The sequence below is a fragment of the Ammodytes marinus genome (assembly GCF_949987685.1).
Source record: "Ammodytes marinus genome assembly, chromosome: 13".
Lineage (NCBI taxonomy): Eukaryota > Metazoa > Chordata > Actinopteri > Uranoscopiformes > Ammodytidae > Ammodytes > Ammodytes marinus.
The window spans coordinates 18,636,300-18,708,388 of NC_137217.1; the positions used below are offsets into that span (position 1 = coordinate 18,636,300).

The 72,089-nt window shown below is 41.2% G+C and overlaps 1 protein-coding gene across 1 annotated transcript; it reads left to right on the forward strand.

Moving 5' to 3' along the window:
* Window positions 1-41,971: 41,971 nt before the first annotated feature.
* Window positions 41,972-43,045, forward strand: LOC307259630 (putative nuclease HARBI1; the record flags this gene model as incomplete). Its single annotated transcript, XM_080039572.1, has 2 exons — window positions 41,972-42,084; window positions 42,172-43,045. 2 exons carry the CDS (start codon window positions 41,972-41,974, stop codon window positions 43,043-43,045), a joined length of 987 nt encoding a protein of 328 aa, XP_079895698.1.
* Between the last annotated feature and the right edge of the window lie 29,044 nt (window positions 43,046-72,089).

The window sequence follows — 72,089 nt, forward strand, 5'->3', positions numbered from 1 at the left end:
GTGATCAGTTAACCTCAGATTACCTCCCAGATGAACTGATTCAATTATTAGGCTACTAACTATCTGGACCAAAACATTGTATTCCTTTTGTTGTATGATAACTTACATTTGCATAATATGATGTTTATATCAAACACACAAACTCAAAAACCTGCCCTAAGCAACCGCTTAGTTCGCTTATGCCTCGGGCCGGCTCTGAGACAGTGTCAGACCAAAAAAGAAACTGGTGTCAAGTGAATTATATCATGGAAGAAGGGAGAGTTGTACTCTCATGGGACATATCTGACCATCCTGTGAGATAGAAAGATAGTTATAAGGCAAGTTGAGGAAAAGACATCTCTTGGTCCTCCCAGTGTCTAATGTTTTGGGCAGTTATTCTGTAACTGCCCAAAACATAAGATATTTTTTTTGGTCTGACACTTTCTGAGCTAGAAGCAACATCATCAACAGCTTATGAAGCACCATGTTTGTATTCATAAAGCTATTACCAGGCCTGAAAGACAAAAGTAATTTTAAACGGGAAAAAATATCCACATGGAAGAGAGTGGACAAACTGTTGACCAACATGGACAATTTGAAATGTTAATGCACGATTACTACAGGCTCAGTAGGTTATCTCACTTTGAAGACTGACTTTTGTCACCACAGCTAGCACATACGTATATAGTCATATCTCACACTGGTTGGTAGGACCATTTGGCATCATTCAAGGTGACACCTACCGACCCCGTTTTTCAATTATTATCATGGAGGGAAGATGTGTATATGTGTGTTACGCCGTGATCAACTTGTGAGGTCTTGTTTGTTCTGTGAGGCTTGGAAATCCGCTGATAATTGCATGTGCGGCACTCTCATTCCAATTCAAGTGACTCGACACAACCTTGATGAGTGAGAATACAAGATAAATCACTTAGTAAGCTTGTACTTTTTTGGCAGCGCCTTAGGAACACCGTCAAAGTCACTGCACTGCACATGACCAAAATGAGGAACTGTTGATGAATAATTAAAGTGGAACATGTAAGATTTGGAATGAACAGCGTGACTGATGAATATTTGTTCAGCATCTGCAACCAAAAGCGTGACACTGGGGTGTTTGTGTGTGTGTGTGTGTGTGAGAGTGTGTTTGTTTGTGTGTGACAGAGGGGACTATCACATGTGTACTCAGGTGTGTACTCATTAGGCAGAGTGGCAGCTGAAATACAGGCTCACATTAGGGAAGAGTTGAGAGAGAGAAGCACAGCCAGAGGATGTGTTGCCATATGTAGCAAATATCAAACACGTGTTGAATTCTCATAAGTTTGCACCCTGCCACCATCATGTTTCCAAACCACAGGAAGGAGACATGGAAATTGAAGTATTAGTCTAAACCAAGATAACACTTCTACGTCTTTACTCAGTTGTAGGCTGTGTGCTTTTATCCATTCTTTAAGGTGGTCCTGAGGGGTCAAAACAGTACAACATAACACAAAACACCCCCAGACGTTTTAAAATGACAACTGGATGAGCAATAGACTTTATGAGCTATAGTGTTAAGATTGAACAGTTAGCCATCAAAGGGACCTTCATGTAGCTGATAGTTAACTTTTTAACACATAACAAGAGTGACATCAGTTGCCTGACAGCGAAACAGCCAATCACGGCAGTGTTTCAAGTTTATACCTCCAGCTGATCCAATCTAGAACCATACTCTGAATTGACTTGGGGTTCTGTTCAATCACAAGCAAGAAGTGTTGTCCCAGTAGTGCTGAAAAGTATAATCTAGCGTTGTAACACATTGCTTCCAAAAAGCACTCGTTAACCTAAGGGATAAAGTCAACTCTTTATGCAGCTGCTTTTGCAAAGGCCTTTTAGTGGCTCACTGGAGGAAGGTTCATTTTGATGCAACTTCAGGAAACGGTCAAATATGCATTTACGGTAAATCTAAAGTTTGTAACACCTCTGAAAACAGATTATTGCAACATAGGAAAAACATACGGCTCCTTCAGTGTTGCCTGCATGACAGCACATGCAGGTCACCAAAATGTCAGCACAGCTTGATTGAGGGACCTGTGCCATGCTTGGATCATAATGTAGTGTGTCATTGTAGGTAACCTGCATCGCGTTACAAGTGATATTTGTTGGTATTAAAGTGAAGTTTGTGACAGTATAGCCAGACCTTCATCAGACCACCAGTCAGCTCTGTGCATTTCATGCTTCGAGTTCAATAGTGTTGGGTATAGGTGTGTGTATGTGTATGTGTGTGTGCGTGTTTGTGTGTGTGTGTGTGTGTGTGTGTGTGTGTGTGTGTTTAGGGACAATGGAATCCAGCATGTTGACTTTTGTGTCCATCTACCATCAATACTCGGGTTACTTGTTTTACCTCTCAGTACAAACAGTTTGAAGTTTGTTTTGCTCAACATAGTTATTAAAACTCCCAATTTGTTACCAAAGGGGTCGTGGTGGAGGTGTGCACGATCATCTTTTAGCTGCGTACTTTTACTAACCTGTCTACATATAAGGCTCAGCAGCTTTTTTTTTACTCTCTGCATCTGTCCTTCCGTCTGTCTTTCTCCACATTTTTTCTCCCATCCCGTCTGCCTGTTAGCGACAGCAGCTGTGCGGGGATAGCAGGAAATTCTCTGCCTCGACTGGCTGTCTTCTCGTCTGACAGCGGGGAAAGCTGAGAGCTGAAGAATCAGGAAACAGCTTTTATCTTGTCTGTCTCCTGCCTTTTGCTCCCAACTCCAAAACTCTGCTTCTGAGAGGAGACGCTGAGAGAGAGAGAGAGACTGAGAGAGAGAGAGAGAGACAGCAAGAGAGAGACTGAGAGAGAGAGAAGGGAGGATGAGGCATAAAAGCAGGACAGAGTGGGGGAATGATATTATACAGAGTCAAATAAAAGGAAGATAAAGTGAGACAGAAAGCTGATGCTGGAGCCTCTCTAAGAAAAAAAGGCTGTATCTCTCTTTCTCTCCCTTTGTCTTTCTATCCCTCTGCTTTGTGACTGTTCTGATGTGTTCAGACAAACCCACACAGTGCTCTCCGATGGTGAAACAGGCATGCAAACACAACACAACAGATGAAGAGTGTCAGCTGGTGGTTATAGAGGCTCACACATGCTGCTTATCTCTTTTTTCCCCTCCCCAAAACTGCATCCTCTCTCTCTCTCTCTCTCTCTCTCTCTCTCTCCCCACAATCTCTTGTCTTTGCTCTCTCTCTCTCCTCCTTTTCTCTCTCCACCCCACCCGGCTTAGCTGTTGGAGTGAACTTGAGATCAATCATCTCCCAAACATTTGATAGCCTGGCGTGATGTATAGATAGTGCATTGGGACCATTTGCACATAGCCAGTCCATGGCCTTGTTCAAGCTGTAATGAGTACCCTGTCTGGAGCGCTTTAGTAACACTTGAGTAATTATTTTATCATACTCTAGTGCAGAGACATATTAAATGGAGCTTCTGTTGTGTTTCGAATGGTTGCATGAGTGTATTCATCAAAAACAGTCACAGTTCATGCTGGGGCATTAGTAATGCTGAGTTCTTTTTGCCCATTTTGTAAATGATAATAAGAATGATAAAACAAAATAAGAAAACCAATAAGAAAAACCAATTGGTCAAAAATGACATTTGTAAACTTGCATTTTCAAATTGATTGGTACATATTCCTGATTATTTTCTCAACATAATTACATTTTTGAAAAGTTCTTATACTGTAGGCCATCTATAATAATTTTTTCTGGGAATGTGATAGACAAACTATACTTTTTATCTTCATTTGGAAGTAATGTTTGATATACAATTGTCTAGTGTATCTTTATTTGCTCCATGAAAGATATAATAAAAATATACTAGAAAATCTCGCGGAGATATTAAAAGTACGGGCCCCCCAGTGCTGACCGCCACCCCGCATCGGTGGCGCCCCACCCGTTGGCCCGGCTCAAATGCTTCTACAAACCGCCGCTGTGCGCTTTCCAAATTGTGGCTAATTAAAGGTTGCAATCGTGGCAAATCTGCAGAAAATGGCAGGTCATGCAAATTAGGGAAGAAAAAAGTCATGGCTGACCCCTATGGTCCAAGAGGCTTTATTGTAGAACACCATGAGCTGTACATGTGTAAGAAATATCAAGTCAATCAGAGTTAGGGGGAAAGGGGCGTGGCCTGTCAAATATTAAATAATTTTATTATGGTTTTCGCATTTGTGGCGCCCCCTATGGGTCAATCTCGACAAGCCTTGCGTGACATGCTAGCACACTTGTTCTGCACATATCCAGCAAGTTTTATGATGATAGGACCTATGGTCAATGAGTTATGGCCAGTTAGCTGCTAAGCCTCGAAACTAAGTAAACGTTTTGGTCACTGGCGGCCATGTTTTTCAAGCTTTCCTAATAATATTTTATGGACATGTGTATCATAGTCCCCGAGGCTTTGTAAGAAAATTGGTGTCGATAAGGTGAAATTTTAGAAAGTTTTGGTTAAAAATATATTTTTCAGTTTATGCTAATTAGCGGGAAATATTTCCAGGCGGACTCATATGGTCCCAGAGGCTTTTTTGTAGAGCCCCTTACAGGAGTAGGAGCTAGAAAAATGTCATGGAAGAATAAGAAGAAACAGAAGATTTGACCTGAAATTGCCAAAAGATAAAGACTTCTTAAAGTACAACAATGTTGCTTTTGTAATGCCTATATTAAGGATTTTAGTTTGTGTGGCTTCAGTTCTGTGGATTTGTTTACTATTGTATTGACCATGTGACCACAAACAATAACATGATAACAATTTTAAGTTAACCAGTGCAGTTGAAGTGTCTGCCCTCTGTTAAACAAATAGCTGTGAAGAGGAGAAGTCTGACAATAATTAGTTTTCGGGTGTTGGTCAAACGTTGTTGTATTTTGAAGACATGTTATACATTTTATTAGGTTATGTGAGGTATCTGTTAAGGCTTCTATTTTTTTTTTTACATTTCAGCCACTATGTAACATAACAAATGAGACCAAATTGATGGTATACTGCTGGATCTTTATAGGTCAGAATGACACCAAAACATGGCTGGATGCTGGATAATCAAATCTGTCACCCTCTGACTGCCACCAGACCATCACACCATTATCAACGCTGGGTGGTGACACAATGCATTAGCAAACGTTCTATCTAGAAAAAGTAACACATGTTGCCAGTTGTTTGCACTTCTACATTCATGTCTGTTTAAAAATGTTTTGTGGAGCTACATAATGCCTCGCTCAGACTTAAAGCCACTGTAATCTAGAGTCAGCACTTCTGTCAGCCACTTAATGGTTTTACTGCACTTTCTGCTACAGCTTAAAGTGGCTGCATTGTTGTATGTGATAAGCAGACAAACACATTTCAGACCATATGCAAGAACACAAAACACACAATAAATGCACAGACTCAGTACAACAATGACCTTGACAAAGTAGCTCTCCAAACTCTAAGTGACTTTCAGAGCACTCTGCTCTTTTCCCCACACTCGCCTGAGTCACATTCTCTCTTCTTCTCACTACAGTGTCTTTAACAGTGACATCCCTGTTTGTGTGTTTGTATGAGGCCCTACATATTTTGAATAGGACAGAAATGTTGTTCAAGATGTTTTTAGACAAAACAGAAAGCAGGTGGAACCTAATTGTGCATTCTAGAATGGAGCTGTCCTTAGGCTTTGACTAGTAAAGCAGGCAAGTAAAAATAATCCCAACAACGACTGTGTGTGTGTGTGTGTGTGTGTGTGTGTGTGTGTGTGTGTGTGTGTGTGTGTGTGTGTGTCCATCTGTGCATGTGTGTGTGTCAGCATGTGCTCCTTGTACATCTGTTCTCACAATGTTAGTGTGTGTGTGTGTTGTGATCATGCTCTTGTCTCTGTAATGGACTTGTGTGTGTGTGTGTGTGTGTGTGTGTGTGTGTACATTTGGGGTCACCGGTAATTTGAAGTGCGAACGCTTGGTTTCTCCCCAGCATGATGATTTCCTCTGTCAGCAAACTGTGAGCTGGAAAATAGACCCATATTATGATGAGATTAACTTTAACGGTCAAAGATTCCAGATCTTTCCAACAAAGTCACTGAAGATTAGAATGGTCAATGACGATTTCTCTCCACTCTGCACTTCAGTTCAGTTCAAATCAGTTCAGTTCAGTTCAGTTAAGTTCAGTGCTGTTTGTTTGCTGTGTTGAATCATCCTCTCCTCTGAGCAAATTTCAGGTTGTTCTGTGCGGAAACAACAAGACATACTATATGCTTGATACTGAATTAAATATGTACATATTTACCATCTGGCTTAAAGGAATAGTTCCAAAAAAAAGTTTCAAGATAAGGCGACAGAGACCATCCCTTTAACTGTGCGTGCATTGTTGGATCAGAAACAGGCCAAGGTCGCACATCGCTAGGTAGCTTAGCACAAACACTGGTAGTCAATAGAGACTGTACCCTTGCCTCTGCTTACAGTAAGAAGCTACATTTTACAACAAAACCAAACACCTCCTGTGCGCTCATTGTCACTTTTTTACAAAAAACTTTTTGTTTTGTTGACCTACTGATGGTGGTATGCCCATGTGCACTGCGCGGTTTCCTACCGATGTATTTGATTCTAAAAAGACATTACATGCAAAAAATACAGAGCGCAATAAACCCCTTGCCCTTTAAATGAATTCTTACAAACGTACCATAAGGTTGTACTTGTGTTTTGTGTTGATGATCATCTCAAAGAAGATTAAACACAACTACCTCTACAACTTATTGCTTTTCCAATTTGTGACAGTTTTCCCCTCATATTACTGACACCCTCATCTATTTATTTGTTTATAGTGGTAATAGGAGAAGTTTGTTTCTTCTGGGAAATATACGTATCTCTTAACACTATCATTGGTCATTTAAATGTAAGCCCTACACTCTTAAGGAGTTTTGTTAAACATTGTTTTGTTAAATGTGGTAAGGTGATAATTTTTTTAAAAGCTTTCCAAAGCTGAGAGTGATTTAACTCCCACGTGTGTGAATGAGAGGGAGAGTTTTGCCGCAAAAATGTAAAGACAAAATGTTCATTATTGAATTTGCTCGCCCATGGGCCTCTAGTCTGCTCACGCTATTAAAGATCTGAAATGTCAATTTCTTTAACAAGTCCACTAATAGCTATGATATCAAAGTAAGCCTTAGATTATTGGAATATGGACACAGCTAGTGGGGTTTTCATCTAATTATGAGCGAAAAGAGGGAAAGAGCCTTATTCGTCTTTTCTTTGCAGATACCGCGGATGAGGAAGATTAAAGACGTCTTGTCCTGACAAGTCAGGGAAAATAAGTGAGAGAACAATCTGACAAGACTTAACAAAAACCATCGCTGAAAAGGAGAACTTCAAACAGAATCAAAACCTGCAGACAATGAAGAAAGAGATGTAAACACCTGTCTCTCTCTCTGTCTACCTGCCTGCCTGTCTGTCTACCTGCCTGCCTGCCTGCCTGTCTGTCTGTCTGTCTGTCTGTCTGTCTGTCTGTCTGTCTGTCTGTCTGTCTGTCTGTCTGACTGTCTGTCTGTCTGTCTGTCTGTCTGTCTGTCTGTCTGTCTGTCTGTCTCCATACCTGACTGTTTCTACCTTTTACATCCATCCTACATTACCACTGATCCAGTAACTACTTTGAATAGTGCATTGACTTTGGATCAAATGTAACAACTGCAAGTTTGGATTAGCTTCAAACTACTGTAAGTGTGTGCATATAGGTGTGTTTGTGTAACTGACAGTTAGCTGGCGGACAAGCTGTCACAGCTCTCTAGTTCCTATATACTGATTACTATAGAGAGTCGTTATCTCTTTCAATCCCTCTCTCTCTCTCTCTCTCTCTCTCTCTCTATGAGTGTTTCATACAAACACAGACAGACACACACACACACACACACACACACACACACACACACACACACACACACATCATTGTGAATGTGATAGTGACTGCTTTGTAATACTGTACATCACACTTCGAGCTCTGTCATCCCCACCACTTTAATTAGAATGTGGGAGAAGTGTGTGTGTGTGTGTGTGTGTCTGTGTTTCGGCTGTGATTTTCCATCCAGCCTAATCAAACTCGCAGTGATTAAGTCTGTTGTTGACAAAAGAGATGCAAACATTACTTGTTATCCCATAGAGGCATCTGATCAAAATGGCCACATCTTGTCTCTTACTGTTTTATACTAAGCCCACTTTTTTTATACTGCGCTGCAATAAAACATTTTATTTAAGCCGTCATTCCAGAAAGATTAAACTGAGCACATTTATGGTAGACTATATTTATTTTTTAGGGCAACACATTTTAATCATATACTATCAGTACGCATACTGTTTTACATAGGTGTAAGTAGTTTTGTTAATAGTAACATTTGCTTGATCGGGACCGCATCTCACAGTATACCTATGCTGGAGAACCTAATTCACAAGTTAGTTGATTTAGTAATATTGTCACCTTTTGCAAACTGGCCCACCCAAATCAAGTGATGTTATGTTCGGTCTATCGCAACAGTGACGTGAAGTAGGTTGATTTGGATGGAGCTTTCTGAAACTAGTTCAACACCGAACCCCAAATTGCTCCTGATGGTTATCTCCGTGCTTCCTGCGTGATAGCGACTGCCGTTTGTGTGTGTGCGTGTGCGTGTACGTGTACGTTTACGTGTGTGTGTGTGTGTGCGTGTGCTTGTGTCTAAATGTGTTTTCTAGTTTTGAGCCTCATCAAAGGAAGATTTCTGTTACTTTGTGACAGACATTACAGTTATCTTATCGTAAGTGTAGTGTAGTAAGAGCAGCTTGAAAACATCACATACAGTACATGGGGCAGACGACTATGTCAATCTTTTACCATAAATCTAGCAAAGAAATGTCTCGTCTGAGGGGAGGTTTAAAACACAGTGTATCGGATTTATTTCCCTTTCTTTTTTTAAGACATCTAACATCTTCTCCATGCTTTGTGCCGTCTCCGCAACATCAGGAGCCAGAGCACATGTCTGTAATTCCCACCGACAACTGTGTTAATGGATGACAATAGCAGAGAGTAGAGCGCCATATGTCTAGCCCGGGGCAGCGCGGAGAATGGCAGGGCGTACAAAGACGAATAGAGCGCAGGGAGGGAGATGAGAGGGACTGAAACGGAAGGAAAGGGAGGAACGAGAGAGAGAGAGAGGGCTGATGGGTGTGGGGTGGGGGAGAAAAAATAAGGGAGTCCTGTGAAATAAGGTAGAAAATATGATTTATATTAAATGTTTAGTTTTTCTTTCTTTTTTAACTTACCATTTTTGATTCAACTTAAAACTGATATTTCATAATGTCCCTCCTCATACGTAAATACATTGTGCACATAGTATTTAAAGATGTAGTTCTAGTCAATTTGTCTGTCTTGATATTTTAATTTGAGTGTGAACAAGATGGTCCTATTTTCTGAATAACTTTGCATTACAGTTTTGGTGTGGAGTCAGTCTGTAATGGCTTCTGATCAGAAGTGCAACTCATCTCTGCATGTTGCCAGAGCTCCACTTGTAGTGTTCTTGAAATCTCAACTTTTCTCTCTCTCCATTCTGTCCCCTTTCATGTCTCTCCTTTCATCTTCCCCATCTCCTCCTCTTTCGGCTTCCTGTGTTACTCCTTGTCCTGCTGCTATCCAATCGCACACAGACTCACACATTCACACACACACACACACACACACACACACACACACGCACACACACGCACACGCACACACACACACACACTCGTCTTAATCTCTCTACACACGGCTCCATATTACGGAGTGAGGCGGTCCTTTAACAGGAAGAAGAGAGAGAGCCAGCATGTCAAATATCAGACAGGACAGCTTGAGAGAAGTGGATGGCACAAAAGAGGGGAGGAGAAGAAGGACATAGAGGAGGGGGACATCTTATTGAAATGGAAATAGAACGGGCCAATTAAAAACATTTCACTGGGAGCTTGTTTGCATCTCCAACTCAGCTTTCCACAGATTATATATACAGCACATTATGGAGTAATGAATATGTATAAATTGAACTCCTCAATTATCACACCACCACTGGGTCTCAATTAATACACACCGCACACTTCTCAATCATAATTTACATGAATATGTTTCTCACCGATGATGTTGAAACATTCACCTTTAAATCACAGCACACTGGGGCTGAAAAATTGATCCCACAACTGACCCTGTTTATCCATTTAATATATTCCATGCACAGTATATTGGCTTTTCAATTATAATGTGTAGACCAATGGACTTATTCTTTTTAAATAGATGTACTGTGTACAGTATGCGGGGCAAGTGCAATGGGAGCAGTTATAAGTGTTAAGTACATATTCAGTATTGCCATGTTAATGACTGAACCGCTTAGTTGTAATATATGTAAATACTTCTTTGGAATCATAACTGACTGCCAGAGTATTTAAATAATGACTGTGGCCGCTGAATGCTTCAATTATTTTATGCACCCTGAACTTGACAATACTAAACAAACAGATAGTTATTGCTGCTTAATTATTGCAAAATAGCAGACAGTTGTGTTCATATGCAATCAACCCAGCCTGTTTTAAATCTGGTAGGTATTATAGGGGACATATGGAATTCACCATTCATATGACTATAGACAAGTTCCTTTTTCTTCTTTTTTTTCTTTAAACAAATACCCCTTTATTCCATCTTTATTAATCAGGCAGTAAACCAAACACAAGATGCATGTGTGTCCTTTTCAAGCCTTCCAGTTATGTACTTGTTTCTCTCTGTTAAAATAGATAAACTATTTTTAACTAATTAAATGTTTTACCAATACAAATCATTTTTGTAGTATTAACTGATTTGTTCTTCTCCATTGAGCAAATATGCAACTGTCTCGAAAAAAAATACACTCCAGCAGATAAAAAAAGACACAGAAAAAAAATGGAAAACTACAAAAGTATCGAGTGTATTTCTACACAGAGGGTGCCTGTAGTCATTCTGAAACGCTGAAAAATAATACTCCAGTTATTTAGTCCACCCTATCCTGATTTGTCCGGTGAGGATTGTGCTTTCTCAAAGTCAACTTCAAACTATTATCTGTTAGTGGGATGAGCAACTCTCCTGTTGCCAACCTCAATTCAGCCTTTAGTTCAGACATTGAAGTCTCAGAGGACCCCATTTACTGTTGGGAAAAGAATTGAAAATATTTAGTTTGACAAATGTATAATCTATATAAGTAAAGCACAGCAGCAAACTCTTGTCTTTTCTACTCCTTCTCTCCTTTGTATGTGTGTGTGTGTGTGTGTGTGTGTGTGTGTCTGTGTGTGTGTGTCTGTGTCTGTGTCTGTGTGTGTCCACCAGTGCCTCCTGTTCCTTTTGAAACCAAGAGTGTCATGACTCCAAACATTTGCCTGAAGCTTTATGTGAGGCTGGAGTATGCACAAAAGGCGTCCACAAATACTTCTGAACTCCCCTCACCCAGAAGATTCTGCCAGGAGCTCAGCCTTTGAATAAGATGGTCATCTTGCTTTTATACTTTTGAACTTGTGTAAGTGTATTAAACTGTCCAGTTTTCCAACAACTAGAAAAGACAGTTTGAAAAAAAAAGAACTGTTTGCTTTTGCAGATTGACTGAAATAATCCATTTGTTAGTACTCATCCGGGAGCAAGGGAATGCTCCTGCCTGGTACTTCCAAGTGTAAGCAATCACACTTTAAGTCTTCAAACAGCTACGGAACCTGTAAATTGTTGACATAACTCTGACTCTCTCCGACACAAATATCTATGTAATGGGTGCATTAATAGATATGAGCCTGAATATGTTATCAATGGGACACATACTGTGCTATGACTGGATAAATCACACCTTACATTTAATCAGTGGCCTGACAAATTGTGCTCTGTGGTATTTGTGATTGGAATGATAAACCCCATTGGTCAATGCTGACCGGGTCACTCACTACTCACCCATATGCATTTCAAAAGCCAACGGGTGTAGGTGAAGGTAGACATGCAAATCCTAACTGCCTAAGATCTTGTGTTATCTTTTCTCTGAGAGCGCTTTAAAACAAGTGTTGCATGTACAGCCTATCATAAGAATCTCCCATTACTATTGCAATGCTTGCATTTGGCTCTTGCGAGACTCGCATGAAGTGGTGCCTAGAATTGGTTGAGGTCCTGCTTACGCTTTCTATGTAGTGTGAAGACACCGATGTTAAACAGAAAAGTAAACATTGTCAGTACTTGTAGACAGTGTTGTTCATTGAAACTGATGGGCGGCCTTCATTATGACGACTCTTATTTAAGGGCTGCTTGTGAGGAGAAGCTGAAAATAGCTGGAATAGACGTGTGGATGAATATGAATGTAATAGCATCTGTTCTGACTCGGTCTTGGGAGAAAATAATGCAGCCATGAGTTTCTGCTAGTGCTGAGACCTCTGCTCTCTGTCTCCCACTCTGACAGCCTCTTAGATGAATGCTTTCTGCTTTCTGGAGCTGACTTTGTTGTTTTCCCAGGCAGCCATGTGCAACTAGGCTAATGAGTACATTTAGCTGGAAAATGCTGAGGTAACACTTTCATCACACTGTGTGTGCGCACGCAGCCATGGATTTGCCAATGCGTGTGTGTGTGTGTGTGTGTGTGTGTGTGTGTGTGTGTGTGTGTGCGTGCGTGCGTGCGTGTGTGTGTGTTTGTGTGTGTCATCTGTTCATTAAGGTCATAGTTAAATATTGAAGTTTGAGCTGAAAAACAACAAATAAGAAGAAGACTCATCCTGCTCCTTGCATCACACCTTTCTAGTCACAATCATTTCTTCCTCTATCAATGCATTCCTCTATCTCTACGTCACCTCACTCCTTCTTCATCTCCATCTTGTCTAACATTCCCTCCTTCCCTCCCTCCCTTCCATCTTGTCTAACAATCTGTCCATGTTGCTCAATAGTTAAAAAAAAAATACTTTGATGACTAAAGGTTCCATCGCTGCAGTACATTTGTTTGTGTACATTTGTGTCAATTAGTGCATATCTGTACTTGAGACAGTGACTTTGACGTCTGAGAGCTTATCCTCTGCCCCCTTGAGTGAATTCTCACATTAACAAGTGGCTGGGATGAATTTGCAAAAATTCAAGGCAAAATACATTCACAATTATTCCAGTCAACACATTCAAAAAAGTATGAGTTAGGAACTTGTTTCTTGAGAGTTGTTACAGTAGTTTTGAGTGTGCTTTCTTTTTCAAATGAAGGCCCTTAATCAGGGAGAAAACAAACTCAAGTGAAACAGGACTCTCTCATTAAACTGCGAGCTGGAAGGATTTGAGTTTGTTTCACTTGTTCAGTGCACAGCTGCAGCAATGCGGGGACAAAAGAAAGAAAGAGCTGCTTGTTTGTGCACTTTGTGTTGTTAGTCTAATTATTTAGACTTCTAATCTAGCATTAGCGAGGCCACTTCTTCACTTTTCCTTGCTTCTCTGCTCTGCTGATGCCTGTCCTCTGTGCATCTGTTCAGTACTGCAGCAGTATTGTTCCTCCCCCATCACTCCCTAGCACTTGTTCTCACAAATAACGAGTTGCAGAAAATCCTAGCAGGGTGCTGTATACGCAGGGTTTTTAGATTTCTCATTATGCATAATTATACTAGCTTTTTGTTCATCACAAAGAAGATTCTGAATGGCAGAGTGTTAATTAAGCAAAAAATGTAAACAAAAAGACAAGTAATGAACATAAAACAGTGTGTTGAATATGTGATAATATGAATGATTATCGCAACAGTGGCGTCACTCAGTTGAAAAGTTCAGAGTGAAGATGAGGAACCACTTTTTGATTTACAAGAGAGCACATTTTCAGGATATACTGTATTGGACTATGTACACTACTACATGAAGTAGTAGTTTGTTAAGAAGATCCAGGGTGCATACATTTCATACGTGTCCGTTGTTAATGTATTTTAGATACGTATCGTTTGCAGACTTCAAACTAAGATCATAGTATTTAGTGTAAGTAATGCAGAGCAATTACAAGGAAGTTTGTACTCAGCAAACCATGAAAATGCCAACCATCAATTCCCGATGAACAGAAGGCACAGATGTTACCTTGTAAGGCTTACCCCCAAATGAACCACTTCTCTTGCCATCGCAAAGTAGTGTAACTTCACTGCACTGACCTCTGTGACTGCACTGACCTCTTAACAAGACTGCAGAGGTACACATTTACATTACTTACAGTCTGAAATACAGTGCTGAGGTTCTGTTTGCAAAGCGGCACAGGTGTTTCAGCAGCATGTCGGGTTAAGCTGCAGACACTATCTTCAGTAACACCCACACAAACATGCACACTCAAACACATACATGCATAGATGCACATGTATGCAGACTCGCACACACAGGCCTAAACTAATACACAGCGATACACAAATTCACCAATGATTGCTGTTACACTACTGTAGTATGTGGAGCATCCAAATGCCAGGCTCTGCTCCGAGTACTTGTTTGTTGTTGTTGTCGTACAGTATTTATTTATTTATTTGTGTCTAGTCTATTGCTGTACTTATTTTACCCCCAGCTGTCAAAATAAGAATAAACAAGGACTACACACTGAATATGCAAGGTTGTTATCACTGCTAATTCAACAATAATATGCGTTATGTAGATTTGTCGTCCTCCTTTAATTTGTCTTTTTTTTCCCAAAACCCTGCAACAGTTCATTCTTTTTATGGTGTAATTAAGAGAGGCATTCGGGGGAGTTTTCCTCATTTGGTATAACAATGAAAAGATTCCCGAGCTGCTGTAAGATGACAGGGAAAGCCATCAATCAGTGCAACTATGCAAGGATTCCCACATCCACTGTAAGATTGGTTTTATGTTGTTAGTTTAGTCAGCCACTCCCCGTCTCCTCTCTCTTGCTTTTCCATCTCCTGCCTCCTTCTATTTGCTGCACTACTTTTCCTCTCACTTCTAGCCCGCTAATCATAGACTTGTATCTCTCTTGTGTGCGTTTGAGTAGGAGGGAGGGGCGGCCGTAGAAATAAGACCATTAATCATTGAGAATAATACGCAGAGGAAAATCAGCCAACCTTGTTGAATTTGACAGCCACCATATTGGATCTGTGTGCTGTAACATAATATATGGTCAGATAAGCCGCTTTGAGTGGGACCCGTGAGGTGCTTCTGCACTATTCTGCACATTTATGAGAGTCTTTTGTCCCAATTTACTATTGTTTGCCCTCCAAAACTATATGCATGTGTGGCTTTTTTACGATGTCATTGTCTCTGTTTCAGAAACAATTGACCATAGCCTTGTGTAAGGAGACAAAAAACATCACAATTAATTTTTTTACTGTCCATCATTAAGCATTCAGATCTTACACATACTGTATATAAATGTGCTTTCTGAAACATCAACTCCACTGGGGCTATCACAACTAAGAGCATCACGGTTGCCACTTCCATCCTTCCCAAAACAAAACAAATGGCCAATTTATGGCTGATGGCTCTTATCAATCCTGTAGTCTTTAAGTATTGGCCTTTCAAAGGGTGTTTGACCATGGGAGCCTTTTGGTAGTTTAATTAATTTAAGCATGCTAGATAATTTTATCATTTTCTGTTGTTCATTTCTGAACACCAACAATACCCATTATTGAAACCTAACGCTTGTGTGCTTGTCCACTGATTTTCTCTAATCTTACTCAATATTCCCTTGAATGAAACATTATGTGACATTTCTTTAGGACGAACAGGTGCATGATTACATATTTTCAGTCAAGCAGTCGTAACAAGAATCAAAGTTGATTCATTATGATCATCGTGAAGGCTATTTTCCCAACTGTGATTTCGGGCTGAACTAAACTGCATGAGGGTTCGTATTGACAAATGTAGTATTGATTTACATAATGATAGCCGAGCCCACCCACTGTAGCCCCTTTGAGGCAGATGAGCAGATGCTCCTCTTCCACAACAAATGTGTTTAACTACAGAACATTATGTTATTTAAACATGTAATCCAAGGCGGCGATTTGAAAAAACCTCATGTGTTGATATTGGATAAAAAATAAACGTTTTATATTAACTTCTTTGCTGGTTTAAGCTTAGCGTCAAGTCATATATTGTTTCAGAGGGCTTTTCCACATGAATGTTGTTTTAATGAGCTTGCCTCCTATGCAGCAATGTTAAAAAAAAAACCCTGTGTAGGGGATTAATATAACTTTGGAGGAGGTAGCGTAATAATAAGAATGGAATAATTCTGGAAAGTGTGCATGTGTCTGTGCTTGGCAGTGTGTTGTACTAATTGTGTCATCGCTAAAAGCTTGTCGCTGCTATGTATTTTGCATTCAGTAATGCGTGTGTACACATGTGCATTTGCATGTGTTTGCGTGTGTGTGAGTTAGTTTCTGTTCCTATGCCACGGACCGACAATAATAATGTTGTTGCTATGGAAAGGGCAATGTCACGCATGTATGCTGGTGAACACACACATAAACACACACATACACACACACACACACACACAGTAATGTTACACATGAAGGGTGTCAGTAATGGGATTCTGGTCAGACCAGTGTGACCATGCTGTACTGAGCTAAGGTCATTGATACCATATCAGGAGCTGAGAGAGAGAGAGAGAAAGAGAAGAAAGAGAGGGAGGAGGGGGACAACTAGATGAGTTAGAGGGGGAAACAAAAGAACACTGACAGAAAACAGCTGTGAAGGAGGGGAGGGATGGAGGAAAATAAATGTTTGTTTCGAACGAATGGTAATTTAGCTTATAACAGGTGCAAAATACAGTAGATTCCATATAAAGCACTGCAGCCCTCGGGGCCCATCCATTACGCACATTTCCTTTTCTTTTCTACTCCTTTTTTACCCTCTCTACTGTTTTCTTATCTTTTCAACTCCCACTCCACTTCTTCTCCTCACTCTTTTCTATGGTTCCTCTCCTCTCCTATTACCCCCTTAGACAGGGTTATTTTCTGCCTGTCAGGCAGTTTGTTCTTTTCACTGCATGTGCCTATGTGTGCACACATTTACTGTACAAGTGGCCTTTTGATTCATGTTTGCATTTGTGTCTACGACTGTGCATGTATGTGCATGTTTCAGACCAAAACGCAGCATATTTCATTATATGCTTTCGTTGCCTGTATACCTGTGTGTGTGTGTGTGTGTGTGTGTGTGTGTGTGTGTGTGTGTGTGTGTGCGTGCGTGCGTGCGTGCGTGCGTGCGTGTGTGTGTGTGCGTGTGTGTGTGTGTGTGCGTGCGTGTGTGTGTGCTGTGCGCTCGCATATGTGGATGTATGTGTGTGTTCCCCTGTTGTGACAGGGTTGAAATCCAAGCTGACATCCCCTTCTCTCTGCAACAGCATATGCCCCTCAGCAAGACCACTGGGAGACTAGAGAGAGAGAAAAAGGGAGGGAGAGCAAGAGAGCGAGAGAAAACAGAGAAACAATGGGTAATGGGTGGCAAGAGGGAGAAGAGGATGGAAAGAGAGATTTGACAGAGGGAAAGAGAAGAGAGAGAATTAAGCAGAGAGGAGAGAGCCACAGACAGACCAAGACAGAGGGAGAGAAATCACCCCCACTGCGTTCCTTTTCAGTCCTGCTAGCGTTGGCATGTGTTAAATGCAAAGCTGTTGGCTGACTCACCATGCTACCAGCTCATAGTCAGCACTCTCTACTGCTCTTGTCTGACAGAAAGACGGAGGGAGGGAGCAGCCACGGCTCTACCAGCTTAGATTCAATACTGTCTAGTTCAACGGCTAAAGGGAGAGAGAACATGGAGAGGCCACCTGTGAATTACCAAAGCTGTCTTCTTCCCAATCCAGCTTCTCAAACACTTTCCAAACACATAATCAGTGGTAGGGCAAACATTTGTCTTGAAAGGTGCTTTTTTCTTCATTTATTACCAGACGTTCATGTGCTGAACGTCTGGTAGAGCTTTATTGCCAACAAGTAGGCCTACTACTCCAAACTGAATAGTTGTTTGCATTTCCTTCCTGATGCCTCTGACTGTGTTGCAACATTGTCCATCAAATTGTCTATCAGTGCCTATGCATAAACTGTTATGAATGCATTTATGAATCACATTCTTCATGAGACTGCAACTAGTTAAGATAAGGATTAGGAGAATGCTGTGGCTCAGGTTTAAAGAGAACAAAAAGCAGTTAATTAGGGAATGCTTTGTTGTTTTGGTTTAAATGAAAAATTCATTGGGTAACTTAAAAAACAGATTACAGCACAATTAAAAAACTGACTGATGATGTGAAAAAGTGATCTCCTGTGTGTCACACACTTGGTTGACCTGTCCATCCACCTGTCCAGCCTCTTCACTATACCGGCTTTGTGGCTCTATCATTCATAACATTGTGATACTTCCACATTTGCTAGATGTATGGTTCTCATTAGGGGTGAGCTCAATTCAATTCAATTCAGATACGTTATTAAGTATCCCCACCAGTGTATATTATTGAACTTATATTTGCATGCTTTTGACAGCTACTGTGAGGTGAGTCCCATATGTTTCAGTAGTTGTTCACTTCAGCAATAGTCATACAATACAACCTATGTAATCTATTTTGATTGAATATAGTGGATGGATAATTATTTTAGGATCGTGCCCGTTTTTATTCAAACACTTGTATACAATGAATAACTTCTCTGAGTGACACACACATCTCTTGGGCATGTTTGGAGGAACATGACAAAAGGAAGAGAATAAAAAAAGCTAGTTGTGGATGTGGGGGTTGGGTATAGTCGCTCTGCGTTAAACTCGGTTTTATAAAAAAAAACACGTTTTATATCTTTGGTTCAATTCCCATCAGGCGAATGCAGACTTACAGTATACGCTTTCCGGGCTATTTTAAGGCACTTTTGATGAAATGCCATTTTACAATATGTCAGGAGAACTGTGCCATGAGGAGGGTTTGCACTGGTGATCACTCATATCATATGCATAGACATCTTCTCATCTTATAACAGCATTTTTCACATTTCTGTTATTTATCCTTGTCTTGACAGAGTATGTGCTCATTGTTTCAGTGAGTAAACTGATAATAAGGAGCTTCATACTGTCATACAATACAATGTTTCGGCAGCAAAATGCATTGTGGAAGGGGCAAAAGAACACACCTGCCACCAAAAGCCCTTTTGTTTACGTCATAAGGACATTTCAAGATCACACAATGTGACATTTGTTCCTGAACAATCACCTAATCAAGAATTTCTATAGAATAATGTCACTGCACCACCAATCCCGCTGCACCCACCAAGCAGCAGTATTTCCATATCAGCTCAGGCAGGACTATACAAGCGTTATTTATTTATTTATTTATTATTTTTTTAATCATGCAAAACCATTTCAATAAACACCAGTTTAACGCTGCAGTGAAACATCTTTGGTGGAGGTGAACAAATGGGGGGTTCAAGGAGAGAGAGAGAGAGAAAGAGAGTGTGGGAGGGGGCTGCTTTACTGTGTACATAATAATATAGTGTGCATATGTGCATGAAGGTGATCTAGTCATTTTATAATGTATGCGGTGGCCTTGGACAAGAAACATGTATAATATAGAGCAAAACCAGATTAGATTTTAATTGGGTTGGAAACATCATCTAGAGATGAGAGAATATTTTACAAAAAACATTTGTAAATATATTGTTTATGTTAACCATTACCAGCCGGGCAGCACCATAGCAAAATATCTAATTCAATTCTAAGCATTGGCTGCTCTGACCTCTGTTTTTCTACTCTTTCTTCTTCTCCCTACTCCTCCTTTCCTCCCCCTTTCCTTCTTTTTTAGTTGTTCCAGCATGTCGAGACCTTTTTCACTAAAGTACCTGCTGATCAGGAGCCCTGATGTAAAAATGATTTCCCTTGCATTTTTTCCCCTGCTAACATCAGTGAAATGTGTGATGGTTGTGTAGGCTGTTTTTTTCTTCCCGGGATTGATGGCGTAGGCAAAGTCAAGGAATTAACCATATTGTGCATAAAGTATTGGCCTAGGCAGTCGCAGAAAACAATTGTAATGTGGTTTTTAATGAGAAACTTTTAAAATACAGATATCTCAGAGACAGATATCTGAAAATCTAAGCAAACATATCCAAAACTTATAACAAAAACAAACACCCACACACACCAAAACCAATACCATTGATGTAAATAGAATAGAATAGAAACAATGGTTGCGTTCCGAATCGCATACTTTCTACTATATAGTATGTAGAAAGAAGATTTAGGATGTCCCGATTCTTGTGGCCAGATTTAGGATGGTTAGAAGTACCCGGATGTCCTACTTCATGCGGCTAAGATTGTTAGTGTTGAAAAGTGCATCCTATTTGGGCAATTCTGACCCACAATCCAGTGCGCACGTGAAGTGACGTCACATCGACGAAGCCTCCATATGAAAACAAACAGGGATGCGACGGATATAAAAGCAAGAGGCAAGATCAAGGCGCAATGTTATGATGAAATAAGAGATTAAAGTATGTCCCAATAGTATGCCTACTGCATCCTAACTAGATTATTTTTATCGTCGGATGTAGTATGTAGAATAGAAGAAAGAAAGACTATGCGATTCGTACGCAACCAATGATTTTTTTTACCCAACAGTTTTTCATGTAACAGCTAGACTTGACATTTTGAGTGTGTGCGCGCCGAACAGTTTTTGGACACAACATTTCTCGTTTCTTTCTCACTCTGTTTGACAAAGCTGCTCATGATCTTCAAACCCCCTTCAACAAAGCTCTGTTCTCGTGAGGCCTGATCCCCCCATAACCCCCGGTTCCTCTCTCTCTCTCTGCCTCCTGTCTTTCTCTCTCTCTCTCTCTCTCTTTTTCACCCTTTAGCTATCTCTCTCTCTCTCTTTCACTCACCTATCTCTTTTCCTGTCTCTCTGTCTCTTTCCCTCCCGCTGTCTCTCTGTTGCTCTCTCCTTTGCCCTCCTCTCTCTCTTTGTTCCAGGGATCAAACGAGTATCTCCCTCGTCCATGCTCCGTCACCTGGGAGAACACACACACACACACTACACACCACGCACTACACACCACACACACACACACACACACACACACACACACACTCATTCCGGGCTCTCTCCTTTAAGTTGTAGCGGTGCTCATGTTTCTGTTGAAGATTGTTTTACAGTAGTCATGGTAAAAGAACAAGCTAACGTTTCAACTCACCTATTGCTTTGGATCAAAGACAAGACAGAGAGGAAAAGACCTGAAACACAAAGAGTAAAGTGGAAGGATGTCAGACCGGACAGATTACAACAGAACAGAGTTTGACTGAATTGAACTGAAGTGACCATGATAAAGATCAGAGCAAACTGAGACCGAGTAATAACATTAATCAATCAAGCGGATGTTGTAGGGCAGGCCAATGAGGAATTGCCTCAAGATGAAGCTTGAAAAAACTTGAGAAAAATGTAATCTCATGTCAACATACACTAAATTGTTCAACAGTATACCTATAGCCAGACTCACTTGTTGATAGTTAAGTTTAGTGTAGATTTCACATACAAGCAATATAATAACATAGTGCTCAAACATACTATGTACATGGGTGCGGCAGAAACCTGTATAGGCTTATATAAAAATCCCATGCAACAAAACATTTGCATATTAGAATACAAAACACACATACACAAGCACAGATACACACACACACACACACACACACACGCACACACACACATACACAAAAATATATGTATAAATACATTTAGAAAATAAACAATGCAAAACAATCCAAGAAAATCAAAACAAATACAAGACTGTCGTTTAAAAAAAAATAAAAAATACAAATCAATCAAATAAACCTATTGAAATCAGTTACACAAATATCCAAGTATAGGGATATACAGATATGGGTTTAGACTTAATGAGCAAAGACATGTTTACCATATGAACCACATTATTGTTATTTCAAAGTAATTGCTTTTGATAGCATAGCATTTCATAGTCTCTTTTAGTACACAGACAATGTTACAGACCTTATTTCTCCAACATGCCAACATGTAAGCTCCAAGGGAAAAAGTTATGTTATTATGTATCGATGGCTAATAATGACGCTGAAACTATCTGTTTGGGAAGTCGTTGTTTGGATCACATCGCCCATAGGAATAACATGGGTGGCCAAAGTTTACCCATTGCATTTGCGATCCACGACCTACCTGCTGTCACTCTCCAGCCCTTATTGGTCCAGTACGGTTTCATTCAGACTGGTGGTCCAGTTCTGCTCAGTCCCTTTGGAAACTGCAGCGTAGCTCAGTTTAATCCGGTCCTGTCTGGCTGAGAACTGAACAGGTGGTATCTGACAGCAGGTATGAGCCCACATCAAAGGATCCGGAGAGAGAGAGAGAGAGAGAGAGAGAGAGAGAGAGAGAGAGAGAGAGAGAGGAAGTGCAGGAGATGGGGGGGAGATCTGTAACATAAAGGGGGGTAAAGAAATTATGAGAAGAAAGTAAAAAAGGAAAGAGTTGGAAAATATGGGGGGACAGGGTGGTTATTATATGAACGGAAGCAGAGACGGAATGAGACAGAGAGAGAGAAAGAAGAGGAAATTGTAAATCCGTGTGAGGTGGTTTGGGGGGCGGGGGGGGGGGGTATGGTTTGACAGAAGGGGTTGTGCCTGTCTCTGGACCAACAGCTTGTGTGCTTAACTCTGGTGAATACCAATTGTTCTGCCACTGATAAATGTCTATACTGCGAAAACTCCCAAAACAAAATACCTCTCTTTATCCCCCCCTCACCCTTTTTTTGTCAGTACAGTCCCACCTCCAATCATTATGCTTTTTTGTGCCCGTGTGTTTGCCTATATACTTTTCCTGGACATCTGCAATAATGCTGTTTATTCTATGCACTCTTTATTTCCTCACCAAACCACCGAATGCACACTCACGGTCTCATAATTCTGACTATATGCGTATACACTACATACTTACTCTTTCACGTACACACACAGCGCCGCCCCTATAGGCGGCTATCTGCGGACGACGTCAGGTGAATGTGGACATTGTTTAATGAACCCTGGGACCGGGACAGAGGAGGGATGGGGCAATAAGGGGGAGTGTGGAGGTAGAGGAGAGCATGAGAGGGGAGGGGAGGAGGAAGAGAAGGAAATGGAGGATATATAGGGGAGAAAAGGAGCTGGATGAGGAAAAAGGTAGGAAGCAGGAAAAAGGGATAGTTATGCAGTATGGAAATCTGTCCTAGGAGAACCAGTAGGACAAAGTGGAGAGGCGAGAGATTGGCAAATTGGGGCAACTGTGGCTTTAAGCAGGTAGATCGATCGTGCTCCGATTGCAGGGATCCGTGGTTCGATCCCCCGTCTCCCCGCCACATGTTGGAGTGTCCCTGGGCAACACACTGAACCCCAAATTTGCTCACGATGGTTAGTATTCACCCTGCATGGTATAGCTGCTGCTGCCATTGGTGTGTGAGTGTGTGTTTGAATGGGTTATTGAGAGGAAAACAATGTAGTTTGATCAAAAGCCTTAAGATTTCTGATGGGCAGCAGCCAGTCATCTGTGTGTGTGTGTGTGTGTGTGTGTGTGTGTGTGTGTGTGTGTGTGTGTGTGTGTGTGTGTGTGTGTGTGTGTGTGTGTGTGTGTGTGTGTGTGTGTGTGTGTGTGTGTGTGTGCGTGCGTGTGTGTGTGTGTGTGTAAAAAAGTCCATTTACCATTTAGAGGACAGGAGAATAGCAGAGGACATCCGGTCACAGGAGGAATGTGGACAAGGGGGGGACAAAGTGTTGAGGGAAGGGAATGGAAACAGTGCAGACCAAAACCATAGGGGAGATGTATATGTGATATAATGTACCCCGAGGACAGGAGAGAAATTAAATAAAGAGGGGGAGAGTGGAAGAAGAAGGGGACACAAAGGAGAAAGAAAGCCGAATAGACAAAATGTAAAAGAGCGTGTGACATCATGAAGCCTATGGAAAACCTTCAAACAAGGTGAGAAAGACATGAGCAGGAGAGGTGAAGGGTAGGGTAGGGGGATGATCCCTTTTCCCTCTCTCTCGTCTCCTTCCCCCTCTCTCCTCTGCCTTTCTCTCCCTCCTTGCAGCCTGTCTCCTCTCCTCTCCTCTCCTCTCCTCTCCTCTCCTCTCCTCTCCTCTCCTCTCCTCTCCTCTCCTCTCCTCTCCTTTCCTGCCGCGTAATGTTAAACTACTGGGCAGGAAAATCTCCAAAGTCAGCTCTTCTCAAGGCTTTTTTTCCTGTTTGCTCTCTTTTCTCATTTTGTCATGTTATTCCTACTCACAACATGAGAAAAATGTAACGGGCCTTACTCATCCTAATTAAACACATTTCTGCCTCAGTATAGTTGCCGATTCTGTTCAAACTAAAACTACAGCCACGATCAAAGTCCCTTTTCTTTTTTTCTATTCTGCTGCGCTGTTTATCCACGCTGAGTGGAGATGTGTGAAACATTTGCAATTTTTCTTTTCTCTTTTCACATTTTGATCCAGGAAAGGGTCTGACATACAATTGTCTCAGAGAAAGGAATTTTCTATAACAAAAGATCCAATTACGTACCGTATTACAGTGTGGCTTTCAAGATGAATCCTCTGCAAACGCTGTTGAAGTTTTGCTGCAGGATTGAAGTCAAAGATGTGTGTGTGTGTGTGTGTGTGTGTGTGTGTGTGTGTGTGTGTGTGTGTATGTGTGTGTGTGTGTGTGTGTGTGTGTGTGTGTGCGCGAGTGCGTGACCGCTTATCCAACGTATTTATATCCTCTCTTTGTTATGTTGCTCTATGCAGCTCTCTCAGCAACTCTGTCAGTAATTGTCGTTGAATTCAACATGGCCGGACAGGTGCACGCCAGCGACAAAAGCCACTGTGTGTGTGTGGACTAATGTGGGATCCATCCAGCCTCCAGCGGCGTGTACAGCTCATATTCTCCTGCTTATATCTCTCTCCTTTGCCTCAGAGTCTGTCCCTGTGTTCCTTTAGGGCCTGCAAATAAACTGTCACTCAGTCCATCAGCCAATGCATGACTGCCATGTGTGTGTGCGTGCGTGTGTGCATGCGTGCGTGCGTGCGTGCGTGCGTGCGTGCGTGCGTGCGTGCGTGCGTGTGTGTGTGTGTGTGTGTGTGTGTGCGTGTGTGTGTGTGTGTGTGTGTGTGTGTGTGTGTGTGTGTGTGTGTGTGTTTGCATGTGTGTGTGTGTGTTTGCGATTTGGGAGTTGTATGCGCATTAGGCTGTTTTGGAAGTGTGCACACTCAACTTTGTGTATATATATTTGTGTGTGTGTGTGTGTTTGTGTGTGCGTGTGCAGCTGTCAATTTGTCTTGCCCAGCTCCATCCAAAAACACAGACAGCCCATTGAGGCGTATGCTGCAGAGAAAAATAACAACTCCAGCTGACAAACACACTTTAGTCAGCTTGCGAACACACACACACACACACACACACACACACACACACACACACACCCCTGAGATGGACAGAAGGAGCTTTACATGTAAATTGAAGATTTAGTTGACTTTTTATACTTAATGTACTTTTTCTGTTTGAAATTGTCACTTGAGCGTGTGTTACAGTTGTTAACTTAAAGTATTGATCACACTGCCTTGGATTAGTAGACAGACTCTCCCTGAGGGGGGAGAATCTGGACCATGCTCAACTACAGAAGGTGGCATTTAGTGCCCATGAATACTGTCCTTCTGTCTGTTTACCATGTTGCTGTGAGGGGGTCAAGTCATTTAAGGTCATGTGAAGCCATGCAGCATGACTGTCTGTTGTCTCGCTGTGTGTGTGTGTGTGTGTGTGTGTGTGTGTGTGTGTGTGTGTGTGTGTGTGTCTGTCTCTCGCTCTGTGTGTGTGTCTGTCTTTCGCTCTGTGTGTGTGTGTGTGTCCGCGTGTGTGTGTCTCTGTGTTTGTGTGTCCGCGTGTGGGGGTGGTTGCATAGAAGCCGACTAAAATCTATAGTTCAAGAAGGGCCTGCTTCTAAACTGCTCATGCTGAACTGAAATAAACCATTAGGGCCCTTGTGCTTTTTCCATCCACATGTTGGATATTATAGACACAACTTCCTTGGCTAATGGGGTTTTGTTACAGAAAGTGCCTGCATTTATACAGCGCCATTACTGCCTTCATAGTCTGTGCAATAGACAAACAAAAAGACGTATAATTTTTTGTTTACTCTATATACCTGATATATAAAAGTGCAAGTGCAGATACACTCCTGCCCTTGTTCTTATTATCATCTCAATATGTCTCTAGTATCAACTGCTTTATGGCAACAGGTTTTCTTTCTTTTTTTCTTTTATTGCGTAGTAGTAATATCTTTAACATTGTTTGAGATTGTTTTCATGTAACTAGTAAAACATTTCAAGATAAAGACGTATAATAGTTTAAGTAGAAGGCAGACTGCTATGTTTACCCTAGGGCCTAGGCTAAATGTACATTTTGTATATTTCAAAAGAAATGTAGAAATGTAATTTTGAGAAATAAAATCTAAAGATAAATATAGCATTTAGAGCATGGGGCAAATTACCGAACTAGTCTGCTCAACACAGTAAAGCAAATGTTTGAAAAATGTCTTAATTCATCGGTCAAAACGGAAAAGTGAGGTGTTATATGCATGTGACATTTTGTTCTTGCATGGCTAATTTCTCTCGGTTAAACGAGGAAGTTAAATGTGAGGGCCAAGACTTCATTAAATACAACCAATTTGCTGGACAACATCAAAGAAAGTGTAGCCCACAGTGACGAGGTTCACTCGATGGTACAGCAGCGTGGGAAAATGTCAAGAGCGAGATCATGGTACATGAAGCCAATATCAAAGACCCAATGCACAGTTTTATTATGCTTGTGAAGTATCTGCATAATGTTATTGTTCTCTGATGGGGGAAGAGTGAGGAATAAAAACTTAACCTCAAGTTGTGGTCAACAATGTTTGCATTTTTTCTTAGCATATTTAGAAGTGTGTAGAAACTACTGTCCTGTTAATCCTATAACCCTATATTTTCCTATGTGTGATGTCACACATGGGAAAATGTAGGGTTGACCATAAAACACTTTCTGCCTTTTCTCAGGCTAGGATTAACCGATTTCTAAGGTTTTTGCACGTTGATACTACATACGATCTCAGAGTCCAATACACCTTCATATTTCCACAGGTGACAAGTAGGTCTTTAAGTTTTAACTTCAGTATGGATATAAGAAAAAAAATGTAAGCAGTTAAGGAGCAGTTGGTTCTGCTAATTGAACACATTTATATTTACTTTCTCAAGAACATGGACACAAATCCTAAGAAGTGCATACATAGAACATAAGTGGTTAATATAAATCTCTATGATCTCTTTTTATTCTACTCTTTCTTGCTGTCTCTTGCCTCTGGTCTACTTATTTTTTTCCATCTGTCGGTGTGTTTTGTCTACCCTTCTGTCCCTCTCTTTGCCCCCTTCCCTCTCTCTCTCTCTCTCTCTCTCTCTCTCTCTCTCTCTCTCTCTCGCTCTCTCTCTCTCTCTCTCTCTCTCTCATCACTCCTAACTCCCCACCGGTCCACAGTTGAGCAAGGATGCGTACATTAAATCAACTATGAATCATATATCTATAGGCAGCTACACACCTGTAGTGAACTACACTGCAGAGCATGATGAAAACAAAAGCAATAAATCAAAGCAAATCTTAAGTCAAGAGGCAAGGTTTCTGCAGAAATCTTCATCTCTTTAGAGGAAGGGACCATAATCCCTGATGCTTTCAGCATTCTGATGTTACCAGTCAAGAGGGATGGTTTTGCTAATATAAAAAAATTATTTAAAAATAAGATACGAGTTACAGAATTCCTTATATTATATTCAAGGCTATTTAGGGCGGATACTGTAGCAACAACCCATGACGTCATTTTTAAAATGCATTAACTTGTTTGGTAATGTTACAAAATGCTGAGTGCAAAATGTAATAACTTTTTGCCTATATTGTAACAACCTTTTACATTGAGTTCACGTATTACATTATGAACGCAACTGACTCTCAACATTCAGGAAGTGTTGCATTCATCCACCAAGCAATTTTAATATCCTTAAATTGACTTAATTGCATAAAAAATTTGCTCATCTCAGCTTTTTCCAAGCACCCCAAGGTGTTCACCTAAGTGTTACAAACACATTCAACCTATTCTAGGTTATTCTGAATGGATTCCAGTCCAGTTTTACTGAGGTGTTTTCAGGAGAGGGCCAGGTATGAATATTAACATGATCAGAGGCTGGCAGTGTTTGTGGATTGTAAACACATCTGTCACTACTGTTTAATTGGTAAACAAGTCTGACCGCCTTCTGTTTGTATGTAAACAACCATGTCCCTGCGTGATATGAAGGGTCATTAGAACAACCCGTCTACTACTCTCACACATTTCATTTACTTTGAAATGATAGGTCTATGGGGGTTTATCCATTGTCATTTAGAGTGAATCAAACAGTTTTTCTTCGACCCACCACTATTGCAAGCAGAAAACCTGGTTGTTTTGTACTCAGAGACACAGACATTTGTGGGTTAAAAAAAAGGAGAGAAGAAATATTTTTAGAGGAGGTGGAAGGGGATGATATGGGAGGGACTGATGTGATTAGGCAGAGAGATGGGGAGGGAGGTGAAGACACCAACGCTGAGTTAATGACAGGAACAGCAACAAATTAATTCTGCAGTGTCTAGACCAAAGTCAAAAGGTCATTCTGAGATTGTTTAGCAATATGGAAGATGGTCTGTAAAGCTATGACAGGAAAGGAGCAAGCAGGAGGGATGTGGGACTGAGAGAGGTATGAATTCCAATCCAAATCCGAAACCCAGTTTATTTTCTATCCAGAGGGGAAATTGGTTGTGCAGCAGTAAAAAAAAAAAAGCATTCACACTTTATACAATAAATACTACATACTGTAATAAGTCAAAACAAAAATAAATAAAACATGTACTGCCTAATATTTTGCAGCAAGTATCTTCCACGTATTTTGTGCAAATGTAAACCTTGGCTCCAAAGGAAACCATCTGGCAATAGATATAGAAAATATGCATTTCAGGGTTTCTGTGTTGATTTTTCTGGTGTACCTTTTACTCTTATAGTGTCCCACTATGTTAGTCCCTTTTTTAAAGGGGTAGTTCAGAATTTTGGACATAAGACCTCATTTCCAAGTTAGCCTGTGTGTTATTTATCATTGGAGACAGTTTTCAACAAAGTGCAGTCCTTCTAGTTGCAGAGTTTGCTGGTGCTAGGCTAGCTCAAGTCAACGGTTGTTGCTAGCCTGCTAATAAAACAGTCTTACCCACTCCACAGTACACCCGAGTCAAATCAATTATAACGCCAGACTATTGATGTAAATATCTGTGTTGATAGAATAATGTTAGAAATAAAACCAGCCTTAAATAAACCCAGACATGCAGTAAACTGTCAACCTGTTGCTTTTAATCAGAGGTTAGTCAGAGGGGTATCAATGTCAATCAGCATATTGCGTCAAGTCAAATCTGCGATCGACTCATTCTGTACGCAAACAGTATTAGTTTGTGTTTGTGTTTTACTGGGGTGCCGTCAAAAAAAGGGTTAGACTTGCGTTAAACTTAACATTTTTGTCTTGTTTTTCTTATTTCTTTCATTGAAAAGACACGTTTTCTTACTGTACAAATTCTACCAACAAATAGAAGATTGTAACCAATAGAAAATGCTGAACTATGGTTCACTCCTCACTTCCGATGGGAAAATAAGTCTGTGATCCGGGGTCCATTATAATATAATAATTCTTCTGTCACACAGGAACCCAAACAGAGGGAATGTAGTTTCTCACCCACACAGGGCTCCGGCCAATTTCAAACATATTAGTGCTCTTGTCGTGTGGGGACCCAAACCCAGAAAATGTAGTTGCTCCAGTCAGAGACATATGCCGGATAAAAAAAAATCCTGGAACAAACAGGATTAGGAAGCACCCTATCAGACAGCTTCGCCAGATTCACTTCATTCTCTGCCGTTGTGATACAGACAATGCTGTGTTGTATCCTCAGATATCCTTTACCTTGAACTTTATTATTATTTAAATACTGTGTCAGTTTATAATCCAATTTGGGAGGATGCAAAGAAAGTACTCGAAAATGTGTTTGTATATCTGTGTGTTCATGTCAATCCCCTGGGATGAATCCATAATGAATAACAGGACAGAAGCAGTAGAGAGTCTGTCAACATCGAGCTGTTGGAGAGTTTTGCTGTGTGTGTTTGCACAGGTGAAATTGCAGCATATATTTTGTAAGCGGACGTATTGTTTCACGTTGTGTGTGTGTGTGTGTGTGTGTGTGTGTGTGTGTGTGTATATGCGTGTTTTTCTCAGAGTGGCAGTGATCCATTGACCTGACAGCTCTTCCTGAGGGAGTGCACACATCCCTGTCATTACTGGAGTACCCGCCGCTGATTGACTGCTTTCAGCACTGCTCAGGAGATGTCAGTCAGTCAGTCAGTCACACTGTGGATTTCAGAGCCAGGAGTCAACACACTTGAGTGGTGTTGACAGAACTGACATTGATAATGAGTTATAAAGTCAATTTTAACCAACCCACAGTTTTACTCCACAAAGTTATTGACCTATACCTGTAGAATCAGATTTGTTGTAACCAGAACATCACAGTGCACTTTTGGGGGCTGCACAAGTGAATCGCAATCGATATCGTGTGCCACTGAAGTTGACAGACATTCATTCATCAATTCCACCTTTTTAACTTGTCATCAAAACATGTCAAAAAGAACTACACAAATGTCAATCATTTCAAACCACTCTGTTTTGCCATTTTTTTTGTGGAGGGAATTTTCCTCTCTCATAAGTTATCAGTACAGCAGTACTTTCTCTACCATTAGCTGACATGAAATAAAATAATACAATATATTCAATGGAATCCTATTGTCTACTAAGTGTTTTGCAGGTGAATCTGTATGGCTTTAACACGGTGTTAACCTTTATTTATTAACAAGCTGTCAAGTTGTTTTTCATGCCTTTTGTTATTGATTGGTAAATCGTAATGATGATACATACTTGGACTAGCCCTTTCACGCATAGTGGTCACTACAGTGGACAGCTATTCAAATGCTGTTTTCTTGAATATGCATGGATGTAGATCGCTTAGTTGCATATCAGCCACTACAGTGGACTCTTGTGTGTCATCTAATACATTGCCAACCAGTGGCCAGCCATTGTAAGAGCAGCCACAATTTGTCAAAACAAAGATGGCCGACAGGGAGCAGAAAAGTTGAGCAGCTCAGGAATATCCTGTAAATACTTTTAAAATAGGAGAGCCTGGCAGGTAAAAAAAAATATGGCAACATTAAGTAGCACCTAAGGAGTGATATAATTGTTAAAATTTTCAATTAGCGATTTTACATTGGGAGGAAATTGTGTTTAATCACCTGTCCACTAAATTGGACATCATGCATCAATGACTTCAATAAATACTAGTGTTGTGCTTGAAAAAGCTTAATTTTCTGTAACTTTTTGGTTTTAAATCAATTGATTTATGCCATTATGTGTAAAACAGTTGGTGTCATTATGATGCCAATTAGCTTTGGTGAAGTGATGTACAAGTCAGTAGGTTGTACTGCTGAATTACATCTGAAAAGAGAAATGGGAGAACCAAGGAAAAAGTGTTCTGTTATTTTTATAGAACATTTTGATTGAAAATTATTCCACGCTTTTGCATTATATTGAAGTATTGGAATATGTTAAAATATGTGAACAGGCATTGAAAAAATATATTATTTTATAGTTTAACATAATATACAATTTCTGTCACTGTTTTGTTAAATAGTAAATAATTGCAAAGTTGAGAACTCAATACGCAGAGTCAACCCGAGTGGACATGTGTAAAACTCTCGGAAAAATGTGTGTTTTATAAAAGTTATATTTTTTATTTTCATGGCGAAAAAAGTGTAAAAAAAATCCTGACTAAGGATATCATAGTTCATGCATGAAAGGGCTACAATAGAAATAGGCATTAACATTATGTAAGAAACCTCAGTAAGCCCCTTGCGCAAATTTCTGGTGATAAGGGCACATGAGTTGTTTGAAGAAGAGAACCGGAATTACCAACTTATGTTTATTTGGTTTATTTTAACACACACATAGGCTTGAGTTTATTTTTTTATTGTTAGAACTTTGAGGGAGGAGTTGGACTTGACTGACCGCAGGAACATAACTTCCTTCAATCTTTAAAAGTCTTGATGAACCAAATTTAAAAAATTAAATTTTGATATTTCTTACCTGTGTGCAGTCAAGGATTGTACTTCTTCACTGAATAGTGCCGAAGAAAATATTTAAAAGGCAGGCGTCTGGTTTTCACATCTCATGATTGCTTATCGTTAAAGGCCCCCACACACCCTCCAACGGCTCGAATTCTGGAGCAAAATGTTTGAAGTGTTTCATTGTGCGCAGGTTCTATATATATGTTTATATTACACACCTACTGTGGTGAAAGATGTCATGAACTGGGAGCAGGATAGAGAAAAAAAACATGGTCAGGAATAATGCAGCTCTCGAAATACGATATAGTAACAATCAGCTGTTTTAACTGATTTCTTTAAAATGTTCTGATCAAAAGCTTATGACACAGGTTATGAAGCACAGACACTTCAATAACATGCACACACCTCAAATGCACACACACACACACACACACACACACACACACACACACACACACACACACACACACACACACACACACACACACAGCGGTTTTGAACTCCAGCCTTGTAAAGGATTGTTCTGCTCAGCACCTTCACATCTGATTAATTGACTTGTCAGCACAGTATTTTTATCCTGTTCCCCTGTGTGTGTGTGTGTGTGTGTGTGTGTGTGTGTGTGTGTGTGTGTGTGTGTGTGTGTGTGTGTGTGTGTGTGTGTGTGTGTGTGTGTGTGTGTTAGAGAGAGGGGGAAAGAAAAAGAGCGATTGTATGCGTTTGCACACACAGTATGTGTGTGTGCGTGTTCGCATGTGTGTCTGCAGTCCTTCCCGGTGTCCTCTCTGTACTGGTGTTACTCCCTAGGCTCTATGTCAACCCATCCTATAGGAGAGTGCGTTATGTCCGCACATGAACCAGTGTACGTGTACATTTGTGCTGTGCAGGTCTAGGGGGATTTTGTGTTCTGTGCTCCGATTGGATGGCGCCTGTGGGCACTTCCTGGTCTCCTTCTGTCCTAAAGATGTAAGCGTGTGTGTCCATGTTTGGGGTAACAGAGAAAAGCCTATGCTGTATATAATTTATTCTTCATCACCTCGACAAAATAGTTATTCCAACCTAAAATATCATTCACAATGCACCTGCCATTATTAAGGGATTTACTGTACTTTCACATTGTGTAGAATTGGACTAGAGTTGAACGCACAGTTGGTTCTTGGGGACAAAAACAAGGCCATGCTTTCAAATGTTCACCTATACCTGGCACTTCTATTTCCCTGTGATCCTGAAGGCGCCCTGTTAATGACTTTAAAACTGTAGTCACATTACAATATGGCAGGATCTAATATACGGCTGAACTACGATTAAAAAAGTGCAAACATAAATGGCTGTCTGGCACCAGGGTAAAGGAGTGAAAAAAATCTCCATTTCGATTACAATTGGACGGGTATTTAGTTCTAAGGTAAGCATTTATATCTGTGGCGGAAAAAAACAAAAATAATTCTACTGGCCCCCTCTGCAAACATACAACGCTGACTTCCGCTACAGGGACATCTCCCCCAAAATCCTTAAAGTGACTGCGCTAATCGCCATCTCCATAAGGTAATAGTCTAACTATGCAAAGGTACATGGTAGGGTAAGTATGTATTGCTAAAATGTTTAATACCCTGATACATTATGTAAACAGTGCTATGATGTGCAGTGAAAGTTAACTCAAAATACAGATTATTTTCTTGAAAGAAATATATACAGTATACAGTATATCCGGGGTTGAGGAGAAAAGTTTCATAGCTTACCATCAATGTTGCTAATGAGTGATAGGGCCCATTGAAATTACTTCAAATTACTTCATTTCTTTTCATTTAATGTGTTTATCACTGAGATGGAATAAGACATCGATCACTATGACTTCATCTCCACAGTCGCCGGGGGAAAGTTGGTACCAAATTATTATTTTCTCCGTATCTGACGCAGTAGGCAACACTTTCAACCACGCAGCACTGGCAGAGATCACCGTCATTAGACTATTAAAAACAATAAACATCTGCTTTTCTGTCTGCCACATATTGCCACAATGCGTTGCCGCATGAGAAATTAAAAACTTCTCCATACACACACACACACACACACACACACACATACAATCCTCATACACTTAGAGGACTTACACACACATTAAATATAGACAAACATTAAAGAGTTTAAGGGAAATTAAAAGAAAGACATAAAGAACTTCAAAACTCCATTTAACAACCTCCCACTGGGGCAATCCTTGCTATTTTATTGCCTTCAGAACCAACCAGGAAAGAGCTAAATGAGCCACAGTCATCAGAGGACCGACTGATTGGTTTCTGGGCTTTGAAGACGAGATAGACGCTCCAAGAGAAACACATTTGTCTAAAAAGCCCAAGGAAGACTTTCACTTTCCCCACCACATGTTGAAATAGTTGTCTCAACTACTTCTGAATCTACAAACCCTGCTCATACACTCTTACTCAGCAAGGCATGACTTATAATGTGTGCAGATTCAGTCCAATTAAATGTTAAACAATCCCGTTTAGTGGTTATCACCGCTGTAAAATACAAGATGTCGATTTTGGGTTATTTGCTGTCAACCAAATATAATAGAATTTAGACATAAAAATTTGTAAGGCAGCTCATATGATATAAAGCTCATGTGTGACAGCAGTATATTTGAACTAAACCACAGTATGAATGGTTACATAGAAGAAAAGGCCTAATCTCAACAACACAACGGTAAAGAAAAGCTATAGTATACACATACTGTATGCACAATAAGAGGATATTGTTATTTTATATTGGTCAAGTTTCCCACTTAAGTCAACTCCTACTTTGGGTATCATTTATGGAAAAATAAATTGTATCCTAAACAATGCTTCTTGAGCTACTTGTGCATGTGTAGCTTCATGTAGGCAAAAAGTGTGTGTGTGTGTGTGTGTGTGTGTGTGTGTGTGTGTGTGTGTGTGTGTGTGTGTGTGTGTGTGTGTGTGTGTGTGTGTGTGTGTGTGTGTGTGTGTGTGTGTGTGTGTGTGTGTGTGTGTGTGTGTGTGTGTGTGTGTGTGTGTGTGTGTGTGTGTGGTGTGTGTGTGTGTGTGTGTGCGTGTGCGTGTGTGTGTGTGTGTGTGACCGTCGCGTGATGATGGAGAAAACCTCAGGAAGAGCTTAATCGTCCAGAGAAAAAAGCCCTTCCTATAAAATGTGCAGGCAGGCTGACTAATGAAAACCCTTTCTGCAGCCGTGCTGAAAAAAAACAGAGATTTTAAACTTCCAGCTTGTTTTGATTTCACTGCCGTGGGGGAACATGCAACAACCTTTTGCATTAAACATAATGAAAACAACAAGTCGGCACTGCAGCGGTAGTTTTTCTGTGAATATTCATCCGTGCTGTGGTGATAGAAAGACGTCCAGATAGAGACGCACAAGCCAAGATGTGTACGGCGCTATGGACTGAATTATAGATGGCCTGTGTTGTCTGCCCTGCTCTTAACTACTGTAGCTCTGGGTCTCTACTTGTTTACGTGTGTGTGAGAGTGATCTGAAGGCTCCCAGGTTCGAGCAGTGAGCAATTGGCATTTTTTTTCCTCAGCAAGAAACTGAATCTTCACCAGTGCTTTCAGACAGCAGACCCAGAATGTGAAAGTGCCTGCAGATGAGCAGAGGAGAGATCCTCCCTATGGAGATCAATAAAGTATCAGATTACTTCTTATTTAGCGCTCTTATGCTGCATCATCTTTGACGCATTATGCTGTCTACAATCTGTGTTTTTTTTTCCGGTGGGAGGTGTGATGTAATTTGTTTTGTTGTTGTTAAAAAGCACAGTTGGCTATAGGGTTGGGTTCTGATGATAGCCTTTTCCTGTTTGGATGAGGTGCCAAGTTTATAAAGCGCCAGGATTCAGTAAGCTGAGATGCTGACAAACCTCTTAGTGAAACACTCATGCCCTTTTCCGTTTTATTTTTCAGCATGGGATAACACAGAAAACCTTTTCAAAAAGCTTCTAGATTTTAGCTGGAGCTGACTGTCTAGGTGAAAGTAAATAAATATGGAGCAGATCAATACCAGGCGCTGCTAATTAATATTTCATTTCAAAAGTAACTTGCCAAAAGGCCAAAATGTAACTTTGCTGTGTATAGTACTGACTTTGCTCCATGCCACCCCGTCTACACTTGGCTGCTCGTGTCATTTTCAGGTTATAACTAAAAGTTATCAGCTCAAGTTATTATGCAGAGTTATTATGATCTATAAATATATAAATAAATATATATATATATATATATATATATATATATATATATATATATATATATATATATATATATATATATATTTATTTATATATTTGGGTCTCTACTTGTTTACGTGTGTGTGAGAGTGGGACACTGACTATATATATATATATATATATATATATTAGTGGTGGGCCGTTATCGGCGTTAACGTGCTGCGTTAACGCAAGACTCTTATCGGCGATAAAAAAAATATCGCCGTTAATCTCTTATTCCACCTCCTGTTCGGCTCAGGGGAGATAATAATAGCCGGGGGCCGTTGTTGACACTTGAGGAGCCTTTATTCTCTCACACACCCGCCGCTCTCTCTCTCCATCACTTGCCCACGACACAATCGGGTATTGGAACGCAGGGTGGGTGTGTGTGGCCACCGGTCGCCACGTGACTATAAGTTTCCAAGTTTTAAACACTTCTATCTCTTCAACGTCACCGTACCCGAATCCTAAATATCCCCTTAGCAGACGCTATATTTCATCGGGGGGAAAACTTTGTTTTGCGCCACAGTTCGGCCGTAATGCTGCTGCACACACACACACACAGACAGACACAGGCGCACACACACACGCTGCATGTCAGAGAGGGGCGCTACCAAAAAGACGAGAGGAGCGGTTGGAGCAGTTGGAGCGTTTAGAGACACATGCGTGCACATTTATTTACATAAAATCGCAATCGCAGTCATTTGTGCAGTTATGTAAAATGTTTCACTAAGGAAAATTACAGAAAAAGTAACGCACAGTGACTTTGATGAGTAGGCCTTACTTTAATCGGATTACTGGTTTGGAGATAGTAACGCGTTAGATTACTCGTTGCTGAAAAAAGAGGTCCGATGCCGGTAACGCGTTACTATGTAACATCTTGTTGAACATTATTTATTTTCATCACCAATTATCATAGTAGAACAGCTTCCTCAAGCAGTTTGTGATGCATGTTGGAAACAGGAGATGAGCCCCTGGTCTGATGCGCCACCTGGCTTGAGAAACACGTTCTCAAAGACTTACTTTGAGTCATTATTTAGGAGCACAAAGACTTACTTTGAGTCATTATTTAGGAGCACAAAGACTTACTTTGAGTCATTATTTAGGAGCACAAAGACTTACTTTGAGTCATTATTTAGGAGCACACAGACTTACTTTGAGTCATTATTTAGGAGCACAAAGACTTACTTTGAGTCATTATTTAGGAGCACACAGACTTACTTTGAGTCATTATTTAGGAGCACACAGACTTACTTTGAGTCATTATTTAGGAGCACAAAGACTTACTTTGAGTCATTATTTAGGAGCACACAGACTTACTTTGAGTCATTATTTAGGAGCACACAGACTTACTTTGAGTCATTTTTTAGGAGCACAAAGACTTACTTTGAGTCATTATTTAGGAGCACAAAGACTTACTTTGAGTCATTTTTTAGGAGCACAAAGACTTACTTTGAGTCATTTTTTAGGAGCACACACATATTATGAATGAATTCAAATGAGACATTTTAATCTAGATTAATCTAGATTAATTCCAAAATTAATCTAGATTAATCTAGATTAAAAAAATTAATCTATGCCCACCTCTAATATATATATATATATATATATATATATTAGTGGTGGGCCGATAACGGCGTTAACGTGCTGCGTTAACGCCAGACTCTTATCGGCGATAAAAAAAAATATCGCCGTTAATCTCTTGTTCCTCTTATTTTAGCGCGGATATATACCTGGCCGAATTGCACTGTAGTGCACGAGTCAGAACGAGTCCGACTTCGCACCTGTGTAGCCTACCACATCAAACGTAACGTGCTGACATGGATGCAGCTAGGAAGCCGCCGGGTTTGCTTCAGGGAAAATGTATTTTTAAGAAGCTTCCCAATGGAAACATCGACAAGACCAAGGTTGTTTGCACCTTGTGCAATGCGGAATTGGTTTACTGTAGGAGTTCTAACAGTCTGTGCTCTCGGAAGCGGCCGGGGCATGCGTGTGTGCAATGGGAGAGCTTTGTGTGGAGAGAAAAAAAAGAGACAAGGGAAATCGCCAAAGCCAATGCATAGCCTCGACTCATTAAAGGTTGAAAATCACTGAATTACACAACATGTAGGCTAGCCTATGGCTTAAGGCTATGGAAATCATTATGGAAACAATATTTTTTTTTATCAGTGATAGCTCAGCTGATCTCGTTGCTATAGAGACCACGTCCGTCCGCTTTGTTTGACAACTGACAGAGCTGCCAAGTCTCACCCTTTTGGCCGTGAGACACACTCATATCAACCAGCTCACACTCTCACACGCTAGCCTACAACTCAAATTTCTCACGCGGAGAAGTTAATCCCCAAAATAACGATTGTTTTGCGGGACTTTTATTTTGACAGTCTTATATTGAAAAGCTAACGGACATGAGTTCCGTGACATCCTCTTTCTGCACGCAAGTTAACTTGATGCATTAGGTGTGCACCTGCACAGGAGATGAGCCCCTGGTCTGATGCGCCACCTGGCTTGAGAAACACGTTCTCAAAGACTTACTTTGAGTCATTATTTAGGGAGCACACACATATTATGAATGAATTCAAATGAGCCATTTTAATCTAGATTAATCTAGATTAATTCCAAAATTAATCTAGATTAATCTAGATTAAAAAAATTAATCTATGCCCACCTCTAATATATATATATATATATATATATATATATATATATATATATATATATATATATATATAAATAAAACATATATATAATAAGGGTTCAGGGGGACACTGACTCCGGCTGAATTAGTGCAGTGTTTTGTCTCTTTAGGCTGAGCACAAGTTATTGAGGTACTTTTACTTTGAAATGATAGATTGGTTGTGTGGACTCCTGTCGTATTAGCGCGTTCGAGGCATTAGCCGGCGAAGTCAGCGTGGATATTTTTCTCCTCCCTGGGTGCTCCTGGGAGGATAAACAAGGCAATCCATAATTAAAAGCCGCTCCGCCTCAGTTCTGATCCACTCTTGCTTTAAAAAGAACAACTATCACCATTGGTTATAGAGGGAAGGGGGAGAAAGTGAGAAGGTGTGGGAGAGAGGGACACCGAGAAAGGGGGGAGAACACGCTCAGGCAAAGATTCTCTCGCTGGATATGACAGACCAGACACCTACATACACACACACACACATACATACAGGTGAAACTCGAAAAATTAGAATATCGTGCAAAAGTTCATTTATTTCAGTAATTCAACTTTATAGGTGAAAATAATATCTTATACAGACTCATTACATGCAAAGTGAGATATGAGAAGCCTTTATTTTTTATAATTGTGATTATTATACAGTTTATAAAAACCCCAAATTCAAAATCTCAGAAAAATAGAATATTACATAAAATCAATAAAAAAAGGATTATAAATACAGAAATGTCGGCCCTCTAGAAAGTATAATCATGCATATGTACTAAGTACTTGGTTTGGGCCCCTTTTGCATGAATTATTGCCTAAATGCGGCGTGGCATGGATGCTATCAGTCTGTGGCACTGCTGAGGTGTTATGGAAGCCCAGGTTGCTTTGATAGTGGCCTTCAGCTCGTCTGTATTGTTGGGTCTGGTGTGTATCATCTTCCTCTTGACAATAGTCCATAGTTTCTCTATGGAGTTCAGGTCAGGAGAGTTGTCTGGCCATTCATGCACAGTAATACCATGGTCAGACAACTCTCCTGAACTGAACTCCATAGAGAAACTATGGACTATTGTCAAGAGGAAGATGATACACACCAGACCCAACAATACAGACGAGCTGAAGGCCACTATCAAAGCAACCTGGGCTTCCATAACACCTCAGCAGTGCCACAGACTGATAGCATCCATGCCACACCGCATTTAGGCAATAATTTGTGCAAAAGGGGCCCAAACCAAGTACTTAGTACATATGCATGATTATACTTTCTAGAGGGCCGACATTTCTGTATTTAAAATCCTTTTTTTTTATTGATTTGATGTAATATTCAAATTTTCAGAGATTTTGAATTTGGGGTTTTCATAAGCTGTAAGCCATAATAATCACAATTATAACAAATAAAGGCTTGAAATATCTCACTTTGAATGTAATGAGTCTATATAATATATTAGTTTCACCATTTAAGTTGAATTACTGAAATAAATGAACTTTTGCACGATATTCTAATTTTTCGAGTTTCACCTGTACATACACACATATAGTTCAAAACCATAATTTCTTGCCTAAACCACACCAAACACTAGCCTGGCTCCGTCCGCCTACCTACTTCCGCTCAAATTTCATTTTCCCTTCAGTAGTCAGTCTGGGGGTCCGGGGCTGAGGTGTATTCATGGGTTCCTGCTCAAACAGATTTCTGCCGGTCCAATCAGCGAACAGAGGGAGTGGCTGAGAATGACGTCGAGGTTGTGCGCCTGTTTCAGTTGTAGTCACAGGAAGACAATGGATATGGATATGAGAGAAGCTATTCAGTCTGTTGTGGCAACGCTGCCGAATATCCATAAATTAAAGCCGGAGCAGGAACAAGTTTTGTTGGTTTCCGACATACGTTACAACCATACATTATGCGATTGGTTGGCAGGTCCAGATTGGCCCTGGGCAGATCCAATAGTTTTAAACTTCAACAGACACCCCCCTCCAAGTGAGTGAACAATTGTCAATTGAGCAGTTCCAGACCTTCTGTACAAATGAAATGAAGTACGATGGTCTGGTAGAACCAGGCTAACCAAACACAGGGAAAACCTATACATTCTTTATGTGACTCACACCAGAAGAGCACACACAGGGTTTGCTTCTGGTTCTCCAAAATAACTAGTGAATGGCTTTACTAATGTATGTAGTGAGAATCATTCAACAGTTCAAACAGAAGCGGTCACTTTAAGCCTATTCTCATTCAAGAATACTTTTGTCTAGTGCTTTTAAGACTTGACCTCAATATATGCACCTGCTGCACATGCCCAGCAGTGTCACACAAATTCTGCACAAAGTAATATAAAGGTTTATTTAAGGATTTGAACAAGGTCCTTTTATAAAGATAGACTTTACTCATAACACCGCTGTACAATCGCAACAGTTGCTGTAGTTCCAACAACTCCAAGTTTCTCTCTAGCGTATCGACCCAAGTTGTCAATGGCCGCGTTTCCCAGAATCCCAAAGAGCCTCTTTGGGCAGAGTTCTTCTTTGGAGCGCACTTAAGAACGCTGTGAAAGAAGAATGCGTTTCCCAGATTCCTTCTTAGCGAAAGTAGTACTTTCACTAAGATGGAACTGTACGACGGAGCTGACCCACTCTTTCAACCTTCTTAGCGACCAAATCGTCAGTGATCATGCCGCGTAGGGAAATTTATTTCCTCCACTTTTCGAAATAATAAAACAATGCTCAATGCGGACCTGGCGCAATAAACATAAACTAATAGAGAATTTTTTTTTTTAATGAATTACAGGTTTACGTTTTCCACACACAAGAGTTTATAGTACTACACATAAAAAAACATCAACAACCCTGTGGCATTTCACAGATATCAAGGAAACAGATTGAATTGAATTCAGCTGAACCTCATTGAGAGCGGATCCACCTGCTACTCTATATAAAGGCGTTGCCAAAGTCCGCGCGTGTGAGAAACCATGGCTGCAATACAGCAAATTCTCGCTGCCAACCAGCCGCGTCGCCGTGCGCGAAGCCAGACGGTTTACATTAACGCCTACGTGCGTCAGAACTTCTCCCCACTGGACGTGCTGTCAGACCGGGCCGTCCAGGCAAAGTACCGGCTGCCCCGTGCGGAGATCCAACGACTAATAACTCTGGTGTCTCCACACATCCAGAGAGCAACCCGCTGCAATTTTGCCCTCAGCCCGGAGGTGCAGCTCCTGGCTGCTCTGCGTTTTTACGCAGTGGGGAGCTTCCTGGAGGTGGTGGGGGACGGCACCGGCCTCAGCAAGGCATCGGTGTCACGGAGTGTGGCAGCTGTGACACCAATTCTCCTGCGCCATGCCCGGACCCATATCAAGATGGCCACCACACGGGACGAGGTCCGCATGGTCCACCAAGGGTTCCACGCAGTGGCTGGGATCCCCCGGGTGATCGGTCTGGTAGATGGCACCCTTATTCCAATCCACAATCCCTCCCTGGTGGATCCGTGCTGGATTGGTCGCAAGCACTACGCGGCCATAAACACGCAGGTGGTGGTGGATCACAATGGCCTCATCACTGACATCGTCGCCAGGTGGCCAGGCAGCACTCACGACAGTTTCATGTGGGCCAACTCAGCTGTGGGGCAGAAGGCTGGCAGAGGAGTGTTTGGCCGGGGCATCATCCTAGGGGACAGTGGCTACCCTCTCCGGAGTTACCTCGTCACGCCGGTAACCAACCCAGCAACACCACAGGAGGAGAGATTCAATGAGGCCCACACAAGCACCAGGACGAAGATCGAACGGGTGTTTGGCATTTGGAAGTCCCGCTTCAGGTGCATTCATCGTTCGTCGGGGGGGCTGCGCTTGTCACCAATCAAGTGTTGCCAAGTGATTGTTGTCACCGCCATGCTGCACAACATTGCAGTGCGCGTTGGCGCAGATGAGCCGCCTCCTGTTGAAGAGCAACATTCAGAGGACGAAGCCCCGAACCCCGCCCCCCGCAATGTGCGAGCAGTACTGCATCAGGCCGGAGCCCAGACCAGACAGGAACTTATCCACCTCTTCTGAGGTCCAACAACCCCAGCCCCTACCCCTTCACCACAAGTCGCCAAGCACTGATCACTAATAAACCCACAACCATAAACCCACAACCATAAACCCACAACCATAAACCCACAACCATAAACCCACAACCATAAACCCACAACCACTGTCAGGCCTGAAGGCTGAAATAAATAAACAGAACCAGCAGATGTAGGCTACATGTAACGTCCTGCACACTGATTAATTGCTTCAGTGTCCGGGTGCTTTACCTGAAAGTATGGCACTGGATTGTTAAGGAAATATTGTTGCATACAGTATGTGGGAGTATAGTGCCCACATTTCTGAGGTGACCATGTAACAAGTGGGAAATTAGCGCAAAACATGCTGTGCTGAAAGGGCGCACAATACGCACATGTCATGAACCTACGCTTAGATAAATTACAAATTGCCTGGGACTTTTTGTTGCTATTTGACACCCTCATTTCAATGCAAAATGATCCACACAATACATGGTTGAAAAGGAAACCAAAGTAGTTTATTGAAACCATATGATGGGGGGGGGGGGGGGGGGGGGGGCTCCGCGCTGCATTTACTGCTGGGCCTCTGCATCACCTGCAATGAAGGGAGATTGATTAGTGAAATTGAACGGGATACATTGGGTAATGCAGATAAAACATTGAAATACCCATACCTGAATCCTGGGGAAAGATGATTGGCACCGAGATGGAGGGACGGTTGAACTGGGCCTCTGCAAGCGCCAGCTGTCTCCGGTGCAGCTCCAACCTCTCCTGCTTCATCCGGACCACCTCTTCCTGCAGGGCAGTTTGTCTTTGGAGGTGGCCCTCCATCCCCCGCAGCACCTCCAGCTTCTCCCTCTCCAGGCGCACCAGCGTCTCACTGCAGGTGCAGGTTGTTATCGCGGGCCGCCATCGTGAGCCTCCACGCATACGGACACCGGGCCCTGCTGGTTGGCGCGCAGGGACAGGCCATGGTTGTTGGGGGTCGTCCTCTCCTGGTGGCGTGCACGTCCCTGCTCTGCTCCCGGATGGCTCCTCTTCATCCTCACTTAATGAGAGCCCCTCGTCCCCCAGCACATCGATGCCCCCACTAATGCCTTCAGAGGCCGTCTTCCCGATAATTGAGAGGACTTTCTCCTCGTCGGGAGTGAGGGTCGTCCCACCCGGTGCTCCACCACCCGTGCCCATGGCTTCGCTCCTCACCTTGGCACTCTTCCTCTTAGTCTGGCTCTGGAACTCCTGCCACTTCTTTCGGATAGCGCCCCAGTCACGCAGACCACATGGGCTGGAGGGGGACATCTTTTGGGCTATGGCCTTCCAAACATGGTTCTTGACGGTGATATTTTTTTTGCCCTTTGTTCCCCCGAATAAGATATCCTGGTGCTGCCAGACCTCGTCCACCAAGACGCCCATCTCCTCTGCGGTAAACGCCGGTGCCCGCTTGCTTCTTTTGACGCCGGTTCTTTCCATTCTCACATATGTGTGCCTATATCCACGGGGGTATATATGCGCTAATGGGCCTGATTACTACTTGGATACACCTGTTGGCACACACACACACACACACACACTCGCACCCACACAAACGCTACATACTTAAACTAATTGAACCTGTGCGGGGGACCACGGGGCGCTGTGTGTGACTTATGCGCTGATAAAGAGGTGGGTGATCGATTTGCCTGGCATCGATTTATTCAGTTTCAGCACGACCGCGGTGGACAGCTCCCACCAAAGTACTTCTTTCGATGCTTCTTTCGCTTCATCTTACGGCTCTCCAAAGAAGGGACTTAAGAAGCCATCTGGGAAACACCCGTATCTTAACGCTCCTTCTTTGGCGAACCCTTCTTTCTTTGGCGAACCCTTCTTTCGACCCTTCTTTGGCCCCAAAGAACGATCGCATCTGGGAAACGCGGCCAATGTCAATTTCAGGAGCCACATTCTACCAGCTCTAATTCATCCACCATTTATATCACATCAATTATTTAAGCTATACAGTATTTGGATGAAGTAGGTTGTGTAAAATAAAGTGTGTCGGAGTAGCTACAGCTGCTATATTGCAATATGTCGGATACATATCTAATCAACATAAAATTAATAAAAGTTAGATTGGAATCAATATAATCAAATTCACAAATATTAATGAAGCACTGGAATCAGGATTGGGACGTTTCTCTGAAACATATGATCGATTGGGACGTTTCTCTGAAACATATGATTAGTTTATAAAATATGATGCGTTCAATTTAGCTCCACTTTGACAAACTAAAACCCTGAGGCAAGTTTGGCCCAGCCTCTTCGATCGGATGTAAAGTAAAGAGTGTGCTGTATGTGGCACGTGAGAAGAAATTTGCATATAGTTTCAGGCAGTTTCTAGCTTATTTATAATAGATGTGTGTGTGTTTTGTTGTGTGAGATGCACACATACGAATCCAGGACAGTTGTCGTGGGGACCAGACGGAGGGTGAAACAACAACAGTTGATTGTAGTGAATGTTTCTGGCAAGTAAAAGTAGTGCTGTTCCTTTGTGTCCTCTCTCCTTCTTACTCGTTCCTTTCTACTATCTCTCCTTTCCCTTGTGTTTTCTCCGCTCTGTCCCTTTCCCTCATCCTCTACGCCCCCCTCTTGCTCTCTCTCTCTCTCTCTTTCGTTCTCTCTCTCTCTCTCTCCGTTCGTTCGCTACCCTCCTCTGCAAATCTATACGCAATCATCCTGCTGCAGCAGTCTCATTTAAATGTGGAACAAATGTTGTGACAGACTAAAGCTGGATAGAAGTACATATCCGCTGAGTGAGAACTGAATTATCCTGCTTGACTGAGTTGCTGACACACACACATTGAGAGCAGGAGAGAGAGAGAGAGAGAGAGAGAGAGAGAGAGAGAGAGAGAGAGAGAGACAAACAGGGAGACAGAGAGAGGGCACACTTCTCATCTGAATTAAACCGACCTCTCTGTCCATCTATTGGTCACAACGGAAGCCAGTAATTCCTTAATTCCACAATGGAGAGACATTCACGCATATTCTATAAGTTGATTTATTTTTCTTCTCACTAGTCCACGTGAGTCATCAGGACACCTGTGGAAGAGAAACCTAATGGGATGCTCCAGCGATTTAACATTGCACTTATGTGAAGTTTTGAGACCTGTAAGAGGCAGATTAAAGGTCACATGGAAAGGCATCAGTACTTCATTGTGTGTTGTGCTTGTCAGATGTTTGTACAGTGTTGTCAACCCTTAAGGAAGCTGTTTCCATACCAGACAGCGATACCTCCAGTCAGAATACTCTGTATGGTAGCAGAGTTGAAGGAATTCACAATCCTCTGGAAGACCTTAAATCTCATGCGCTGCCTGAGATGATGTAGACGTTGCCTTGCCTTCTTCACCACAGTGTCCTTGGAAAATGTGCACAACCTGGGCAGGAATCAACATCCATCTGCTATTCTTCACCCAAGTTCCAGCACACCTGGCCTTGTGATTTATTTACTTTTGAAACAGGACACTAAGTGGTCAATATTTACTGGCAGAAAAGCAGAATTTTTAACAGTTTTCCACAAAGTTCCACAAGAGTTTATTTAACCGGATATTTAAAAAGAGGAAAAGACATCCTTAGTTCTGACCTCTATTGGCCCAAAAGCTCCAAAAACGCTGGATCCTACATGTCCCATAATGCAACTCAATAGCGCTTATCTCAGACTGATAAATATCCATGTCTTTTGAGATCCATAGCCCCAGTTTGTTAGCCCCTCCAAGAGCAAACCAAGATAACTTTTGTTTTTTAATAAAGAAACCACAGAGATGACACGGGATGGTGTAAAGTGAGGTAGTTCTTTAGTCCTACACATACTTTTTTTTTTTTTTTTTTTTGGCATTTTTATTAGGGCTGTCAAAATTAACGCGTTAACGCAAGGCGATTAATTTCTGGAATTAATGCGTTAATTTTTTTTAACGCATTTAACGCATGTGCAGAATGATCCGCCCCGTGCATCCCACCCGCTCTACACTACAGTCACTACGCTGTGGCTGACCCAGGATCAGTAGCTGCGCACAGCCAAACATAGCAGCACGCTAGTCTGTGTTTTAAACTACTAACCACGGACCTATAACTGCTGCTAACAGCCACGTCTGTGTCGCGGCTGGCAGTTGCTCTCGGAAGCAACAGGAGAAACATTCTACTCCGTTCACGGGAGGAAACAAACGTCTGCAGTTTTCAGAGGTGTGTGTAGGCCTACGTGACAACAACGTCGGCTACACACACACACACACACACACACACACACACACACACACACACTGTAGCGGAGGAAACTGGTGGATGTATCAGTACCGCGCTGATCTGCTTGTATCACAGGTTTCACTTCAGAGGTGTCGGCCAGAACAGCACTATGGCCAAACACGTCAGACTATAAGCATGAGACTAGGAGAGGAGGAGTATGTTTTATCCGCTCTTTATTTTCCTTCTTTCACAGACACAGCAGCATAGATCGCAGGAAAAGAAACAGGCTTAAACTCCGCTCGTGGCTCGTGAGGAGACGTTACAACAGCTGTTGCGACTTTTTGGGCCTATTTCGAATGGTAGAATTAATCGTGATTAATCGTGATTAATCCACGGAATCCTGTGATTAATCTGATTAAAAATGTTAATCGTTTGACAGCCCTAATTTTTATGCTTTATTGATAGTATAGAGACAGAGTTGAAATGGGGAAGAGAGGGGAGTGACATGTAGAGAACGACCGCGGGCTGGAATCGTACCCGGGTCCGCTGCTGGCCGAGGCCCATGGGGGGGACGCCCTACCAACTGAGCTAAGGGCGCCCCCTCTACACATACTTCTTAACAGCTTTTTTTAGCATTTCACAGTAGTAAAGCTGATGCAAAACCCTTTCAAAAAAAGTAAATAACAAATATATTATCTTGCACCAATGTGTCTTCATTGTAAGTCATTCAGGATGATCCAGATTTCTGCTGTTACAATAACAGCGCATCAATGTTTAATAGTCTGCAATGCATAGATAACACTTCTGATAGTCACAATGAAATGTGTGTGTGTGTGTGTGTGTGTGTGTGTGTGTGTGTGTGTGTGTGTGTGTGTGTGTGTGTGTGTGTGTGTGTGTGTGTGTGTGTGTGTGTGTGTGTGTGTGTGTGTGTGTGTGTGTTTTTGCAAGTCAGTGAAAAATGTAAGATGGGTAGAAATCATGGAGGCGTGTGTCATAAATATGTTAAATATATATCAATATAAGACTTCTTTTATATACATCCTCAGACTCAGACTGCTATTTCTGGACATCCCTGAGCTGCGCGCCAAATCCTGTTTCATAACAATCTGATTCATTCTGCCAATAGGGACAATGATAAGAAAGCGATAGTGCTGCCAAGCCCTCAAAGAGAAGACTACAGAAGACACAACATGAAACATTCAGCAGAAATTGGCAGCTGCTTTTTTAGTGTAAATAAATCAATTAGATGTACAGTGCCTGGAATAAAACACATTTTCCAAGGCTACGGGCCCATTTTCTGGTTCAAAAGCTGCTGGTGCTATTACGAAAGAGAGCTCATTTGGCTGTAAAAAAACAAGGACATTACATTTCCATAAATTTAGAATGGAAGTAGTGATTATCACAATGTATGTGTCAAAATGAATATTAGCACTGTGATAGCTGCAGGGGATCCCAAGTTTCAATATCCCCATTTCTGAAAATGATGCACCAACAACACAAAAATCCAGGATACTTTTTTTGAACACTGAAAAAAAAAGGAAAAAGAGAAGGTGATTACCTAGCATATGGCTGGACTGCATTAGCCTAGTGTCAATTATTGTTAATATAAGTCTACTGTGTAGTAGTTAAGTAGGCATAGATGTATATAGGCTACATTCTAATGCAGTGTGTCATAATATAAATAATAAAATAAAAATCGTCATAAAAAAGGTTCTTGTTTGTGTGTTATTTTGAGAATTATCATATGGCGCCCTTCCTAAATGTAATACAGTCCCAGAATTACTGTTATAGTTATAAGTACCCAATATAAATATAGACTCTCATTTAGTGCATTGTCGGAATGGACTTTAGTAGATGTTGTTGCTAGATTGGTTCAGCCCGAGGGACATTATAAATGCTGCTGCCTTCGTTAATGTTAACTAGAATGATCAGCTAGACTGGCCAATCATGTAGGCTTTTGGCTGTTTTGAAAAACCTTCTCCTTGAAAAGTCCATTTCCTGCTCCTACGTTTTCTCTTTAGCCTCCAAAGTATCAAAAGTCAACTTGATGAGCGATCATTGACTGTAAAAGCAACCGCATGGGGAGGGTCGCGTGGGCACTCACATCCCTGTGTTAGCAGGACCTCATGTGTGCAGGCTCCCTAGTGAGGGTGATGCCATTCTTGTTCACTTAAACACATTAGCCCAGAGCATCGTCAGTTGCCTCACAGTGAAAAAAACTATCTGATATTTCACTTGCTTCAGCGATGTCACAACGTTGGCTGCTTGATCAGGGGTTGGTGTCTCTATTAACAAACAAATGAAGTTATATTTTGCCCTCGGGTAACAGAAACTATGTGAAAGCCAACGCTTGGTTTGTGTTTTCTGTTATAGAAAAAAAAAGAAACTTATCACAGGAAGTTATAGCTGACAGGAACATCTAATCCCTGCAGAAGGACCGTACACGAGCGATATAGCTGTCTGTTTAAACCATCTTGTGTGTGTGTGTGTGTGTGTGTGTGTGTGTGTGTGTGTGTGTGTGTCAGATGCAGAAGATCTGAGTTGTGTTTGTAACAATATTTTGTGACTGTGTCGTTACCTTTGTACGCCCTGAGGCACATACACGCAAGCACACAGGTGATTGTTGCTTCATGCCGCATTGCTCTCCCTAGGGCATTCACAGAGCAGTCACTCTAGCGCGCACACACACACACACACACACACACACACACACACACACACAGACACAAATCATCCACCTCTGATTTGCCCATTTGAACTTTTCACAGACTGACATACAGACATGTTTTCATACTATGATCTGCCTGTCCGGGAATCCTTTGTGTGTCCCGGTGGTGTTCAGTGTTTTGGTGGCGCATTTAAGAAAAACAACAAGATACCCAGGCAAACTGAATTGACCCAAATTGGTTTAGCTTGGAGGGGAGGAATAAAAAGATAAGCTCATTAAATTTAATTTTAGTTATTTGCTGTTGATGCGGACTAGATTTAAATGCTGAGGGCAGTAAAGGAGGGTTAGGATGCTGCAGTTTATAATCATAATCCAAGCTCAGCCAAACTACATTTAAAATGTTTCATGTTCCACTTTCAATCTGTTCGGACATTTTTTTTTCACATCCTTGTCATCTGGGTTTTACCAGTTTAATTTTTACCTCCTCTCCCTTGTTTGTGTGTGTGTGTGTTTGTGTGCGTGCGTGCATGCGTGCGTTTGTGTGTGTGTGTGTGTGTGTATGTGTGTGTGTGTGCGTGCGTGAGTGTGTGTGTTTGTGTGTGACCATGACTAACAGGTCACTGCTGTTCAGCACTGCAGCCAATCCCTTTAGGTCCTCGTCTCTGCTGCTTGTTTAGCGACCTTGACAGCCTTTCCCTGTCCCTCTGAGTCGAAACAGTTCCCCAACTACACTCCTCCTTCTCCCCCTCCGTCTTTCTCACTCGCCTCTTTAATGCCTTTTTTTGTTCATTTTTCCTTTTCCCCCTCTTCCTTTTCTTCCTCTGATCTTCTCCTCTCCTCTCAGTTCTTGCTGGTGTGCTGGTGGTGGTTTTCCTTCCTTTGCTGGGTGTTTAGCAACCTTGACAGCTTTTTTCCCACCCCTCCAGCTAAAAATGGCTCTCTGTCCCCCTCGTCTCTCTCCCTCTCATCCATCTATTTAATCTCATCACAAATTTACTTACACAGTATTTATTTTCTCTTAATTTACTCTCTCTCTCTCTCTCTCTCCGCCCCCCTTCCGTCGCTCCCTATTCAGGACCTGTGATTTATGTCAGCGTGTTATTGTTGACACCGAGCCAAATGCAACGTCAATACAATGTGCACCGAATTGTTTCAGTATTGAGAAAATGTTATTCGTGTTGTTGCAGATTATTGCTTAACCATCTTTCCTTAGCGGTCTAGTTACAATGGATGCGTTTGGCTCCCGAAATTGTTCAGCCAATTTACATTTTGACAGAAATTTTTTTGTTATGTTTATTTATATTTGATTCTAGTTTTAGCTCAGTCAATGAAAGGTTCATTTTAGTCTTCCATTATATTGATATACACTATCTAATCAAATGGTTTAGATTACCTTTAATAAAGCGCCCAGAGCTTGAGTTTTCCTTTGAGAGAATTTCAGCAAACACATAATGATCCATTAATTAAACAACAATAAAGCGCACGTTGAATCCTTCACCTGAGGCCACTGACAAACATCAAAGAAAATAGTTGATGTCTTAAAGCTCAGTGATTTCAATAGTTACCGTCAGTGTTAGTTTACTGTATCACATCGTATCAATGATGATTGTAAGCCGACTGTGTCTGTGTGCGTCTTCTTGTTTGTACTGCCAAGGTTATGTTGCGTTTCATCTGTCGCACCTCCACCACACAGTGTCACACGTGTTGATTTTGTGAGAACACTCCGTATGAGGAAAGGACTTTATTAGAGGCTGCAGCCTGTGACTGAGATGCACTGCTATAGCTGGGGTTGGGACTCCCACTTGGCAATAAACTCTGAAATCACTTCAAACATCGCCTAGCGGAAGATCAGCATGAGCCAGCAAACTCTTTGACTCACCTCCTCCCATTTTGTCTCTCTCCTCCCCCATCCCCTCCCCATCCCTCCCCCCGTCCAACTTCCACTTCTCATCTTATCCTCTCTTCTTCTATTTGCGCCTCTTTCTTCTCCCACTTCCTCCCTCTCTCTATCCACCTCTTTTCTTCTTCTCACTTAGCCACTCTTCCTCTGCCTCTCCCCTCCTCTTTCTCTCGCTCGTCTCCTAATCCCTCCTCTCCACCCTAATTTAAACTCTTTGAAGCCTTCAATAAGGCTCCATAATAAGCTTCTCCCTCTCCAGGCAAGGCAAGGGAGCAGCCTCCCAGTTGCATTCTGCCGCTGTGTGTGAGTGCTTGGCGTGTTTGTGTGTGTGTTCCCTGTTTATTAGTGTCCTTGCTTGTGAGATTTCATGCCTGTGTTTGTGCATGTAGCGTGTACAAGTATGTGTTGGTGTGTGTGTGTGTGTGTGTGTGTGTGTGTGTGTGTGCGTGTGTGTGTGTGTGTGTGTGTGTGTGTGTGTGTGTGTGTGTGTGTGTGTGTGTGTGTGTGTGTGTGTGTGTGTGAGTGGTGTGAACTTAAACGCCTGAGCGGAGAGCCTTAAGGGGAAACAGAGGAGCATATTGTGGAACATATCAGAGTATGTCTCCACTGCAGATTAGAGGCTATAGAAGTAGGTTGATGCAAACCGCTCCGCAACAGTTAGAATTCAACTGCATTGAATTGAATTGAATAGAACTGAAAGGGAAAAACAGAAATGTAATTGAGTTCCACATAAAGGACACGGTCAAAGCCTTAATTAATGCTTTAACCACATTTCCAACAGGAAATGAAGATGTACAGATGATGCCAAAGTGGATTACACATCCTGAGCATTCAACACATTCATCCACTGATTAATCCACTTTAAATGGACACAGCTTTCAGTGGGTTGCCTACAATATGATAGGAGAAAGAAAAACTAACATCTCTGACTCCTTTCCTTCAATACTGGAGCTCCAAAGACCTGACAGCATTGGTCATATTTTTAAGCACATTAAACAACTATGTTTACATTTTGATTTCAGTTTTAACTGATTTGTAATTTCTTGTCGCTGAGCAAGAAATGACCTTTTTTCTGAGGAAACAAGGCGGATGTAGTGTTATTAACACCCTGCAAAACCCCTTAGGAGAGGTCGGGTGGCTGGTGGTGATATCTCTTTTAAAACGTGCTTTTCGAAACGTATGTTGGAAAATTGTCATCATAAGCATCACCTCTGCGTTCTTTTGGGTCTAGTGGGAGTCATTGGTGGCGGACAACATGTTTACTGTCACTGTTTGTTTCATTATAGGCCTCAGTGGTGTAAATAGTGGGAATTAGGCAGGCGACTGTAGTTCTCTTTGAGCAATAATAGATGAGAGACTTGTTTCTGCACTCACTCACACACAAATGCACACGCATACACAACCCCCCTCCCCACACATAAACACACACACATACACACACACACACACACACACACACACACACACACACACACACACACACACACACACACACAAACACACACAGAAAAACAGGCATATTGCCTTCAGCACAAGTCCGACACACATAGACACACACAAGTAGGAACAGTATACACACATTTATTGAGACAGCACATAAAAACACATTGTGCGCACACATACACACACGCACACACACACACACACACACACACACATCCTGCTCCATGGGTTTATCTTCATGATGATAGTAATCAGTATGAAGCCCACTGGCTACAGCAGCAGACTGCTTGGTAGTCATTACCGTTAGCTTAACTGTTAACACCCGTTAATCAAATTAGCAAGTCACACACACACAAACGCCTGCTCACACACTTACACGAATTGTGCACACACAAACAAATGTGCAGAGATACACACATACTGACACCTAGTAGGGGCAAATACACACACATACACACACACACTCGCACTCGCACTCACACTCACACTCACTCGCAAACACACAGGAGCAGTAAACATGGAGAAATGCTCCATCTAAGATTAATTATCTGTCCTAAAGCAGAGACACAGGCGGAGACGGAAAGGTGGAGGGAAAGAGGATAGAGAGACCTGCACCCTATGTAAGAAGAGAGATGTAAATGAGATGAATACGGAAAGATGGCGAGGAAGAAAAAGAGATATGGGGGAAGCCAGTGGGTGGCAAACAGACAGACAGGAATGTAGATGTATGCTGGAGTTGAATTTCCACTTCTACCTCTCATCTTAAAAGTGAAATCTCACGTAGCTCTAACATATAACAAACAAAAAGTGACAACCAGAGCTGGGAGACTGGAGCCCGGAGGCTATGAGAGAGATTTTATCATGTAAGTGTGTCTGCATGTGTTGTCTTGAGGCCAACTTTTTGAGGCAATGGTGATGGGAAGTTTTGTTTCCAGTAAGGATGGGGGAGTGGCAATAAATCAATAGGTATGAAAGAATGTGCTCTGTGAATCAATAAATTATGAAAACAGGGTTGATAGTTGGTCATATAGCAGCCCACATGCACGGACCAGCATGTACCAGCAGCTATCGGCCATAAGCCATTACAGTAGGTTGAAGCATCTCAAGACAAGTGACCACCATAAACTGGCTGTGTTGTATCTCTGTCAAAGGAAGCAACAACACTGCCCCAGAGCAGATTTGAGTTTAAAATGGCTGACACTAGATTTTTTTTTACTGTGTAGCAGCCATTAATTCAAGATAATTGACATCTGCTATGGCACAAACTTGACCAACTGATGTTTGGCGTAGCAGAAGAACTCCTGCCTCAAAGCAAGAACTTGGATATCTCAGTTTTTAGGGAGTCACTGACTGACTCCGATCGGTTCGTTACAGTTAGCAGATCTTAGCATAGAGACTGGCTGAACAGCTAGCCTGGCTCTGTCCAATATGTATCAACATCTGTCTACAAAAGCTCATCTTGTCTTTAATTTAATACGAAAACTCAAGTGTAAACAAGACAATAACTGTGACATTCAGATGGGGAAGATTGAATGGACTGGTATCTTGAAAACTGCTCTTTCAAGGGATATAGTCATTTTCAAAATGTGGTCGAAACAATCAGTCTATGTGGGTTAAATGAGTCAATGGACAAAAGGAGTTCTGATGGAAGAAGTCCCTAGACGAGTGCTACACCAGAATGCTGAGTGCAGTACTAAACATCAGCAACACATTACTAATTTGTGTTTTTCATGTCAAATTGAAAATATTTAGCTCCTCAGTATTTGTCTTTTAGGCTTTTACAAAATGGGTTTATAACAAAACACTTGTTACCCATACAAAGTGTGAAGGGTAAACTATAGTTTAGATTGTGGTTAGCAAGCTAATTAGTTGTCAGATGGTTGTTGGCCTTGATGCTAGCAAGAAATTCAAGTTGGGGTTGGTCGTCACATTTTTTGGGGGGTTGGTTGTCACATGTTATCTCAAGGCTGCAGCCAGAAAAGGAACCCAATAACGAAAGAAATCGTCAAGCTGTATCCTCACTGACACCCCAGAGAAGGAAAGAATAGAGCAGGAAAAGGCAGCTAGCATGCAAAAGAAAAAAGGGCAACAAAATCAAAACAACCCAGTGCATCCCAAACTAGACCAGCTGCCAAGGCTACAGTAAGTTATGTAGGCCTATTTGTCAGCTTGACAATGCAATTAAACTTTCAAATTTAGTTCTACTTTCTTGCCTTCTTTTTAAGATTATTCCCATTAAGATAACATTGTGACAAACAACCCCATAGTGTTTGACAACCGACCCCTTGATGGGGTCGGTTGTCACAATGTGTAAGGGTGTCTTTGATGATTAATTTCTTCTTTATTACAATAAGATATAAAAAGTGAGGGGTACACATTCAAGCCAACACCTTCAATTTAATGTAGGAATGACTATTGAAAGATGTTTAGGTAATGAGCAATTCTCATAGAGTAAAAAGTGTGCCTACTTACCCCGTTCTCCCCTACTCAAGAAGGATGCAGGAGCGCAAAGTACCAATGAACTGGCCAGATGTATGGAGAATCGGGATGACTGGAAGCAACGATGGAGGGCTCGTCTGAGGACGACCAGAGATGGGCTAAAAGTACAACTCTCATTGTGGCCAAGCTTTATTCCACAGTGAGACAAGGGAGATTGACACATAATGCAATTGTATTTTCATTACTGTATTACCTGTACATCATTATAGCCATGGCATAACCAATAGATTCATTATACATTACATAAAAAAAAGTATGCGCGTCAGCAAAATGTGAGGAGAAATCCAAACATTGGTCACAGCTCGTCAGCGTTTTATCAGGAGCTTTTAGGGTGGCGCACGCAGGGGAATAATCAGTTTGGCGAGTGAGTCAATCCAATAACAAAAACAGAATTTACTCTTTCTATTTATTTCAGCTCTCCACAAGCAACAAAATGAGAAAGGGATTTTAATTGTTTCACAATTTGTTAAAAAAAGGAGGGGGGTTGGAACAATGGCACATCTCCACTGATATCACGGTCCTCAAGAGGGTGATGCATCAGTTTACAGTGCAGGTTGGAAGTTGTTGAATAGAGGAAATCTGGCTGACACTCTGCAGTCTAAATGTTCCCTGTAAAGATTAATGGAGAGGCTGTGTGTGTGTGTGTGTGTGTGTGTGTGTGTGTGTGTGTGTGTGTGTGTGTGTGTGTGTGTGTGTGTGTGTGTGTGTGTGTGTGTGTGTGTGTGTGCGTGTGCGTGTGTGTGTTAGTCACCCTGCATTTGGTTTCCGTCTCCAGAGACAGTGCCTTCTAATCTTGCTGCTTTAGTTAGTCTCTCAGTTATCCCATCTTACAACAGCTCTACACCGGATTTATGACAGCCAGCAATACATTATAAATGCACACTTGGCTGTTTAGACTCTACCACACACTTACTCACAGACGTATTAGTCAGCCACCATTCATTTCTGATCTAATCTTCCCATCCATGATTTCCTGCAGTGCCGTTTAGTGGCAGTACCATATTGACTGTTAAAATTGATTCCCAAAACAGTCATCTATTATGTTCACAGATTAAACTATACAAGCACTCACAAACAGGCAAGTATTTAACTTGACACCTGAAGTCAGAGGAAAAATCTAAAACACATGTATTTGGAGAATAAACGTAATGTCTATACTGAAGTCTGTAGCTACTAGAAACTCTTTAATTTGATGTTTTTAGATGTTTATTGTTGTTTATTGTTTGTTGGATCCCCATTGGTTGTCACCATTGTGACAACTATTCTTCCTGGGGTCCCTAAAAAGCAAAACAATTCCTATACAGTTTTCCCAAAATAGGAATCACATACATAAAAAAAATCTGAAACAAGCAATTACATTTTTCTCATAAAAAAGAAGAAACTCAAATCATAGCCTACATCATACCGTGTGCATACGCACACCCGCTTACCCACATTAGATGCCTAAAGGTTCATATTGTAAGCATACAGAATACATTTGCATGCACCATACATACACACTACAAGTATACATTCAGAGGTCATTTCATTAAGAGCTGTCCCTATATATAAGTTTAAACTAAGAATTCAAAATAAGGCACTCTGCAGCTTTACAAACACTGGTTGACTGAATTTAAGATGTATCTACATACAGTATACCTTCGCTTGTATTTCTACCTAATCCAAATACAAGGTTACATGTGCATTTCAGTAGATTGTTTCAAAGGTTTTGAATAGTTATTAGGTGGATACAATACATTTGTATTTGCTGTCAATGAATGATTCATTGTCAGTCCAGTATTCATAAGACTTTGAGATTGTGAAATCATGTTCAGAAATAATTACAAAATGTGTTGTTTATCACCCAGTAATAATTGGAACTTTATAGTTTTTAATAGTTACATTTTACACGTAGGCGTGTATTTTTATTTTCCTCAGACGTTGTAAAACTCAAAGAGTGCTTTCATACATTGTTGATATCTTGAGAAACGGATTTCATCAAATGGAGGACAAATAGTCCCCTTTTTAGGGACTGTTCTGTGAAAATGCAGGAAGGGAGTGGGGGACCGGGGTCATCACAGTTTGTTTAACCACAACTATCACACATTCATATATGCATCAATGCGCACAGACATAAGCACACAGACGACTGAATATACAGACACTTGCACACACCCACAACCATAGGCTGCAAGAAAAAGACGGAATCCCTGCCAAGCGCTGAGAAAACAGGCAGGGAGAGAAAGGTAAAGAATGGATGAGAGACAAGAAACAGAAATGCAGGATGAAACACAAGACGAGGGAATGAGAGGTGGGAGATGGAGACAAAGGCGAAGAGGTAGATCCAGGGAAACAGTACAAAGAGACAAAGACTGTGTGGAGAAAAGAGAAAGGTAAAGAGGACACAATAGAGAGGAATTGGAAACTAAAACCTGGAGCAAATGAAAGAGACATAAAGAGATACATGGAAAAAGTTCAGGTAACAGAGAGTGATATCAGTTGCAACGGAATATGTGGCAAACTATTTGCAAATACATTATATCAACACGATGAGGAAACGTTTACATCTAAGATATCTGCAAACTTTCCATTAATATATTCCATTATCTGATTCTCACAATCAAGCATAATTATTGTTTTTATTCTTATGTTTAGGCAGCTCAAAGCACTTTATTAAGTCTTGGTTGAATGTTGAAATAATCAATGCTGACCTGAAGTATGAATTGGGACATGTTGACTTTATAAATATTTAGCAGAACCACAATCCTCTCCTAATCTCAAGCGATGTAATGGCTTAAAGGGCTGATACTGTATATGATATACAGGAAGCTCGACCCATATACAAGGGTAAAAGTGTGTCTAGCTGTCCCAAAGAGGAGTGACATGTAACAAGTTATACAAATGTGAATGACACTTTGAGATAGTCCCTCCCTAGCTTAAGATAAGTTATCTTTATTAGTCAATTTACACGAGGCATATTGAAATTAGTCTTTTTGCATATCCCCTCTCAAGTTATAACACTTCGGAGGGGGTGAGAGCGTAGGGTCAGCCATAGTAAAGCGCCCCTGGAGCAGTGCTTTGCTCAAGGTGGAGATGGTGGGCACCGTAGATGTGTGTACCAGCAACCACTAGTTTTACAAATAGCAGCGACCTCATGGTTATTGGTTGGCACCTCTTCCTCTAGGCCATCCTACCACCCCTTTGCACTCCTTAGTACACATGAAAAGTGATTGAAGTAGTTGTGGGAAGACAGTTAAATGCTTGTTTTACAGCATAAATACCACAAAGAATTTCATTTCTTCACAACGTTCCACACAGTTACAGTGACTGCGTAACGGTCAAAGTGAGTCAGAGAGACGGAGATGTGGAGCTAATTGTGGTCTCTACCCCTGTTGTGGGTGGAAATGAGGTCCTGAAATAACTACTTCCTGGTTCTATTTTCAGCTGAGGTCAGCAGCAGCGGAGGAGTAGACCACGCTGAGGGGTGTGACGTGGCTCTGTTGGTTTGACCCACACCTGCTGCGTATCCTTCGCTCGAGCACCGGAGGGTGAGTGTATCATTGAGTTGTGTGTGAGAAAGAGTAAGGCTCGCATGCATATATGCAACACATGTAATCTAAGTAAACAGGTAACTGTTGGAGTGTGTCAATTGAGTGTGTGTTTGTTTATGTGTGTGTGTGTGTGTGTGTGTGTGTGTGTGTGTGTGTGTGTGTGTGTGTGTGTGTGTGTGTGTGTGTGTGTGTGTGTGTGTGTGTGTGTGTGTGTGTGTGTGTGTGTGTGTGTGTGTGTGTGTGTGTTTTGTACGGGTGACCTTGACTGGTAGTACAAACACACACTGCTTCACCGGAAACACACATCGGTTTGTGTTTTATTTACTCTTTCACACTCGCAAACACACAAATACCATAGTTGCTCTCAAACTGTTGTTAGTGCATAGATGTTACGGATAAACTGACCTTACACACACACACACACACACACATATAAGAACACACACTCACCTCCTACCTCACCTTTTGATGCATGAAAATAACTGTACACATGCTTCCACACCCCATCACACACACATTTGTAAATACAATTACTATTGTAATAAAAATAGTTCAACCTTGGACAATGAACACACATTTAAGTATTCTCTTACTCTCTGATACACACACACACACACACACACACACACACACACACACACACACACACACACACACACACACACACATGATAGAGGCGTAAGTGTAGAATTGAATCATCAGATTGCTGGTGTGCATGTCTTCTCTTCACTGCTGGGTAATACTACTGTAAGTGAAGGTCACACAACCTTCATAAACACCATCATCATCATCGTCACATTCCGACTGTATACACAAGCATATGTTGACTGTTATAATATCCAACGAAAAACACAGGATCAGCAACTCCAGTACGTATGCATATGTTTGTAAAATATTTTTTTTGTGTGTGTGTGTGTGTGCACGCGCGCGTGTGTGTGTGTGTGTGTGTGTGTGTGTGTGTGTGTGTGTGTGTGCATGTGCGCGTGTGTGTGTGTGTGTGTGTGTGTGTGTGTGTGTGTGTGTGTGTGTGTGTGTGTTCGTGTGTGTTCAAACCCCTGCAGGCTGGTTTGAATCGATAGCACCGGAAAGTGCTGAAATAGCAGCCTGACACACAAAAGCACGCACATACACAGACACACACACACCCGCACAGACACAGAAGAGTGACTCACTGGAGCTGAAAACATGACCAAGAATGCTGACTTCTGAAACAAGGCAAACAGAGAGAGAGAAAGAGATAGGGAACCAACAAGAGAAAGAAAGAGGGTGACATAAAGACAGAGAGAAGAGTCTCCAGCAGAGTAGATTTGACTTCAGACTCATTTCTGCTTAGTTGTGCGTGTCGGTGAGATTCAGTTTTGCTGCATTCAAATTGCAGTGTACTGTACGTTTGGATTTGTGGGTGCGCGAAACAGGGGGAGGTGTGTGTGTGTTGGGGAGTATAGTCACATACTGTATTATCCACTAATCCTTTGCTACTGTTTTCCATATTTGCCAGGCTGCACTATTGCTCTCACCTCTCTTTTTCACTTGACCTTCTCTCAACATTTAGAAACATTTTCATGACCTTGGACCAAAGCTGTTTATTGAAAAAGCAGTGATGTAAATAGACAACTTAAACTTTTTTGATATTACAGTAAAAAGTCCAAAGGGTTGATTTAGTATTTCACCAATATCTTGCTTAATCTTATCTATTTTAGCTGTATAAAATTACCATGCTGATCAAATGAAGTGACATAATGAATACTGTAGTAAATATAAGAGGATTATGATAGGGTTGAGCAATATGGCACTGTATAGGTACACCATGTCTTTATCGAGTGTTTATCATTTTAGTACTGAGTTTACCTTTTTCGCATTGTACCTTTACAATTGTAAAGTGCTATACTTCTATTGTGCAACAGTTTTGTCTACGAATTCCACTAAATTCCGACTAAATGCAAACAAACAGGAATCCAGTGAAGTTGTCATTAGTTTTATTGTGAAACAGAGTCATCTTTTCTCAGTGTAAGGGATGTAGTCAGTTTTAAGTATGTTGAGAAAGGAAGGTGGAAAAATACTTAGATTTCAAATTGTGTGGATGCTTGTGTGTGATTCAGTTTTTGGTCCAGGCATGACAAGTGGTGCATCAAAGGGGGAATCAGGGCCCACTGGGCTTGCATATGCACAGTGATATCACCTGCCTGTTATCACTTTTGCTTTGTGTGTAAGGACTATTTCCACTGACCATTGTCATCCACTTGTCCGGAGTTGGGCTGCACAAAATCAAATTGTGAAGATCATCTTGTAAAGTGTTTTCTCTATAAAGAAAAAACAACCAGAAAGCAGTTCAGGAGTTGTGCGCTCTGCTTAATTGTTACATTTAGTTATCGCTACAAACGTAGGTGTCCCATTAATGTTTCTGATTGTATCAGCCAAAAAAAGTCAAAGTTGCTACTGCACATAACTGTGTTATAGTTAGAGGCCTTTTTAAAAAAAGTCATTCTGACAAGTCACAGTAAGAAACATTTATGCGCTGAAATGAAAGATGACTGAGTTCCATTCAGCTGCTTCAGCTTTGGATGTTCATGCTGTGGCTGACTGTCATGCTGTCATGACGTACTGAGACTCTTGAATAGAACAGAGTCATTGTTGATGGTGTAAGTGACACCTCTTCTGTGACAAGTCAAAATGTCTCGTCAAAAAATCCGGCGCAGCTGTGTCTGAATATAAATCAATTTACTGTTCTATTTCATGCACTTCATTTGAATTGATCTGTGTGTTTAAATCCCGCCTTTCAACATTATTTTCACAATAAAATGAAAAAAAATTACTCACATGTACACTATTTCCTGGTAACAATCCTTTAACGAAATGTGAGTATAGTCGTATGACACGACCCATGTCAATGGTGACACAAAATAACAGTGATTTACAAGTGTCTGAAATCTCAATTCATTGCTCAATATAGTAAATATAGTTGTTTATAGTTAAATGTTAGGTGTATATCGTATAGGGAGTAGTGAGTAATTGCATAAACAAGGAGGTTCCTGACACAAAGCATTGAACTCACTTCATTAATATTGTGTTGAAATGGTGTGATAACAGATTCTATATTACTCCCTCACAGGAGTTCATGTGAGGAGTTTGTTATTGTTTTTCGAAGCAAAGAATAATGTAATAGTGTGGGCCACAACAGAAGAACAATCATTTGATGCTTCTGTATATTTCATTCTAATCATAGTTGTGGGGAATGCCGTAAAACTTGAACAAACAAAATGTGTTGAACAAAAGGTTTGCTTTTTGAATGGAATCACTCTTTAAAACCGGACAGGGTCGCGGTGGCTGCTGCAACACTCATACAGTATTGATGCAAGATAAAAACCCTTCTCCGACAGCATCTATTGAACTGCTGCAGGACAGGACACAAGGCAGAAGTGTTGAATGAAAAAGCCTGTTCATTGATTTCGTAAGAAAAAAGTTTCCATCCTCTGAGACTTGTATGTAGCCTTGTTATGTGCATTTAATGAATTGAAAAACACAAGCGGACTAAACGTTTGCCAGTGTAATAGAGTAATGTTTTGTGTGTGTGTGTGTGTGTGTGTGTGTGTGTGTGTGTGTGTGTGTGTGTGTGTGTGTGTGTGTGTGTGTGTGTGTGTGTGTGTGTGTGTGTGTGTGTGTGCGTGTGTGTGTGTTTGTGTGCTTCTGTGTGTGTGTGTGTGTGTGTGTTTTTGTGTTTGTGTTTCTAACTAAATTCGCAATGGCAGCTAATGTGGTGCAGATACACAGTAAATGCATACATATTGTAATGCTGCCGATGCTGGATAGAGGATTTCCACATTGACCGTATCCCTGTAGTGCTGATGCACCACAGAAAACGCTCTGCTCATACTCATTGTGCATCACAAGTTAATCCACTGCATGGTTGGACTGTGTCTTTCATTGCAGTTACATGGATAATCACATCACCGCCACATTAATTCAACAGGCCTCAGCTGAACTCAAGCAACAGAAGTCCCAGTCAACAGTGTCTGTGTGTTTGTGTGCGTGGGGGTGGATGTGTGTGTGTGTGTGTGTGTGTGTGTGTGTGTGTGTGTGTGTGTGTGTGTGTGTGTGTGTGTGTGTGTGTGTGTGTGTGCTTGCGCATGTGAGTGTCAATGTGCAAGTGGTTGGCGCTATTAAACATTCACCGGCTCACTCAGCTGCTTCTGCTGCTGCTGCTGCTGACAGGCTCCCAATCTGGGTCAAGTCTCTCTCCTCTCCTCCCTGAGCTACCTCTATCCCTCCATCCTTTCCCCTCTCTCTCTCTCTCCATCTCTCTTGCCCACTCACTCTCTGTCTCTCTTTCTACTCAACTCCCTAAGTGGTATCTCTCTCTTTCTGTCGTTTTCTTTTCTCCTTTTTCCTCCTCCCACCTCCTCTCTCTCTCTCTCTCTCTCTCTTTCTTTTCTCCTTCCCCAACCACTGTCTCTCTTTCTTTTTCATTCTCTCGCTCCGAGCGAGTATTTGCTTAGCTACAGAGCTCAGAGGGAGGCCCATGCTCTCATCCACTGTCCAAGTCAAATAAAGATGCCTATAAATGTTTGAGAGACATGATGAATAATTTCTTTTATTTTCTGTATGTGTGTGTGTGCGCACATAGTTTAATGACTTTCCTGAGTCAAGTAAAACCTAAGTACCAACATTATGTTACTGTTCTTTTACTAACAGAGCATCGTGTAGGCTAAGGCATTAACGAATTGTCATCAGCTGCTTGATTCCTGCTTAACCCCAGTAGCTAATTCATCAGCTGTCGGCTACCAGTTGACAGTCTTATTTCAGCACCCACACAGAAGGGACAGGTAGTGGATCGCGAGGAGATATTCACTGATTTTGAGAAAAAGTTATTTTGACAACAAGCATTCTGCAGAATCGCTGACTCCACCTTGAACAAGTGTCAAATATACTGTATGTTGTGGTTGCACTGCTAAATGCTTTGTAGACTGATGATGTTAGGAGCTCTTATTTTGGTGGTGTTACTGTAATAGGGATGTTGATGTTGATTATCATGAAGAAGAGGAAACAGGTTATGGACATTTTGGCGAGAGGCTGGTGTCAGACATTTTGAATTGAGAGTTAACATTAAAGGGGCGGATGATGCTCATGATGTTAATTTTGATTTAACTATTGCCATAAATGTGACAGAAATGTCTCATCATTAGATAATTGGAAAAACAAACTTTAGTTTGAAAGGAAAACCTCACAACAGGCCACTAAACAATAAATAAAACATATCAGCGTCTCCTGTCACTGTAAGTGCAGGTACCACTGCTGCTGACGCTTCAAATCTGCTGCCTGCAGTGCACCACAAGTTACACATAAGGAGCTACAAATAACACAAAGTTATGCTTGTGTGTGTGTGTGTGTGTGTGTGTGTGTGTGTGTGTGTGTGTGTGTGTGTGTGTGTGTGTGTGTGTGTGTGTGTGTGTGTGTGTGTGTGTGTGTGTGTGTGTGTGTGTGTGTGTGTGTGTGTGTGTGTGTGTGTGTGTGTGTGTGTGTGTGTGTTTGGACCTTTAGCCCGTGGGTTTTTCCCTTAATGTCTTAGTCTTATCTATATGACTGTTCCCAAAATACCACATTGTGCTTAAGGAATAACTAAATATTTTAAATCACATAGAAAGACAAATGATGTGGCCTTGTTTTGTTGGTCTCAGTCTATTTCCTGGCCCTGCAGCTGGCCTTGAAGCGGGCATGTCCTCTTGCTGACACAGTGACTCGTCAGCTGTAGGTGAGATATATCGCCTTAAGCCAAACAGTGTCACACACATAGATGCAAACACACGTACCATACACACTTTTATACACACGTGCAATCAGGGTATTTGTAGCAACTATATGCCCCTTTTGTAATGTTTTGCCGCATTAATATTGTTTTCTAAAAAGAGAAATCAGGATTACTGAAATAAATTAATATACCAGCAACGTATGACTGTAAAGTGAAATGTTATGTTTATATTTGGAAACTGAAAGAACAAAAGTGAAAGAGAAAGAGGAATAAATGATTCTCCAATTGCTGTCTTGTTATTGTACAGACTGATCAATATCATCTTTTGTAGTACACGAATATTTGCAAATTGGATATTGGCTACGTTGTACCAGACACATGCATTTCCGCAGCTTAACACTTCCTTAAATACACAGTGATGATTAATTCATTGAGAAGGCAAACCACTTTGCGATACAAAGACCGCAGAGAAACCTGTAGTGTTTATCTATTGGCTCCAACATCTTTCTCTTTTCATTCCACACCTCTACCTACCACAATCGTGAACAGCCGCACTTGTCTTCAGCCTGCTGATGTTTCTGGCGACAGCTGCCATCTCTGCAAATAGACCTGTATGTGTGGTGAGAGCATTCACAGCTCTGTCCAACCCTGCTTTGCTCTCAACATCATGCACAACGTCTATACAGTAGTGGGAGAGTTGAACATGTGACTCCGCTGATATACTGTAGATATTATTTAATTTCATTTCTATTTTTTCTTCATATGTATCCTCATGAGTCATTCGTTTAACTTTTATAGATGTATGATTCATCATAAATGAACTTTTCTAAAGATCCCAGCATGCTATGCACAAAAACACCTTGGAGCGCCCAGGTGGTTTATTGGCAGAGTGCATATACCATAAAGGCAAAAGTCGCTGTCGTTTGGTCCATTCACTGCATCTCTTCCCCCTCTCTCCCCATTTCAACTCAAAATCGATTCAATGAAGTTAAACAAATATACAGTATATGGTATACAGTATCTTACTCTCTCTTTTTTTTAAAGACAGACTTTTCCTAGTCCTATTCAATATTAATTATGAATGTCTTTGTTGGCTATCTGAAATATTTCCCAAAGGTGAACGCAGGTTATACATTTACAGAACAGATTTGAACACGGCAGCAATGATGTTTAATCTTAGTTAGATTTGTCTTACTACTGTCTAATCACTGTCTTAATTGATATGTGCTATCCCAGCACAGCATGGCACCACATAGCTCATAAAGCACATAATGATGTTCTGCTTTGACAGATTTGACACCACATAACCCTAGAGGAAGCCGGACTTATTGCTGCTCTGTCTAATATTACAGAGGGGGAGTGACATGAATGAGAGGAGACACAACGAGAGAACAGGGAATGGGAAGACAGAGTGAGACCATGAGTGATGTGCTCATTACATTTGTGCTTTCTCTAACCAGCAAAACAAACCCCCACAGCTGATCACAGACAAGTCTGAGGTCATCATGATTACTATTAATGACATCATCACAAGCACTCTTTGTGAAATATGTTAGCTCTTTGACCACTGATGTGAAACCTCGTGTCACTGCAGGTGGACAACCAGACTATTGCTTTCTTTAGCCAAATATCATTTAAATAAGTGGATTATTTTAGTCAAGAAGACATTTAAACCATAAGTGATTCTTTATGGCTCAGTTACATCTCTCACTAGAAATCTCTGTACACCTGCATGAGTCAGCAAGACACACAATACAAACAGTTGCCTACAGCAGCAAGCTTATACAGTAGTTACATCTGATATTTTCTGCAGTCATCATCTGGATCAAACGTTTAAAAAAAATAAGGCTACATTGACAAATAGCTAAATGACCTTCAAAGTTGTCGGATTATTTCAAATCCCCTTGAAAGAGGTTTACCATCTCACGGTATTACAGTTGCATTTACTCAGTAAGTTGAAGTGTTATTATTTTCGTTCTTGTCTCCATTAGATTGCAGGATATATCAACAGGCACAAGCTAATGATCAGGTAAAATGCTTAAAATGCAGTGTTTTTGGGGGGTTAGAAAGGTGTTGAATGGTGAGGGGAGAACAGAGGAGGTACTGTATGAAAGAAAGTAAAAGAAACAGGACAACAGGTGAAAAGATGGACGTCTCTGTGGGACTATTAAAAGCTGATCAAAATTAAAGTTAGCCGGATGGTTAAGTAAAGAGGTTAATGACACAACTGTGGACTATTAAACCGTCGCTGTTCAACTATTTTCATCAATCAGAAACGTTCACTATTGCAAACTAACCTTTGCTGTTTTGCACCCTCAGCAATCTCTCAGTCCCTGTAATGAGTATTCCTTGACACACACACACACACACACACACACACGCACGCACGCACGCACGCACGCACGCACGCACGCACGCACGCACGCACGCACGCACGCACACACACACACACACACACACACACACACACACACACACACACACACACACACACACGCACAGTGTTAATTTGACTTGCCAGGAAGGAAATAGTGTGATTTGCGCTTGAGTAGGTCCCTGGACATGAATCTAAAGACAGTAGGGAGCGTGCAGAGCAATCAAGTGATAAAGCTTATTATCTGAGAGGAGCTATATTCTAAGACTTATTATCTACCAGGAGTTAAATGACTTTCAGGTCCTCAAAGGCCTGATGGCCTGGTTTGACTTGGCAGGAGAGAGAGAGAGAGAGAGAGAGAGAGAGAGAGAGAGAAGATGGGTGGAGGAGAGCATGCAGAAGGAGAGGTGGAGGAAAAAGAGGTGATAGGAAGAAGAAAAGATGTGAAGGAGATGGAGAGGGGAGAAAGGGGGTTGACAGAAAAAAATAGGAGAGAGGAAATGTGGGATGAACAGTTGTGGGAGAAGAGAAGCTGAAGAAAGTGTGAGTGAGGAAGGCGAATGTGATCTAAAGATGTGGAACAGTCACTTTTCTGTCATATTGCAGCTGCTGTGAAACTTATTGTCTTGTTAGGGTCGGGATATATACTGTTCTTCATAAGGCTTTAGAGTGCTACAATGTGTCTTTGTTGCAGCGCAGTTTAGATACTTTACTACTATAGATGCTGTAGATAGTTACATTGGCTTGGATACCACAAGTGTTGGCATAGCAACAATAGATTTTGACTGTCTGTGCTCACTGGGAGTTAGAAGCAAGGTTGAGACTAACATCACTAGAGGAATGGGCTACCCACATGCGTGTGATGATATAACAGGTGATCCTGAGGAGCTGATATGAGATGTATCTGCTATGAATGATAAAAGTTGACCCGACAGCAGTGAAGTAAAAGGAGAAAAAAAGGAAAAAGAGAACATTAGTTATAGGTGTGTGTGTGCTTTTACAGGAAGGTGTCAAATGGTCTTAAGCTCAAAAAGCTTCTGCAGTGAGGCTCTCCTAATTGCCAATTACAGGAAAAGTTGCTACTTTGAGGTGAGGCCCAGCTGAAACCCTTGCCTAACCAAGTCACCTTTAATTCAAAGTCGCTGCCAGAAAAAGGTCAGTCAGTCAGTTTCCCACGCTATTCTCTCCAATGTCACAGTAAAACCCAAGTGACTTATATGGTGTTCATGCAGTTCTTAAAACTTGACAACTTTTGCAAAGACCAGGCCCTCACAAATTCTATCTGGTGAAAAAGTTGGATTTATTTTTACCAAAACAAAATTACAGTAATGAAAAAAAGAATATGTTATGCTGCCTTGAACACCTTTTTTCCTCGATCACCTTCTTGGTGGGAGTGATACGATCCCTAAACGTTACAAGAGCTTTGGTTGTTTAAATAGAGAGATTTCTGCCCGTGTACCAATCTGTACTTTCCGATATTGGATCCAAATCTAATGAGCTAACAATTTTACCAGTTCATGTTGATTGAATCTTTTACGATTAACGTTCATGAATAATACATAAGGATAAGTTTTTTTCTTAAACTTGAACTTTGATTGTTCTATAATTAAGGTTGTAAAGAATTACATGAAACAATGTTTGCAGGGCTTTAGGTGATACCCTAGACTGTTTAGCGTCCAAGTATGGAATTAACAAACTGCTGTATCTAGCCTAGGCAGCCCCATTACTGATGGATAGCTTCCAGCCTAAAGAGTGCTAATGAGCACACTGCTCCAGTGTTAACCAAGTCCCTCTTTAAACACAGCATATTGACAAAGCTAATACAAAGTATGGGCTCTATAGTCAGGGGTGTTATTATATGTAGATGAACACTCTTTTCCGACTTCAACCTTAACTTACTTAAAAAGCGTGAATATCTCTAAAAGCTAATTACACACAACAGCGCATAGGGGTCAAAGTTTGAAAAAAAAAAAAAAACACTTTACATTACTCTCCACTCAAGTGCAGCATATCAGTTAGATGTCCAATATGGTTCCTATTACTGTTGTGTGTATGACGGAATACTACTGTATACTATATCTTAAAACAACACAAGACACAAAACGTCAACAAGCTGCTTTGGTTGGTTAAGATTATTCTTTATTATGAAGTGCCACAAAATGCTTTGTGTTCATTGTGCTTATACATTGTCTGAATTCTGGCTCAAAAGTACACACATCAGGAGATCCCCTCTCTGCAGCAGAGAGCCAGACCTCCTGAGATAAGGTGTGTCACATCTCACTATACAGCAGTAAAAATGTCTCAACCCAAAGGATTCCTTACAAACCCTTTCTCGCAAACAAACGATTATTTAGGTTATCATCATCATTCTTGGAACTTAGAAATACAAAAAAAGAAGAGAGGTCAAACTAGTACAAGGTTTTTTAAATTTTTCTTCTTCTCTACCTGAATTCTAGTTAGTTTCATTGTGCTACTTTCTTTAAGGTGGAGATGACTAGAATGGAAGTGCTTAGAGAGAGCAGACCTGGAGCTCACCCAGAGACAGACACACAGATGCACGCACTCTGCTTTTTTTCAGCCTCTATGCCACTAAACAGCCACATAGCAACTTTAGCCCAATATACCCTCAAGACTTTCAGACTGCAGTGCAAAGTTGCAAAGAGTTTTAATGCATAATGATGCAATTTGTGACACGTAAACAACAGCTGGAGACATTGCAGCCCGAGATACTTTAAGTGGTTTGATTAGCCACTTCTGCAGCCTTCTGTTGCCACGGTAGAAATTGTGTTATTACTGTTTTTGTTCTCATTCAGATGGAAATGAGAAAACGGACTTGTGATTTAGTGAGAGAGTTAAAATAATAGCATATTGTAATTTGTGTCTCCACCAGGGATTACTGTCTCCGAGCTGTATTAAGAAATATGAAAGTATACTGCTTCTGTTTTCCTTCATCATATTTGTGCTTTTGATTTGGAATTGTATTTGTGTAGTCATTGTAATGGATGCAGCTAGTTTGATGTTCACCTACTTTCTTATGTATGGTTATTGTGTGGATTTTGGCCAATTAAAGCTGTAAAATCCACGGATAAAACGACAAATACACACTAACAAGGCTGAGCTCCATGACTAATCGTCTGATGCATTTCAAGTAATTTCAAGTAATTGCGGCTCAAATCTCCACACATCAGGGAGAGAGATAAGACCTGCAATTTGCTGACTCATATGCTGATTGCTCCACACACAACAACATAAAACTGCCCTTTGTAACAGCCCGAAATGTAACTACAACACAAAACGTAATAAAATAAACTGTAATAAAACCCTAAATGTAATAACTGGTCAACAATGTAACAAAATGCTGGGCATAAAACGTGATAACGTTTTGCCCATAATGTGAAAACGTATTAAATTATGGAGCGAGCAAAATATTTTTCTCCTAATAGTGTAATAATTGTTTTACTTTAGAGAGTGAACCGATTTTTGATAGATTTAAGGCCAAATTGCTTCAATGTAGAGTGAAGTATGGAATAAAAGCACTCTTAATAGTTTTAATTTAAGTCAAGGCTCAAAGTGTTCACACTGTATTTAGCTTACTCCATAATGTAATAAGTGACCCAAATGTAATAAGTAAGGTTATTACATTTTCTGGGCTCAGCATTTTGTTATATTATTGACCAGTTTTTGCATTTTGGGTTTTATTTAATGTAGTCATGTTTACATGTTGGGCTCTTACATGCCTCATTATTATTGACATGGGAGCTACATAAAAATAAAACGTTTTATGTAAAAGAATTAAATATTTAATTGTCTCCTGCAACACTATTATTACTACATGTTGACTTTCTTGACTCTAGAACTCTGTCAGAAATGACCAAGTTGGACAGCTTTTAAAATCATTCAGGTCCTATAACTTTGAGACATGAATGCAATTAGGTAATGGGTACATGTATCAGTTCAGACTCTGCTTTGGTCTATTACCCTAGATGTTGTCGGGGTCAGTCAACCACATCTGTAATCTCATGCCTGAGGAAGCACTGCATTGATATAAAACTGTTTTTGTCAAAGATTCTAATCCGAATGTTTTTATTCAATTGCTGTAATATTGACTATAGACATAAATGATCTCTGTGTCTCTAACAACAGCTCATCAGCAGGCACTGTGTGCTCGCATGAGTGAGCATGCACTTGTGCGGATGTGTGTCTATGCAAGGTTACAATGTATACTTATGGCATATAAACAAGCACTTCGCTTTTTGTGCAGTTCTGTGTGTCTTTAGTGTGTCTCTCAGGAAGCTCCATGAATCTGTAGAAAAGCGTTCTGAGCTGCAGAGACCTGGGTTCAGCAACACTAGTATTAGCCACTTATCAAAGGTTAAACCATCTATGGGTTGGGGTTGATTAGAGTTAGCCTGCCTGTAGCTAAATCACTCATAGCCGGGTAGGGTTAACTGAGCCTACTGCAGAATAATCCGGACTATGTCTAATGTATCTATTGGATTTAGCAGTTTGGCTGCAATTGGACCAACCCAGCTAAACTAAAGTGCAGGCTTTTTCTGTGGTAACAGAATGCATGCTTTATGGTTTGGAAGTGCACTGGAAGGGTAGTTGAATAATGCATTGAATTTAAAGTTGACCTCGATCCAACTTTAACAATGCAGCAGACTTGGTGCACTGTTTAAGTATAC